Genomic DNA, 72089 nt, shown 5'->3' with positions numbered 1-72089 from the left:
TTCTTAGATAGTTTTCCACCCTTGGGATTAAGTGATTACTCTTGTAAGAAAATCATGTTTTGTAAGGGTTTATACATAGGGTTTTGTTACCCCTTTTTATGCCATGCTTACCAAGCTTGCAAATACTTGCCATACACATGTTTTACAGGTTTTCTATGACCACTAGAGTCATAATATGCATAGAGACACTTGGTTTTGAGGTTTTTGGGTCAAAAACATCATTTTTACGAGTGTTGGACTATCGCAACTAGCCACAGCGAGCAGGTAGCTTGCTGGGCGAGCTAGACCCACAGAACGGGGTGTCTGCTCGCCTGCAGCTCGCCACAACGAGCAGCTACTCCCCACAGCGAGGAGGCTTACTCGCCTAGGCGAGTGGACAGTGCACAGTGCAGTGTTTGCTCGCTTCGGACATTGTTGGAATGCTCCGGCTCAATCTTTCTTCGAGTAGTCTTTTTATGAAAGTAAACCCCTCAAACCAAGGTCCTATTTGATAATCTTGTGCAAGGTTTTCTTGAGAAAGAAGCAAGTATTTGACATAGTTAGCAAAGCATGGCAATCCAGAGATGTTACGATAAGAATCGGGTAGCTAGTTAATCATTCAGGAATGGAATGAAAGTAGAGCCTTGACATAGCTTGCCAAGAACTTGAATAGCTTGTAAATAAATAGAATGCTAGACAAGAGGCTTATGCTTGATAAGATGCGAAGTGATATAGAGTATTCTCTTCGTATAGGAGCTAGAGTGACCATATGAGTATGGCAAGATGTGAATTGATTAGATATCTCTTCACATAGTAAGTTAAGCAAGCATATAGTTTACCTCTAATTGGACCGTATATGAATTCAAGGTAAAAGAGATAACATGTATAGATTTAATCCCCATGCATGTTTAGACCAAGACTTTATTAAAGTTGTGAAGCGATTAGCTATCTATTCGCAAAGAAAGTTTAAACAAGATGTAGTGGTCGTGTCTCCTGTGTTCCACACTAGGTTAGCTCAAGGGGTTTCCATTAGGTGAAACAGGGTTAGCCGTAAGGAACCCGCACGTCACAGCAGGAGTGTCGTTGGTTATACCTTAGATAGGTTTCCATCGGTTAGAAAGGGATTGTGCTCGGGATTACTCCACCCCGGGGCTCTTCGTAAAATGAACTCAGATAATGTTTGTTGTTAAACGCTAACCTAATGAATGAATCTGACTATACATAATTATTAGACATGTTTATGTTATGTCATAGAGCCTTGATGTAGATCGTCATGAATTAGTAGAGTATTGACGTAGATCGTCAAGAACTAGTATGATAGCAAGATAGGATATGTTGTTAGACACAACGTATTTATGCAATAGAGCATGTAGAGAAAGTTATGCCGATGACGATCTTAGGTTTCCCCTAATCGTTCGGTGTAGAATCGTCTCATGATTTTGTTATGCTTAGGCCTCGATACATAGAGTGTATTCTTGGCAATGCGATTTTAGATTTCCCCTTGACCGCCATGACATAAGAAGTGAAGCGTATAACAAGGTAAGAAGAATCTTATGACGGCCCTATCATGCACGACCGTCTAAGTATGCAAGTCCCCACACACGTATAATCAACCGGCAGGTTGTATTGTAGACACGTGGTGACCGTAGGTTTCCCCCGAGGTTACCTATAGCCTAGGATTAGGTAGAACTCACTGAGACATTATGTCTCATCCTAATCCTTTTTGTTTCAGATAAACAGGTTGGATGGCAAGCTAGTAGCTGAATGGATGTTTCAGCAAGTGTTCGTTCGTACCCGCTGCAGGATGACATGGATATGCAAGGACGCATTTACTATCTTTTTTTTAGAAAAGTTGAGTTGTATTATCATTGTACGAACGCATGTTGTTGTATAAGATATTCATTCGAAGTTTTAATGTTGTAAATTTTAATGTATCCAGTACTAAACTAATGCACACGTTAAACTTTCTAGATACGTTTAGTGTGGGTATTACATTTGGTATCAGAGCAGGTCGATTCAGATCGTGCATTGGGTTATTAAGTTACAACTAAGGCAGTGGGGCCATTGGGTTCCGGGTAAATGTTCTAGTTGTTGTTGTTAGTTGAGCCTGATCAACTCAATTTAGCATTTAACGATTAGAATGCATGCCTGAGAGCTGAATAGGACCCAGGAGGAACGAAGTATGTGATGAAGATGCACTGAAAAGTGTGAACTCAGAAGTAAGGACTCGGAATGAGTATTTGTAAGAAGTTGATCGTGCCAGTAGGTGGCCGGTGAACTAAGCAAGTAGAAGTGTGAATCCTCCGGGAATGTAAGGTAATGTTAAGAAGGGACGTTCTGACAGCATTGGGTAAGATGTTAGTGATACTTCATATACCCGTAAGTAAAGAATTTGGAAATATCTAGGTATGACCTGAAGCTTCGGTAAGAGTCGTAGTTGGAGCTGGTTTAATGTATAGAAAGGAATTGTTTTCTGGAACGTAACTGCAAGGCTATAAGATAGAGAGAAGTCGACGTAGGTTGACGGAATCAGTAGGTTCTCAGGAATAGCATTATGTGATTGAAGTTATGGGCTTGTATGTTCAGAGTGGACAAGGTTCTATTGTTTGGGAAGTTGTGTTAAGCGGCAACGTAATGGGGTAAGCTACTCGTAATGGAAGAAGTTAAGGATTTAAGTGAAAGTTTTATGTTATCAGGACTAAGGCATTAATTTCTGACGTGCCGAGAATTGTATCGAATTAGGTTGATGCTTGCCATGCATAGGTGATAGAATATTTTACGATATTAGGAATGACTGATGTGCATTGGATTACTTAAGAAATGAGATTTTCATGCAAACAATGTTTTCCGGAAAATTGAGCTGAAGAAACTCGCCAATAACGAACCTGGAGCAAAATTTTCAGTTTTTCCAAAAACTGTTAGTTCGTCTCTAGGATTTCCATTGACTATTGGGGGGTTGTCTTCACAATCTTTTATACGACGAAAACCTTTTATGACATCAAGTGATGAATGCATATCACATCCTAAGGTTTCCAAAGGAAAAAGGCATGAGCAACTATTAACGAAGTCGATTCGATTTAAGGTAACTTTGGAAGTTAATGTGTCAAGAGTCGAGAAGGAGCTTAGACCAGAAGTTTAGAGGTTCTGGTATTTAGAATGGACGTCGTGGATGTGAAGGCATGAAGTAAGAAGTTAAAGTGGCGAAGAGTTATACGAAATCACAAGGTTCTTGGACTTTGCGGAGTTATGAGTACCCCTCGAACCTATGTTTTGCTTGATTGACATGCTAAGGCTCATTAGGATGTTAAATCATAAAGTTTACCTGAGATTAGAAAGATATACGCATATGGGTGATTGAAGTTGACATTTTTGAGATTCAAATGAAATTTTGTATGTACCGGTCTGTTACGACTCGCGTAGAGTGGGCTAAATTTTCTAGAACCAAGATTTGATGGCACATATGTGTTATCGACTCATTCTGTGATTTTAGAGTAACGACTAGGGCCTGGGTTCAGTATATTTTTTTTTATAAATATATAGTGGAAAATCATCAACGACAATTACCCATGTGCTAATTTATGAAGGTTTCTAAAAAAAAAAAATCAACGAGCAAGCATTGGTATGATTAAGCAAAATATAGTATGTGAGAACAAGTGTAAGTATGGCATTGATATGTCGAGAGGTAAGTCTACCTTGAGATTTAATCTTACAAGCAAAGGGCAGCGCAAGGTTGCAGAGTTAATTGCAACATAGAAAGTCTTGAGAATAGTTCAAGAAGATAGTAATCAAGTGGTGAACAGGAATGTGAAGTTCACTCGTCTCAACGGATTAGAGTATTGGTTAAAGCCAACCGGTGGGAATCAGAGTAGCGCAACAGAAGTTAATCGGTAAAGTTGTTAATAGTAACCGTGGAATATGGAATTTGGTAGTAAGAATCTTCGTGAAGAATGTTCGAGATAATGTATTGGTTTTAGTGAGAAGTATTATGAGGCGAGTGAAGAGTTCACGAAATTATAAGTAAATATTGATGCTTATGAATTCAGTGATGACTAAGGTAAAAGTAAAGGAAGTATCTTCATTTAAGTAAGACAAGGAAGACTAGAGTCACCACAAATGAAGTAATCGGGTTACCTAATTGGTGATGTCGAATGCGTAGATGAGATGTTGATTAGTCAAGAAGAGTATGTGCTATGATAAGGGAATACGATTCATGAGATATGTGCGATGACGTACATACCCTCTTATACAATACTTGTTAAGTGATAACAATACTTGCTAGAATAACGTTAAGCCATGATTTATAACTTTTAAAGTTAAGGTCGGTATTAAGGAACTTGGGAACGATGTTGTTTTAAAAACATGATGTTTTACGTTGTTGAAACCAATAAGGCACGTCGTAAGCGAGTAAGCTCACTTAAGACGTACAGACTTCAGGACCAACTTATTATAGACAAGTTTGGGGCGAGTTGTAAAAACCTTTTTCAAGATATAGACACTCGTCCTGTGGTTCTACAGTATTACATACTCGGTTTTAAAATAATATTTTAAAGTCATATATATATTCGTTCCAAGAACCTATGTACCAATGTTTAGAAATTTCTAGAAGCAAAATGCTAGAATGAGTATCGTTATTAACTAACAAGAAGCGGTACTTGAAAGTATGCAAAAACTATGGGAAATAAGGTTTTAAGAGGAAACGACAATGTTCGTGTGATACCAATATTGTACGGGATGCACGGATTTTTGCTAAGAGTATTCAAGTGCAAGTGCAAATGGACTTAGTAGAAAGTTTTAAGAGCAAGTGAACCACAAAACTGGTTAATAGATTGTCAGGTGAATCGGCGTAATTGATTTCGTTTCTCCAAGTCAAGTCATGTGAGTTACCCATGATTTCGGGTGTAAGAAGATTATGAAGAGATAGAAAGGTTTCTTAAGACTCTGAAAAGAGATAAGAGATTTATAGAATCATCAAGACAAGTAACATAAGTAAGAGGCATGAGTCTCAAGGTGCGGTAAGAAAGATTATGTATGCATGATAAGATGTATGCATGATAAGATGTTTTAGATGCAAGTAAGCACTGCAGGGCAAACCTGGTTTTCGGTAGGACTCCAGTTAAAAGGAAAACCTGAGTGTTCCAGTTAATGAAAGGTTACTTATATGAGTGGTTAATACTAAGAGGATAAGTTAAGGATCAGAGACAACCAATCCTCATGTAGCAGAGGTAAGTTCAATCACTATTTTCAAAGATAGTTTTGTGATTTTGAGGAAGGTATTAAGATAGAAGAGATCGTATTCGATTTTATGCGAATTAAGAAAGAGGATGAGTTACGTGTTTTGATAAGGAAAGTATACTTCAAACTCTTTGGAGTGGTTTTGATCAAATATTAAGCAACTGAATCCAAAGAAGGCAGGTTTAAGTTGCGATGATTGGTAGATGATTTCTAAATTTCGAGGACGAAATTTCTTTAAGGGGGTAGAGTGTAATATCCCGCCTGTCAGTATCGGAATATTACCAGTCGATTGTGCCAGAGGATTAATGTTACGAAAAGTAAGTTTGACAGGAAATGTTTATTACGTAATGTCAGCTTAATACGGGTTAAGTATCAGAGTCGGATTTAACAAGCTTAAGAGAAGGGCAATTTGGTAATTGCACGAAAGAGGGTTATTTATATGATTTGGTCCCAAAATTATCTCATTTTCCATTTGCTTTCTCTCTCTAGGGTTGAGAGAAAGAGTTTTGCTCTCCCTTCTCTCTAAACCCATCGCCATCTTCCTCTCTTTCTCTCCATCAATATTTTCCAAATCTTCTTCCTCCAATGGTAAGGCTATAACCTATGTTCTTTCAAGACATCATAATCATGTGGAAGCTTGGTTTTGGTTTAAGGTTTTGAAGGTTGGTTGAATCAAGAAGTTAGGGTTTGATGATGAAGTGGTGAGTTGGAAGAGAAACCTAAAGATTGATGAGCTAGCAAGGATTATGGTGCTTTAGATTGCAAGAAAACATCAAGATGGAAATGGTATGATCAAAGAAAGCAAGTTGATCAAGAGCTAGGGTTTTGGTTTCTTGAGCATGGGACTTGGAGCAGCTATGAGAATCTTGTTTAGGTGAGTTCTTAGATAGTTTTCCACCCTTGGGATTAAGTGATTACTCTTGTAAGAAAATCATGTTTTGTAAGGGTTTCTACATAGGGTTTTGTTACCCAATGCTTACTAAGCTTGCAAATACTTGCCATACACATGTTTTACAGGTTTTCTATGACCACTAGTCGTAATATGCATAAAGACACTTGGTTTTGAGGTTTTTGGGTCAAAAACATCATTTTTAAAAGTGTTGGACTGTCGCAACTCGCCACAGCGAGAAGGTAGCTCGCTGGGCGAGCTAGACCCACAGAACGGGGTGTTTGCTCGCCTCCAGCTCGCCACATCGAGCAGCTACTCGCCACAACGAGCAAGCTTACTCGCCTAGGCGAGTGGACAGTGCAACAGTGCACTGTTTGCTCGCTTCGAACATTGTTGGCATGCTGCGGCTCAGTCTTTCTTCGAGTAGTCTTTTTATGAAAGTAAACCCCTCAAACCAAGGTCCTATTTGATAATCTTGTGCTAGGTTTTCTTGAGAAAGAAGCACGTATTTGACATAGTTAGCAAAGCATGGCAATCGAGAGATGTTACAATAAGAATCGGGTAGCTAGTTAATCATTCAAGAAGGGAATGAAAGAAGAGCCTTGACATAGCTTGTTAATCATTCAAGAACTAGAATAGCTTGTAAAGAAATAGAATTCTAGTTAATCATTCAAGAATGCTAGTTAATCGTCAAGAATTCGAGTAGCTAGTTAATCATTCAAGAACTAGAATAGCTTGTAAAGAAATAGAATGCTAGACAAGAGTCTTATGCTTGATAAGATGCGAAGTGATATAGAGTATTCTCTTCGTATAGGAGCTTGAGTGACCATACAAGTATGACAAGACGTGAATTGATTAGATATCTCTTCACATAGTAAGTTAAGCAAGCATATAGTTTACCTCTAGTTAGATCATATAGGAATTCGAGGTAAAAGAGATAGCATGTATAAATTTAATCCCCATGCATGTTTAGACCAAGACTTTATTAAAGTTGTGAAGCGATTAGCTATCTATTCACAAAGAAAGTTTAAACAAGATGTAGTGGTCGTGTCTCTTGTGTTCCACACTAGGTTGGCTCAAGAGGTTTCCATTAGGTGAAACAGGGTTAGCCGTAAGGAACCCGCACGTCACTGCAGGAGTGTCGTTGGTTATACCTTAGATAGGTTTCCATCGGTTATAAAGGGATTGTGCTCGGGTTTACTCCACCTCGGGGCTCTCCGTAAAATTAACTCAGATAATGTTTGTTTTTAAACGCTAATCTAATGAATGAATTTGACTATGCATAATTATTAGACATGTTTATGTTATGTCATAGAGCCTTGATGTAGATCGTCAAGAATTTGTAGAGCATTGACGTAGATCGTCAAGAACTAGTATGATAGCAAGATAGGATATGTTGTTAGACACAACGTATTTATGCAATAGAGCATGTAGAGAAAGTTATGCCGATGACGATCTTAGGTTTCCCCTAATCGTCCGGTGTAGAACCGTGTCATGATTATGTTATGCTTAGGCCTCGATACGTAGAGCGTATTCTTGGCAATGCGGTTTTAGATTTCCCCTTGACCGCCAAGACACGTATAAGAAGTGAAGCCTATAACAAGGTAAGAAGAATCTTATGACGGCCCTAGCATGCATGACCGTCTAAGTATGCAAGTCCCCACACACGTATAATCAACCGGCAAGTTGTATTTTAGACACGTGGTGACTGTAGGTTTCCCCCGAGGTTACCTATAGCCTAGGATTAGGGAGAACTCACTGAGACATTATGTCTCATCCCAATCCTTTTTGTTTCAGATAAACAACAGGTTGGATGGCAAGCTAGTAGTCGAATGGATGTTTCAGCAAGTGTTCGTTTGTACCCGCTGCAGGATGACATGGATATGCAAGGACACATGTACTATCTTTTTTTTAGAAAAGTTGAGTTGTATTATCATTGTACGAACGCATGTTGTTGTATAAGATATTCATTCAAAGTTTTAATGTTGTAAATTTTAATGTATCCAGTACTAAACTAATGCACACGCTAAACTTTCTAAATACGTTTAGTGTGGGTATTACAGATCTCCCAGGAACAAAGGCTGACTGGTTGGCTGAAATGCATTTATCAAGCACAAGCTTCAAACGATTTGCGAGGACTTTCACTACAACTTTGTACAGAACATTGTGGAGTTAATGTTTGGGGGAAACACGCCTTCAGCTGGCCATGAACAGCCAGCTTCAAAAACTTCAGTACCGCACATATCCCAGAAACTTCGATAGAAAGCCGTGTTAAAACCATCAGGCCCAGGGCACTTGTCTGCCTGCATTAAGAAAGTGGCCTCTTTGAACTCATCAATGGTAAAGGGAGCAGTCAAGGAATCATTGACTTCCTCTGTCAATTTTCTATCAATTGCTGTAACAACATCATCACGAAAGCTCAGAGATTTTTGGAACAGTTTTGCAAAATAGTCTTTTGCAATGGTTTTAAGGCCTTCTTCGCTTCTGCATATTGTTCCGTTGACGTCCTGCAAATGTTCAATTCTATTTGTTTTCCTGCGTGCCGAAGCTCGGTATCAGAAGGTTTTTTCCCGTTGTTTCCAATATAAATCATCTTTTACCAGCATTGTGTCTAACTTGCGGTTTAGAAAAGTAAAATACTGCAGATTTGCAGCAATTACCTGTGTGTTATTTTATTATTTATTTATGTGTGTTATATGTGCTCTTATGTGATTATTTGCCTCTGTGTGTATTTTTGGTTGGGAATTGTAGAATTCGGTGTAGAAGGGTATTTTAGTCATTTTGGACTTAGGGGCATTTTGGTCATTTTGAGAGTAGGGGTAATTTTGTAATTTTGGATGAGGATTATTTTTAATTTTTAGTAGGAGTATTATTTTACCAAGTTACTAGAGAGGGTGTAGTAATTATTTTAATTACCATTAAGTGACCGTTAGTGTTATAATTTACCATTAAGTGAGTAGTGACATTTTGGGTGTTAGAATAGAAATGGGTTAGGCCCATTAAGGTTTAAGAGATAAGCCCAATTGAGTAGAGATAGTATATAAACTCTAGTTGTTGGTAAAACTAGGTTTTACAAACATTATTCATTTCATTTCATTTGGGAAGAGAAGAGATAGAGACTAGAGGCAACAACAACAACAAGGGTTAGAAGGCAAGAGGGGATTCAACATCTAGGAGCAAAATTGAGGCTTGGGTTAGAGAATCTTGGTGTTAGAGGTAAGAGGGTTAGATTTCAACCATAATTCACATCTTTTTCTCTTTACCCATTTTTGTGAAATTGATGAATTGAATCTAATTGTTGTAAATTCGTGCATGATTGTTGTTGTTATGTTTGAGAACATGATTTACAAGATAATTGTATGTTAGTATGTGAATTAACATGTTTAATTGCATAGTTGTTGGTGCTTTGTGTTCTTGAGCAAGTTTGATAAGAATTGATGTTGTGGTGTTGAATTATGCATGAATTTGTGTTCATTGGTTGTTGTTATTGATTTGGGATATGTTGTTGTTGAATTGGTGCTTTGGGTATCAAGATTGATGAATTGATGAAGAGATTTTGTATTGTTGTTGAAAGTTGAAGAAGTGATGATTATTTGGTGAATTTTGCTATGTTGATGCTTTAATTCCAAAACTTGTATGTGTTTAAGTGTATTGAACTTATATTGACCTATAAACACTTTCTGGAACTTGTTTTTGTGAATTGGGGGATTGAAAATTGGAATTTGGTATGAAAAGGGTTGGAACCCGTAATATTTTTGCTGCAGAATTGTGATGTTTCGCTTAAGCGAACGCGTAAGCGAACCAACATGTAGGTTATGACTTGAGTTCGCTCAAGCGAACTGTGCCTTCGCTTAAGCGAACCTGCACAGGTTTAGCCAGTTTTGATTTTTCGTTTCGTGCACTTGGGGACCAATCCGATACTAATTAACCTATGTTTATACCTATAATCCTACTGGAACATGATTTGAATTGGTTTGGACTTGGATTTGTGAAAATCGTCTAACTTTTATAAAAATGGTCTAAACGTCGTTTTTTTTTCTGAAAACTCGTTTTTTTCCGGAAATTGCAGTGGGATTAGAGTTGTATATTGTTTATATGATTTCTAAAAATGATTGTGATTGGCTTCATCAAGTTTGAACTTGTTTTTCTTTGAAAATGGAAAATTTTGGGAAAGTGATAAAATGAGACGAACTTTGAGTTTTTTCAAGAATTCGTCGTATTTGATCGGTGAAACGCCAAGGTATCCTCTACTGCACTCATATGTGGTCTAGAGGTATGCTTAGTTGAGGCATTGGAACTTGTTTACTTGGTTTTGACTTAAAGGTTCAATTAATTTAATTGTTGTGATTTTGAGAGACGAACTTGACTAAAGATGATTTTCGAAAGTCAATTGCTTATGAACCCTTTATGAATAGATTAATATGACTATGAAAGGGTGTATGAATGGTTATTGAGTGATGAATATGATGTTTGTGATCATATGTTGTATTTGTTCCTTTATTTGGATTGTAAGGAATTATGTGGAATTGTGACAACTATATGTTGATGATGTATATATGTGAAAACTATATGTTGATTGAATTGTGGATGTTGTTGGTGATTGTATATATGTCAAGTGGGGGTGAATTGTTGTTGATGCATATATACTAATTGAATGGTGATGAACATGTTTATGTTATATTGTTTGTTGAACATGTTAAATGTTGATTGTTGGTGGTGTAATTATGTGACAACTTCATGTTGTGTGATTTTTGATGTTGTTGGTGATTGTATATATGTTAAATTGGTGGTGAATTGTTGATGATTGCATATATACAAGTATTGGTGATGGTGAGGTGATTATTGTTTGTGTGAACATATGCATTTGTAGTTTAGTCATATGTTCATGCATTCATGACTGATGGTGGTGGATTTTATATCCAAGACTGATGGTGGCGGATTTTATATCCAATTGAGGTGAGTACGATGTTTTTGTTGCATCGAAGGTGACGACCTTGAGGTGTTTTGGTACCACATGCATCTAGAGAAGAGTCTAGAACATTGCATGCATTTGAATAATTGATGAGTTGTGTCATAATTGAATATATGACTTGGTGAATTTGTGTATTGGTGAAATTTGGTGAATGTTGTGATGGTGTGGATGGATGTATATGTACATTGGTGAATTTTGTAGATGGTTGTGAATAATTGTATTATGCTCTAATTGCATGTCTTAATTGTTTGTGCTTATACACTTGGTGAATCAATTGATGTTGGTTATTTTAATAATAATGATGAGGTGATATTTGTATATGTATATATACATATATGATGTAGTGATGTTCTTTGATAATGATGATGGCTTGCTTATAACTTCGATATGATGAATTGTACTTGTTGAGATAAGCATGCTAGATGAGTAATGAAGTGAGTAATGTTTTCATTGATTGATGTTGATAAATGATGAGCTTTTGTTGATGACTTGATTAGAGGTTGAATATGCATGTTATGCTATGATAATAATGTGATAGCTTGAAATGTAAGTGACGGGGGATAGTAATAATCATGTGATACTAGTGTTCTAGGAGGGAGGGTTATGTATATGTGATATGTGTATGATACACTTGTGGAGATGAACTTGGAATGATGGTAAAGAATAATATGCATGTGTTGTGATTACTTGCGAATATATGTATGGATTGTTATTCTTGAATATATTCTTTCATTTCCAATGTTCATGATAAATGTTTTTCGTGGATTATGATGATGTAATGCTAACCCTCAGTGGTCTGTGGTGGACCGCCTACCTTTCTGTATGGACGGGTAGACGGCGTGCAGGATGCTTAGTTGTTTGCTTGTTGATGCCGAGGAGTGGAGTTCCTCTTTTGTATGCAAGCGTCTAGATTAGGGCTCTGATCTAGTGTAGTTCTTGCATGTTGGTTTTTTTATTTTTGGACTATGTATTTGGAGTTGAGATGTTATTTGTTATTTGAGATTTGGAGAATACATTTGTATTTGGTTGAGACCTGGAGATGTTTTATGATTTTTAAGTATGTCCGCTGCTATGTTGTGTAACATGATCTTTATGCATGTATGTATTGTGGTTTATTCGGAGACGTAGCATCTATTTCTAGAATATTTCTGATGTATTCACGTGTTTTACCGCTTAATAGAAGTAGGGTGTTACAAGTTGGTATCAGAGCCGTGGTCGGTCTTGTCCGGACTAGTATTCGTTGAATTTCCTGTTGTATGCGACATGTACGGAAGTACTGTCGGTACTTGTTTTGTTGTTCCGTTCTTTTACGTGGGTTTGAGCGTAGTGGGGCAGTAGCAGTTTGCTTCTGGTTTGTTTGGTCTGGCAAGGGAAGGTATCTTTGGCTGCAGAGGCTCAGTTGGTTGTGGTTTGTGTTAAGGTTCATGTTGATTTTGAGTTGGATCTTGTGTGTCTACCGTTGAAGCATATGGACGTTATTTTTGGTATGGATTGAATGTTGACTTTTGGTGTTAACATTAATTGTTTGACCAAGAGTGTAACGTTTTCTAAGCCGGTAGTTGAGGAAGGTGGGAGGTTCTTGACCACGGAGCAGGTGAAGAAGTCTTTGGACGGTGAAGCTAGTGTGTTCATAATGTTTGCTTCCTTGAAGGAGAGTAGTGAGAAAGGAGTTGGTGATTTGCCGGTAGTGCAAGAGTTTCCAGAAGTTTTTCCGGACAACATTACCGAATTACCGCCGGAGAGGGAAGTTGAGTTTGCAATTGATTTGGTGCCTGGAACGAGTCCTATTTTGATTGCGCCGTATCGGATGTCTGCATTAGAGTTGGGTGAGTTGAAGAAGCAGTTGGAAGAGTTGCTTGAGAAACAGTTTATCAGGCCAAGTGTTTCGCCGTGGGGAGCTCCTGTGTTATTGGTTAAGAAGAAAGATGGAAGCATGAGGTTGTGTGTGGATTATCGGCAGTTGAACAAGGTGACAATCAAGAATCGGTATCCGCTTCCGAGGATTGATGATTTGATGGATCAATTGGTTGGTGCAGAAGTGTTTAGCAAGATTGATTTGAGGTTAGGATATCATTAGATTAGAGTAAAGGCGGAAGATATATCCAAAACTGCGTTCAGAACGAGGTATGGACACTATGAGTATTCTGTGATGCCATTTGGAGTATCTAATGCGTCAGGTGTCTTCATGGAGTACATGAATAGAATATTTCATCCTTTTTTGGATCGTTTTGTGGTGGTGTTTATAGATGATATTTTGGTGTATTTTAAGTCTGAAGAAGAGCATGCTGAGCATTTGAGAATTGTGTTGGGAGTTTTGAAAGAGAAGAAGTTGTTTGCTAAGTTGTCGAAGTGTGAGTTTTGGTTGCGGGAAGTGAGTTTCCTTGGTCATGTGATTTCTAAAGGTGGCATTGCCGTGGATCCGTCGAAGGTTGATGCAGCGTTGCAGTGGGAATCACCTTTTGAAGTTAGAAGCTTTCTTGGATTGGCAGGTTATTATCGGAGGTTCATTGAGGGATTCTCTAAGTTGGCGTTGCCATTGATGCAGTTGACTCGGAAAGGACAAGCTTACGTTTGGGATGCTAAGTGCGAGAAGAGTTTCCAAGAGTTGAAGAAGAGGTTGACGTCAGCTCTAGTGTTGATTTTGCCGAATCCAAAGGAATCGTTTGTCGTGTATTGTGATGCTTCTAAGATGGGTCTTGGTGGTGTGCTTATGCAGAATCGTCAGGTTGTGGCTTATGCTTCAAGGCAGTTGAAAGTGCATGAGAAAAACTATCCGACTCAAGATTTGGAATTAACGGCCGTTGTGTATGTGCTGAAGATTTGGAGGCATTATCTGTATGGTTCTAAGTTTGAGGTGTTCAGTGATCACAAGAGTTTGAAGTACTTGTTTGACCAGAAGGAGTTGAATATGAGGCAGAGGAGATGGTTGGAGTATCTTAAGGACTTTGATTTCCAGTTGAGCTATCATCCTGGAAAGGCCAATGTTGTTGCTGATGCTTTAAGTAGGAAGTCGTTGCATATGTCTGCTTTGATGGTGAAAGAGTTGGAGTTGATTGAGCAGTTTCGAGATTTGAGTTTAGTTAGCGAGTTGACGCCGGATGGTGTGAGGTTGGGAATGTTGAAGCTGACAAGTAATATTCTGGAGGAGATCAAGAATGGTCAGAAGGAAGATTTGGAACTTGTTGATCGAGTAGTATTGGTTAACCAAGGTAAGGGTGGAGATTTCAGGTTGGATGAGCACGGTGTTTTGATGTTTCGTGATCGTGTTTGTGTGCCAAATGTTCTTGAGCTTAAGAGACAGATTTTGGAAGAGGGTCACAGGAGTAGTTTAAGTATTCATCCAGGAGCGACTAAGATGTATCAGGATTTGAAGAGGTTGTTTTGGTGGCCTGGAATGAAGAAGGATGTTGCAGAGATTGTGTATGCTTGTTTGGTGTGTCAGAAGTCTAAGATTGAACATCAGAAGTCGTCAGGTTTGATGCAACCGTTGTTTGTGCCAGAGTGGAAGTGGGATAGTATATCAATGGACTTTGTTGGAGCGTTGCCGAAGACTGCCAAGGGTTTCGATTCTATTTGGGTGATCGTTGATCGGTTGACGAAGTCGGCACATTTTGTTCCTTTTAAGACCGGTATGTCTGTGGCGAAGTTGGCTGAGATCTACATTGAGCAGATTGTTAGATTGCATGGTGTTCCTTCTAGTATTGTGTCGGATCGGAATCCGAGGTTTACTTCTAAGTTTTGGGAGAGTTTGCAAGATGCAAGTTGAGGTTGAGTTCTGCGTATCATCCCCAGACGGATGAACAGACGGAGATGACTATTTAGAGTTTGGAAGATTTGTTGAGAGCTTGTGTGTTGGAGCAAGGTGTCAGTTGGATCGAATGTTTGTCGTTGATTGAGTTTACCTACAACAACAGTTTTCATTCTAGTATCGGAATGGCACCGCTTGAAGCTTTGTATGGTCGGAGGTGTAGAACTCCTTTGTGTTGGTATGAGTCAGGAGAAAGTGCTTTGTTAGGACCGGAAGTTGTGCAAGAGACGACCAAGAAGGTTAAGATGATTCAGGAGAAGATGAGAGCGTCTCAGAGTAGGCAGAAGAGTTATCATGATAAGAGGAGGAAAGACCTTGAGTTTCAGGTTGGCGATCATGTGTATTTGAGAGTGAATCCTGTAACTGGTGTTGGACGTGCTTTGAAGTGTCGGAAGTTGACTCCTCGTTTTGTTGGACCTTTTGAGATTGTTGAGAAGGTAGAGGTTGTAGCGTATAGGATTGCGTTACCGCCATCTTTGTCGAATCTTCATGATGTGTTTCATGTGTCTCAGTTGAGGAAGTATGTGTATGATGCGTCTCATGTGATTCAAGTGGATGATTTGGAAGTAAGGGATAATTTGATCGTTGAGACTTGACCAGTTAGGATTGAGGATCGTGAACTGAAGCGTTTGCGTGGCAAGGAGGTCGTTTTGGTTAAAGTGATTTGGGTTGGACCAACTGGTGAAAGTGCCACTTGGGAATCGGAGAGTAGGATGAGGGTTGTGTATCCAGAGTTGTTTCCTTCAGGTAATTTTCGAGGGTGAAAATTCTTCTTAGTGGGGGAGAGTTGTAACAGCCCGATTTTCGCTAGTTTTATTTTAGGGTAAATTACAGTCACCTCCCCCGAGGTCTATCAAAATGACATTGACATCTCCTCTATTTTTAAAACTTGCACTAACCTCCCTTAAGTTTTTATAAAATAGATTAACACTTCCCTTCTCTCTTAACACCGTTAATGCTCCGTTAATCTGTCTTTTTTTTTGGGTTTCACTTCCATAGTCACACCCTCAGATAGAAAACAAAAAAGGATCATTGTTAGTTTTCACCATCACTTCCGTCTGGACTCAATGTCAAACCATAACCATTAGCTCATCATCAAGTTTTCTGTTATCATCTCCATACCATCATACAATTATTCCTCCAAATTGCAATTTTTTTCCTTTGTTAATTTCAATTTCACCGTTCACCAAAATAAAGAGAGAATCCAATGCCATCTACAACAAAACCCTTCCTATTTTCTTTATCTTTATCTCCGTAATAATAACTCCCCCAAATTGCAATTTTCTTTATTAATTTCAATTTAGTTTCTCATGGCATGATTACAAATGCTTTAATTGTGTATATTACATTACATGTCTGTATCGCTTCCGAAGAATAACGAGAGGTTTGAATTAGAGGAACAATACAATATTGATGCTCATCCAAAACCAGGAAGTGGAATGCCTCTGAAGGATCAATTCAAGAAAACTACACTCTGATTCCAAATTCCGCGTGAAACTAACGATGATCCCTTTTACTTTCTGTTTAATGGTGTGACCATGAAACTGATGTAAAAAATAAAACAACATTAACAAAGTATTAACAGTGTTAACAGAGAAGGGAAGTGTTAGTCTATTTTATGAAAACTCAAGGGAGGTTAGTGTGAGTTTTAAAAATAGAGGGGGTGTCAATGTCATTTTGATAGACCTCGGGGGAGGTCACTGTAATTTACCCTTTATTTTATTATTTATTTATGTGTGTTATATGTGCTCTTATGTGATTATTTGCCTCTGTGTGTATTTTTGGTTGGGAATTGTAGAATTCGGTGTAGAAGGGTATTTTAGTCATTTTGGACTTAGGGGCATTTTGGTCATTTTGAGAGTAGGGGTAATTTTGTAATTTTGGATGAGGATTATTTTTAATGTTTAGTAGGATACTTATTTTACCAAGTTACTAGAGAGGGTGTAGTAATTATTTTAATTACCATTAAGTGACCGTTAGTGTTATAATTTACCATTAAGTGAGTAGTGACATTTTGGGTGTTAGAATAGAAATGGGTTAGGCCCATTAAGGTTTAAGAGAAAAGCCCAATTGAGTAGAGCTAGTATATAAACTCTAGTTGTTGGTAAAACTAGGTTTTACAAACATTATTCATTTCATTTCATTTGGGAAGAGAAGAGATAGAGACTAGAGGCAACAACAACAACAACAACAATGGTTAGAAGGCAAGAGGGGATTCAACATCTAGGAGCAAAATTGAGGCTTGGGTTAGAGAATCTTGGTGTTAGAGGTAAGAGGGTTAGATTTCAACCATAATTCACATATTTTTCTCTTTACCCATTTTTGTGAAATTGATGAATTGAATCTAATTGTTGTAAATTTGTGCTTAAGCGAACCTGCACAGGTTTAGCCACTTTTGATTTTTCGTTTCGTGCACTTGGGGATCAATCCGATACTTCTAAAATGTTTCTTTGGACTTAATTAACCTCTGTTTATACCTATAATCCTACTGGAACATGATTTGAATTGGTTTGGACTTGGATTTGTGAAAATCGTCTAACTTTTATAAAAACGGTCTAAACGTCATTTTTTTTTTGAAAACTCGTTTTTTTTCCGGAAATTGCAGTGGGATTAGAGTTGTATAATGTTTATATGATTTCTAAAAATGATTGTGATTGGTTTCATCAAGTTTGAACTTGTTTTTCTTTGAAAATGGAAAATTTTGGGAAAGTGATAAAATGAGACGAACTTTGAGTGTTTTCAAGAATTCGTCGTATTTGGTCGGTGAAACGCCAAGGTATCCTCTACTGCACTCATATGTGGTCTAGAGGTATGCTTAGTTGAGTCATTGGAACTTGTTTACTTGGTTTTGACTTAAAGGTTCAATTAATTTAATTGTTGTGATTTTGAGAGACGAACTTGACTAAAGATGATTTTTGAGAGCCAATTGCTTATGAACCCTTTATGAATAAATTAATATGACTATGAAATGGTGTATGAATGGTTATTGAGTGATGAATATGATGTTTGTGATCATATGTTGTATTTGTTCCTTTATTTGGATTGTAAGGAATTATGTGGAATTGTGGCAACTATATGTTGATTTATGTGGAGATGATTGATGATGTATATATGTGAAAACTATATGTTGATTGAATTGTGGATGTTGTTGGTGATTGTATATATGTCAAGTGGTGGTGAATTGTTGTCGATGCATATATACTAATTGAATGGTGATGAACATGTTTATGTTATGTTGTTTGTTGAACATGTTAAATGTTGATTGTTGGTGGTGTAATTATGTGACAACTTCATGTTGTGTGATTTTTGATGTTGTTGGTGATTGTATATATGTTAAATTGGTGGTGAATTGTTGATGATTGCTTATATACAAGTATTGGTGATGGTGAGGTGATTATTGTTTGTGTGAGCATTTGTAGTTGAGTCATATGTTCATGCATTCATGACTGATGGTGGTAGATTTTATATCCAAGACTGATGGTGGCGGATTTTATATCCAATTGAGGTGAGTACGATGTTTTTGTTGCATCGAAGGTGACGACCTTGAGGTGTTTTGGTACCACATGCATCTAGAGAAGAGTCTAGAACATTGCATGCATTTGAATAATTGATGAGTTGTGTCATAATTGAATATATGACTTGGTGAATTTGTGTATTGGTGAAATTTGGTAAATGTTGTGATGGTGTGGATGGATGTATATGTACATTGGTAAATTTTGTGGATGGTTGTGAATAATTGTATTATGCTCTAATTGCATGTCTTAATTGTTTGTGCTTATACACTTGGCGAATCAATTGATGTTGGTTATTTTAATAATAATGATGAGGTGATATTTGTATATGTATATATACATATATGATGTAGTGATGTTCTTTGATAATGATGATGGCTTGCTTATAACTTCGATATGATGAATTGTACTTGTTGAGATAAGCATGCTAAATGAGTAATGAAGTGAGTAATGTTTTCAATGATTGATGTTGATAAATGATGAGCTTTTGTTGATGACTTGATTAGAGGTTGAATATGCATGCTATGCTATGATAATAATGTGATAGCTTGAAATGTAAGTGACGGGGGATAGTAATAATCATGTGATACTAGTGTTCTAGGAGGGAGGGTTATGTATATGTGATATGTGTATGATACACTTGTGGAGATGAACTTGGAATGATGGTAAAGAATAATATGCATGTGTTGTGATTACTTATGAATATATGTATGGATTGTTATTCTTGAATATATTCTTTCATTTCCAATGTTCATGATAAATGTTTTTCGTGGATTATGATGATGTAATGCTAACCCTCAGTGGTCTGTGGTGGACCGCCTACCTTTCTGTATGGACGGGTAGACGGCGTGCAGGATGCTTAGTTGTTTGCTTGTTGATGCCGAGGAGTGGAGTTCCTCTTTTGTATGCAAGCGTCTAGATTGGGGCTCTGATCTAGGGTAGTTATTGCATGTTGGTTTTTTTATTTTTGGACTATGTATTTGGAGTTGAGATGTTATTTGTTATTTGAGATTTGGAGAATACATTTGTATTTGGTTGAGACCTGGAGATGTTTTATGATTTTTAAGTATGTCCGCTGCTATGTTGTGTAACATGATCTTTATGCATGTATGTATTGTGGTTTATTCGGAGACGTAGCATCTATTTCTAGAATATTTCTGATGTATTCGCGCGTTTTACCGCTTAATAGAAGTAGGGTGTTACATTTATGCTGCTGCAGGTTTGGGACACAGGATAATCTCAACGGATAATGGTCTGATGTTGTTGTAGTAAGGCATTCCAAGCTTGCGGTTGAGAACATTGAGTGCCAACTATTATTTGCAAGAGCTTTATCTAGCTTCTCCTCTACTGCTTGACGGAGGCCATGGATGAGCCATGGTGCCCTTTCTGTTCTTCCTTTTTTCTCGGAGGCAGATAAGATGTCATTAAAATCACCAATTATGCACCATGGGAGATTTGACATTTTTGACAGCTGCCGCAAAAAATCCCATGAGGCCTTCCTTCTACTTCCTTCTGGATACCCGTAAAAGCCTGTCCACCTCCATTTACCATGTCAAAGGTCATTTATTTCAATGTCGTTGTGGTTAAGGGAGTAATTTGTTATGTTACAGTTGAGTGATTCTCGCCAAAGAAAAGCTATACCTCCTCCCCTTCCCTCTCTGTCAGATGCAAAACAACAATCGTACCCCAATAAGTATTTTATTTAAAGTAGTCATAGTCTCATACAAGATTATTCCATACGGTTTATAAGTCCGAAGTAGGTATTTAATGCTGAGAATTGTACCCGGGCTACCCATACCCCAACAATTCCATGATATAATACTCATTTCTCTTGGCAGGCCTGGTGTCCAGGACCTGCCATTACATTATCGCTTTCAAACAAACAATTATCTCTCATAACAATTTCCTGACTATTTATTGCTAGAGATCCTATTGTTGACTGAACATCATTAACATCTGAGACATCCATTACAACATCTGCTTCACCTTCATCAATCCTGCTTCGCTTCAGTTGCTTCAAACCATCCTCCTTTGTGCTTATTTTTAGTGGCAGCGCATCATTCATTCCTGGCAGCACCAAAGGTTGAGAATTAATCCACTACAAGAAAACTGCCTTTTAGAGACCGAATATTCGGTCGCTACATCAACAAAATCGGTCTCTGATAGATTTGGTGACTGAATCAGCGACCAAAAATTTGAGTAACTAAAACGCTGGTCGCTGATCCTTAGTCACCGGTCTAGCGACTGATTTTTCGCGACTGCCTTTGTGACTACTTGTAGAAACTGATTTTGTCACCGAATCTAGACACCGATTTAGACACCCTTTTCTATGCAGAAATCAGCTTATTTAGTGCTTATCTTGTGACTGAGTTTGCCACTTAATTAGCCACCGATTTTAGAGACTGAATTAGAGACGGATTTTATTTTACAATGCTATAAGATTTAGTCGCTATTTCGGTCTCTATGGATTTTTTTAAAATTAATTGCTATATACTGTACCTGGTCACTGTTTTGTGACCGCAAGAATTACAATATTTTAATTTTAATATTGTAATTTTTTAACTCGCATTTTTATCAAATTCCATACAAAAGATGAAAATAATTCAATGTCACGTGATGAAAGAAATAACATTAACCATTCAATGCTACATATATAAACTAGTCAAAATACATAATACTAACAAACAGAGGAGATTTGTGCATTCACAAAAGCCTTTGCACATACAAAATACATATTACTAACCAAAAGATATTTGTGTATTAAAAAAATACACAAAAGCTTTTGCACTTGGTAGTCTTAACAAAATACATAATACTAAACAAAAAAAATTGCAAGTGGTAGGCTTAACAAAATACTAATCTAAAGAGATTTGTGTATTATCAAAACACATCAAATTATCTATCCAGGAACACGCTGCGCTTCCAAATCTAAGTCCCCATCAACCACATCTTCAACCTCATTTCATGTGTACAATGATCAAAGAGAAGACAAAATTACTGATATCAACAATCTAATTTGAGCATAATATTTTAACATCAACAATCTTACCGATATGTTCACACATTTCATGTGTACAATGATCAAAGAGAAGACAAAATTACCTAAACATCAAGCTATAGCCACTACATTGCTTCATCAAAATTAAGTGAAGATCAAGCTATAACACTACCAAAGTTTTTCCATATAACATCAAAGATAAATCAAAGTATAAGGTATACTAAAAAAGGCATGGTTTACACTTTACAATTTGTGTATAGGCTAGTGTATATGCTAAAAGCTTAAACAAAAAGTTTGGGTACATAGGCTAATTTATAGTAACTCTGTGTATAGAAAAACGTGTCTCTAAAGTAGTGAATAACATACAAACTATGGAGAATATGTATAGAAGATGTAGATTAGCACATGACCTCAATCAATGGTTTGCAATAGCACTACAGGGCACAAACAACATCAAATTTGAATAGTGAAGGAAAGTAAATTCAAAAGATAGTAACAACGTTATCATAGATGATAAAATGTACAACAGGAGAAGAGATGAAAGAAAAAAAATTAAAAGTTCTAATGACAATTAACAAAGATAGAAAAGATTTGAAATTAAATTAGAACAAAATTGAAAATTTATCATTCTATACACCAAAAAGATATTAAAAAAGAGAAGATCTTGTTAGCTTGTTATCTTATAAAACTCAATGAAAATTGCAGCCTCGTAAATCTGACAATATTAGATCTAATAATATCAATTGCAGTCTCATACCTGCAGCCACACCTATATCCCCATTGCTAATCCTTCAATTCTACCAAGAGCACAAAACAGTTGTTAATTTAAATAAATAATGAGTATACCAGAGGGATATATACTAGATACAAGTACAACAACTAGACTCAAATATTACCAATAAGATACTTGAGCACTGTTACACCCTTAGTAAGATTTTTCTCAATCCTAGTTTCAATCATTGAATAACAGAGGTAAGAGAATGTTGAAAACTTCTTTTCTTTTTCAAGTTAAGCCTTGCATAATCTGAATCGCATAGACTCTAACTTGATCTTACATTGCAATTGAACCTATACGTAGACACAAGTTGATAAAAAATACTAAAGGAGAATTGGCAAGAAATAAAGTTGTACTAATACAAACAAAAAAGTACATTCATGCAAGCAATTTCAACTTCTGAGCCTTCAAACTCTGAATCTCATACTACAACTGCTTTGTTGATTCATCGGTTTTTTTCCTATGAGTTGAAAATTGGGATTGAGATCCCAGTTTCTTCTTCAATTCAGATACCTACAACAGCACAAGAAAAAAAAAACACACATCACGGTCTTACTATAACATTTACTTTCACTCTACCAATATAATGCAAACTAATGTTTACCTGATCTTCAAGTAAATTCAACTTCTGAAGATAATCTTTCTTAAGCTTCTCAACTCTATCATTAGAAGCTGAAGAATCATTCCCCTTTTGATTCTTCAATTCCTCTATCTCAATCTGCCAAATTACACAGCACCAATAAATAATCCCTCCTCTACTATTAATACTTAATTAATCAAGCAAAATTTTGAAATTAGCGATCTCAGTAAAGAAATCCCTAAATGAAGTCATTCCCTTTCAAAAATTCAAAATGATCCAATATGAAATCTAAAAAACTTATAATGAAACTTTACGCAATTACCGATGTCAATTAAGCTCATAAACTTGTTAGAAATGAAAATTAATCATTTATATAATAAATAAAACAAATAAATTAAGACATACTTAAGCTAAAAACATTGTGAAATTACAAATCTCGGTATCAAAATCCCTAGATTAAATTATTCGATATCAAAAATTCAAAACACTTATGATTCAAAATCTAAGAAACATTTTACAAAATTGCATGTTAACCTCATTGAAAATGTCAGAAATGAAAATCTAAGAACATGATCCAGATCTGAACCAAATAATGTGGACGTCATGCTAGCACAGAGGAATCCATTCCAAGACCATATATTTGTCCTTTCTTTACTCCTGCAACATCAGACAACACCTCTAACTGATTTGGTGGAGGCATTCCTTGCGAAGATGCTTCTTGTGTCAAAGCATCCCACTTGCGTGTAAATTATCTCAGTTAACAAAAAGATAAGATTAACTGATATGTCAACCTAACTAGAAACATAATAAAACCAACATAATAAGCACTATAGAAACTAAAGTTGAGAGTTTACATCCACATGTTCTGATCTTTTATCAACCCACGTCTTATCTTTTCTATGCTGGTGCGTGCGTCGAAACAATTCCACATGATTAGGTGGGATGCCGGCACTTTTTTTCTAAAAAAAACAGACATCAACAATCAAACATAACAACAAAGGACATCAGCTACTCCGTGAAAAACAGACATTAAAACCAACATCGGAATCCCTCACGCCATAATAGACCCCTCACACCATACCAATCAAATACAATAGCAAATGACATTAAAAAAGGACATTAAAACCAAAAACAGATCCCTCACACCATAACAGACCCCTCACACCATACCAATCAAATACAACAGCAAATGACATTAAAATAAAGAACAGACCCCTCACAACATAACAGTCATACACAACAACAAAGGACATCAGCTACTCCGTGAAAAAAAGACCATAATGCAACAAAAATAGTGTCCATTTTGAAACAACCAACTTAACTATACACATAAAATTCAAGAAAATCATATTTAGAGAATCAAAACACACATATATAGGTTCTAATAAAAAATGAACAAACCTGAAGACACCCAAGAGTGTAGATCACCGGACCGTCGAGACTGGAAAACAACAAAGTCGCTAATGATTCTTCGTCTCGTCATTTGCCTTTCTTCACTGCTGTGTTCGATTTTGGATTCAAAGAAATTGAAACACAAAAGAAAAACAAGATTAAAAACGTTAAAAGGAATTAGATAAAATACGACCCGTAATTAGAGCATAAAAAACAACCCATTTGTGAGTTGGTAGAGTTTGAATCAGAGGATGGGAATAAAAAACAACCCATATTATTTTGTAATAAAATATATTGTGTCTAATCATTTTTATGAAACTGATACGTATGGTTACCAATATCACTTTACATCGTGAGTTTTGAGATTTTCCAATTAACTAATGACTCCTAGTGGGTAGTATGGTTACCAATATCGATGGTTAGAAACAATTAGTTTTTCCTCCATTAGAAAACTGTCATGTTCCTTTTAAGTGGTTTTTTCACTAAACAATTTAGTGGGTACTGTTTGAGTCGAAACAGGACAAGAATATGAAATCATGTGATTTAATGAAAGTAAACTAACATGAGAAGAAGATGAACAAACCTGGTGAGATGAGAAGAAGAACAAGTTGGATTCGATTTGAAACAACAACAACACGGCGAGAACAACAACAACACAGCGAGTACAGTAACAAAAACAAGGTGAGATGAGAACAACAACAACATGGTGAGATGAAAACAAGAATAGGAACAGCTGGAACTTCACTATTAGAGTTCAATTTCATTCATGATGAGTTTTGATTTCAATGAAAAGGGGGAAATTTTTTTTTTTTGGGTTTAGGGTTAATATTCTTTTGGCTTCAAGTTAAAAGAGGGAAAAAGATGAAAGGGGGAAATTTAGGGTTTAATTTTTGATGAAAAGAAGAAGAGGGAAATTCATGGGGGAAATTTTTGGGTTTCATTTTTGGTGAAATCGTGAAGGGGGGAATTTTTTCTGCACACCCGCTCAAATGAATGTTAGTAAGTTACAGCTTATGTATTGGTATAATAATCATAAATAATAAATAAAAAACTAAAAATTTAAATTCTTTTTTGTGACTGATAATTCGGTGGCTGAATATCTTAAATAGTTTATCTTTTAAATATTGAGAAATAAAAAGAGAGTAAAGAGGCTTAAATTTCGACAGGCTAAAATTCAGTTTTTAAATTAGTCGCTAATTATATTTTGCCACCGATTTAGAGACCAACTTTATTTTGGTTACTTGTTTAAAATAATCGGTTGTTATATCGGTCTCTACTGTGACCAATTTATTTTGGTCTCTGAATTGGTCTCTAAACGACAGTTTTCTAGTAGTGATCAGGCTGACACCTAAGTTAATGTTTGGTTGTTGCATAAAACCAATTCTGTTTGCATTTGTTGCAAAAGTTGGAAGCTCCATAGCTTGTATTGGATTCTTCATCCGTGCTTCTTGAATCAACCTAGTAATTCTAGCCTCCCCTTCCTCCTCAACACGAACAGCAGTAGGTGCACCAGCTCATGTCAGTTGCAGCATGTTTGTTCCTTGATTAGCAGCTGCGGTTTCCATGACTGGCCAAGCATTAAAATCTGCACTAAAAGGATGAAAACAAATCCATTCGTTGCTACTGTTTTGTGCACCAACGTATTTTGCAAAAATCAAACCCTTTGTTTCAGGATTTCTACCAATTTTAACTGTTCCGTCACGGCTATGGATCTTTGTGCAGCTTGGACGCTCTCCAGCTTTCTGTCCCCCTCTACCTGCTCCTTGTCTTCTCAACCAAGGGTTTGTGACCACTCCTCCTTCTTGCGACCCTTGAAACTCAGCCTTTAAACTTGGTCCCCACTTTTTTGTTTCTTCAGTAAAGCCTTTCTCAAACCTTTTTGGACAAAAGCCATCAGTATGTCCTAGTAATCCACAAACGTAGCAGAAATTACCGAGGTTCTCATATTTTAAGAACACGGTAACAGGATCAACACCATCCCTTTCAAACTCCCAGCATTGTTTTAGTGGTTATGTCACATTCATGGCAACTCTAAGGCGCATATATCTACTCCAAGGACCATAGTTGTTGTTAAAGTCATATTTCAGCAGTTTTCCAATATGATTACCCAAAAGACTTCCCATTGGTTCGTTCATAAAACCAAAAGGAAGGTTATGGACTTGAATCCATATATCCATTGTATCTATCAGCATGGGGAGTGGGTTTTTACCATCAAGCTTGCGTAACAGCATAGGGTAACTGTCAAAATGCCAAGGCCCCGTTTGTAAAACTCGTTCCATCTCTCCCTCATCGAAGAATTGAAAGAGGAAACGGTTATTTTCAGTTAGGGAAGCATCCAAGTTGATCTGACCTTGCTCAGGTTGAGAGTGAACATTGGAATCATTTTGGGAAGGATTAGTGGACATGGTTATGGTGACAGAATTTGAGATCAAAATAAGCAAGATGAAGAGAAATTTGTGGATGAAAGGCATAAGGCAGTGACTGAACCTTTGTTTGAGGTTGCTATTTAAAGGTGTAGGGAGACATTCTATTTGATGAAATTCTGATGGAGTCATGATTGCTAATTCCATAATCATTTCTGAATTAATACAAATTAAGAAAAATAACTGGGAAAGAATCAGAGATATATCAAACCCGTTATTATTTTTAATTTCTATCAAAGGTGTTGAAATGAAATAGGCAATAAGGTAAAGTATATCAGCACAAATACCTTGCAGAAAAAGGGAATAATATTTGTTTGACTAAACATATTGCCTTTTTAGACTGCCAACCTGAAACTGCATTCACTTCCTGCATAACATCTGTTTTAATGACATTTAGTTGTATAACACATAGAAATATAGAGCCTTCTTTCACGCCTTCTTTTCCATCCCCGTTGCTCTATATTTCTTAACATATTACACAGATGCCAAAAATTCAAATGTTGACCCGCTAAAAGTAATATTTCATCAAACAACAATAAATTGCAATTATGTGTCGTTAATACTATTGATGTGTCCCTTTCAATCACGCTACTGATGTCCTGGAAGTGCAGAAATTGTAAAACACCAATTCTTTTGTTTGAAGGATTCATACAGCAAGGTGTAACTTGTGTTACCTTCATGGAAGTATAGCTGACAAGACTGAGCATGATTACATCTTCCCTTTCTGACTCGTTTTGATCACCACAGTAGGACATGCCAGTGCTTATGAAATTACAATGAGTATATGATTTACATGTGAAGGGAAAATTAAGCCACCATACACCTCCAACTGCCCTACCTCCATGCTTGTTTTTCCTTACACATATATCACAGACCTCATGAATCCCATAGTGTGTCATTTGATCTCTTTTAATTTCAGACTGCTCCCAAGACTGAAGCCATGCATGCCTGCTTGATTCTCCAGAAAAAACAGCAATCTCTCTTGCGATCCTCCTACTAAGATCCCCATTACTTATGTATTTAGTTATCCCATTCTTGCAATTTCCTGTTGGTCTTGATAAACAGACACCAGCGAACAATATCATAATCTAGGACAAGATAGCTTATCAGTAAATTTGGAATAATGTGCTGCTATATTTTTTGAAAAGTAATGGACCATTGAAGACAAGAGTAAGCTAAAGTAATCAACACACAATCAGCATAGTTGAATTACTATACGATTGACAACAGACTCTCACTAGGTTAGAAGATGATAATGGAACTATTAAGATGTTGATGATGACAATGTTCCAGATGGTGGAGCAAACCCTAGGAGAGAAAAATTCAATTCTATTGTGGATATTTGCTATGTTTGGGAAAGGAAGAAAATAATTTCTAAAGCGATATACAACTCAAGAGTGCATGAAGGTCCATCAATTATATGTTTAATTTCTCTTTTCATCCTTTAAGTTTTTTTTGGTATCGTTTTGGTCACATAGAAGACTGTTTAAGTACTTTAATTTTATCTCCATGATATTTTTTTTTTGAAACAATTTATCTCCATGACATGCTTTGGTCATTTCCGGTAAATTAAATAAAAAACGTTTAGTGAGATACACGTGTTGTTTTAACATTGGCTCTGGAAATTTTATTATCTTTTTTTCATCTTCTTCATCACCTTGATAAACATTCATCATCTTCATCAAATAAAACCATAAAAATTCATCATCTAACTCATCAACTTCAAAATCAAACCTACTAAAATAAAAAAATTCAAGAAACCAATAATCCAATTAAAATATTCAATCCTTCAAAGTTTGTGAAAGAGGGTAGATAGAAATCTCAGTAACACCAAGAACTCTAACTCAAAGCCCAAATCCACTTCATCAAATCAACAAATCCTTTAATCTTTCCTCTTCTGTGTTGAATCTCAAACTCAAAGCCCCCTTATTTGAATAATCCTTTGTTGAATCACAAACCCAAATCTTTTCTTGTTTACAACCTCAATCTCTTCTCTCAAAACTAAAATTGGTGAACGATTCATTCTGCAGAACCTTACCCAAATATCGTCTTCATTGAATTTCTCATTATTATGCACAATAATCTTTCAAATTTTTGAAGGATGGGTTTTTCTAAAGGAGGTTTTTTTTCCATTTATATTTGATAATAGCTTGGATCAGAACTTGTATCAAAACTTAAGAGTAAGAGCGAAATGATACGGCTGCCATGGATCTTTTCAAATCATTTTCTATGGGACAAAGTATATATAGATATGAAGGATATGAAAAAAGGTAGATACGCATGTGAACTTTGAACATTGAATTTGAAATTGGATTATTGGTTTTAGGGTTTTGAATTTGGGGAATATTGAATATTGAGTTTAATCTAAATTTTTGGGTTTGTTGAGTATTTTATTTTATTTTTCTGGATTTGATGTTGAAGGTGATAAATGGACATGATAAAGATGATGAAGGTGAGTAGAGAAGAAAGTGAATAAAGGAAGAAAAGAAAAAAAGTGGTGACAGTGGTATGGAATTAGGGTTTAAGTAATTTGGGGGAAAATGATGTTGAAATTGGGGAAAAAGGGTTAGGCATTTGGAGAGTTCGATTTTGAAATTAGGATTGATTTTATGATGAATTTCAATTTCAAGGTTTGATTTTAGGTTTTTTGTTTTTTTTTTCTGGGTTTAGTTGATGAATGATGTTTTGATGAAGACGAAGAAGATGATTTCCAATGCCAATGTCATAATGACATGTGTAAAACAGTTAACGTTTTATTATTAAACCTAACGGAAGGGATCAAAACATGTCTCGTAGATAAAAAATAAAGTACTCAAATGGACTTTTTTTACTTATGAGACCAAAGCGATACAAAAAAAAAACTTATGGGACGAAAAAAGCAATTAAGCCTTCTTTATTATTTATCATGTTTTTTATATATTTTTAGTCTACCACTTTATAATATTTAATAACAACTATTTCAACTCCTTAAAAATAAACTATTTCAACTAGCGAAAAGACGTACACTCACGTCCTTGTCTTTTCCACTTTTTTTTATTGCAATAACGTTTGAAAATTATGAACAGTGTTTTTTTGAAAATTTTTTTATTTTATTAAAACTATAAATATAAATGTTTGTTTCTTTCAAATTATAACAAACCAAACAAGATAACAAAAAAAAATATAATCTAAATATTTTTTTTTAATGACCTCAACAACAATTTTTATTATAAAAAAATATTTAAAGATATAATTGTGATAATGAAAAAGTAAAGTATAGATATGCTCGTGTAGTTTGTTATACTTTTTAAAGGATAGAGGTAAAAAATCGGTACATATAACTCTTATTTGTTACAGTTTTATTTTAATATTTAAATTTAATCTTATCTATTTTCATATATGCTATATGTAATGAAAGGTGAGGGTAATTTTGGGAAGAAAAAAATCAATCGAACCAAAACATGTTAGTTTCTTTTCTTTATATACCGTGTGTGTATATATATATATATATCTTTTATCACTAATCTCGTATTTACCATTGGTATTTTCTCTATTTCTCATTGTTTAAACTTTAACCAGAGTCTGCTGGATCGAAGAAACTCCGTCATTTGGCTTTTGATTTATTGCAAGACTTTTATTAATGAATTTATCTTTAACGTAAAAAAAAAAAACCAGTCTTTTTTTAGGAAAAAAAAAACCAGAGTCTGTTGCTAGTTTTAATTGAAAACAAAATTTGTTAGCGGCTTTGTGTTAAAATAAAATAAAAGTTACCACCACAACGCTTCCCAAACCCTACTTTTGTATTTCTCTCTCTCTCTCTCAACGATGGAAGACTCAAGAAAGATGGATAGGATCAGTGACTTACCTGATGAATTATTATGTCAAATACTATCTTTTCTTCCAACCAAAATCGCTTTCACTACCACCGTTCTTTCGAAGCGGTGGACCCCACTTTTCCACTCACTCGCCATTCTCCGCTTCGACCATGAAACTATACAAGACTATGACGCCTTCATTCGCTTTTGTGGTTTTATAGATACTCTCATGCTCTCTCCTCGTTTGTCAAACCAATTCATCAAAACATTTATCCTCAAGAGTCGTTTTATATTCACCCATTCTGATTGCCACATCTTCGATGCATGGGTAGAAGCCGCTAAACGACGTTGTGTTGAGGAATTTCATCTCTCCGTGGTTGCCAGCATCTCGAATGACACAATTTTCACATGTCAAACCCTAGTTGTTCTCAAACTTAAATGGTTACGAGTTGAAGCTGAAAATTTGTGTGGTGATCTTCCGTCCCTGAAAACCCTATGTTTGAGATTTGTTCATTTTAAAAATCAGAACGTTCTCCAACAACTTCTTAATGCTTCTCCTAACCTAGAATATTTGAGGACTTATCGTATTTTATATGATGAACGTTACGAAAACTGTGCATTAGAAAGGTTTAATTCCATGTCCCTGGCTAGGTTCGTTAGAGCTGAAATCAGAGCAATAGATGTTCCTTATAATGTAGTTAATAATGTTGAGTTTCTACGCGTATACGTTGCGGAAAAGATTATTGTTAAAAGCTTTCCAGTGTTTCCTAACTTAATTGACATTACACTACAGTTTGATTGCTTCTTTCCTGGCTGGGATGGCATAGTACAATTGCTCCAACATTGTCCGAAGCTTCAAATTCTTTTTGTTAGTAAGGTTTGTTGAGTAATATATTTGCTTAATCATTTTTTCTAACTTACATATATTTTGATGAATGTTTCTTTTCTTCTTTGACAGAGGAGCTCTAGCTTATCCAAGGAATGGAAATACCCAAATTCGGTGCTTGAATGTGTTTCGTCTCACCTCAAATCATGTACAATTTTATACTTTGAAGGCTCGGCAAATAATCTTCAATTTGCAAAATATGTATTGCAGAATGCGAGGCTTTTACAATATATGATAATCGATGTTGACGTTACTACGAGCTCCTCAAATGAAATCCTTTTGGAAAGGAGTCAAATTGTGGAAGAATTATCATGTTGTCCAAGGATTTCTCCATCATGTAAACTTTCATTTGAATATAAGTAGTAACTAGAAGTATCAATGTTTTTCATTAGTTTCTATTCTTATGATATGCAATCATTTAGTATTGATGTATTCTAGGATGGACTACCATTGTGGATCGGTAACAATTCTGTTTGCATGCTTTTAATTTTATTTTGCTCTATTGCATTGAAAGTGAGAATTGTTCCAAGTCATAGTTGTTTGATTGTTCTAGAATATGTTGCCGTTATAGATAATACTGTTATTAGTTACTTCATTACATCATTAAAGGTTTAGTCTGAATCGTAACATATATGTCTGAATCGTTATAGTTAAGTTTTTATAGAGCTAACCCAATTTTCAGTTCCTGTTAACTTGCTTTTAATACTTGATTTTGAAACTTAAAAACTGGACTGGTTATGAAGCACGGACACAGACACCGGACACGAACACGTTGACCCTGATAGAATTTTGAGAAAATGACATATTCAATGTAATTACAAGTGACGGTGTCGTGTCAGACACCGAGACACAAATTCATTCAAAAGTGTCCGTGCAACACATAGGGTTGGTTTTGGTTAATATTTGTGTTTTGTAGTGGAATTTTCTAAGAGGCCATGACTTACTCTTGGTTGATATTTTCATAGTGTTACTCTCTTCAAATCATTCTAAACCCTCTCGTTCATCATGGTTTTCATGCTATGATGTTCTACTTTGAATATTATTTATCAATTTATTTTTTTAGATCTTTCATTTAGGTACCTTCCAATTTTAAATAAGTATTCAAATTTGTGTATGGCTTCTTCTCTGTGTATTTGGAATACTTTCAAATGCAACGCACTATATTAATTTGCTATGATATGATGATAGTATTTATTTTCCTTTATTATACTTTTCAAACTTTGGACTGATGTCAGACAACAACTGGCATAAATGATTGGTATGCTTAGTTAAATTGGCATAAATGATTATACTTTCAAATTGGCATAAATGATTAGTTAGAAAAGGTTGACCAATCCAATGATTGGTATGCTTGATGTGGAATCATTATACTCTTTCTTCACGCGTTCACTCTTGTTGCCCACTCGGACATTGAAACCAATTGTTGCTTCAGTAGAAATGCATTGACAGTGTCTTGTTGTTAAGAAAAGACAATGACCAAAACAAGACCAGGAAGAAGATACATGAAACATTTCTACCGGCCGAAAAAATAACTACCATACATAGCAGTTGTAAAAACAGAGATCAAAAACAAAACGAAAAATGAAAAATTTGGCTTCGTCCGGGTTTGAATCGAAGACCTTCAGTGTGTTAGATTGACGTGATTACCAACTACACCACGAAACCATCGTGCTGCAATTATTCATAAATCGCTTAAAACTGCTCTATCTTATCAATTACTTAGTTAAATTTAGTTTGCAAAAGGAATTTATATATGGTGTGATATTACTTGCACAAAACAACAAGCCTGTTAATTTATTTTGAAAATACTATAGGTCTTTTTTTGGTTTTATATGTATGTCTTGGTGCACATGAGTATAAATGTCGAGAAAATTACTCCTGCAGAAATGCAGTTGAGACAAGAGAAGGAACAACGTTATCATCGTGATTAGACAAGAACTACTTTTTCAGGTAAAGGAATTTGAGTCACATACTCTAGATTTCGGGCCTCGTGATGACTCATCGTCATTTATAAATTAAAGGATCTTTCGTGGTATTGGTACCCTGCAGGTCTAGTAATTTCCTAAATTCGAGCATAATTCAGTGCTTCATGCTTCTTATTCAACCTGCAAGATTTCAAGTTCTTGTAAAAGGATTTCTTGATGACTTATAGGTGTTTGTGCAAGTTCATATGTTGCACTTTCGAGTTTATATGCTTCCAATTCTAGGTGCTGACACGATATTGGGTGCACCTTCAAGTTATTAGGACCACACGCTACTTTCAAGTTAAATTTGATAGGTGACATTCTTTCAAGATTACGAGTTCCCAGAACAACATTGTGCATGCAAGGTGCATCCTTGAGAGTGAGTTAAAAGTAAATAGATTTATGTATGTAGTCAAACCACATTCGACTGTTCAAAATATGCCATTAATGGTTGCCGATGCAGAACCAAATACGAGCTAAACCAATTTTTGTATTCAACTGTTCACATCATTGACAACTAGATGATGCTCCTTTTAATGTTTACAGTTAGGTGCATGAAGCACTCATGTTAATCATATTGAGTTTACATGTTTTGTAATGCTTACCATAACTTCTGAATCAAGATTAAGCATATGGTTCCCACAATGTACATGCCACTGTTGTATTGTTTCCATAGACAAGCACTTCTTACTTCTTCAGCTACTTAATTCTCAGTACCATCCTATCTGGAAACATTTTGTGTCCAAGTGTCCCAACTAGCACTACTAAGAAACAATGTAAGTTAAATGATCCAAAACTACATCTAAGATCATTTCATTCATTCAACGACTATGACCCAATCGGATCATTTCACGAAGGAATCACATCACATTGCCTCAGTCACCTTCATCTTCAGTTCTTCAGGTGACTCAATCAGATGGATAACCTCTGATTGGTCCATTTCCAGCAACATTCTTGTCACCTTTTCTGTCTGATTGCTTGTTGTAAGACGACCCACCAGACCAGAGGATATAAATGTTCTTCCAGCATCTGTTTAACCAACGAATCAAATAAAGAAAGATTTTACATACCATGATAGGTTTAACTTTTTAGTAAGATCATGATATTAGCGACAATATATTATAATATATCCACATAGTATTGCAACTCTAAGCAGAAAATTCAAAGGATAACATACAGCTAGCAAGTTTCTTGAGTAGCAGAAGCCAAAGTTGAAGCAAGCGAGTTGTTAGACAATAGACCATGGTGATTGTCAATAGAGGTTGCAGTAACTGCAGATGGATCCATCTGCCTAGAGAAACGCCTTTAGATTTTCCTTTTATGCTAGCCTAAAGAATAGGGCATTTCCCAAATTGTCTTTGTGATTCTTGTATGTGCTTCTGATACATGTGATTGCCTTCTTTTGCTCCGCATTGGTGTAGTCATGCTCAAAACCAACATAAATTTATAAAAAATATACGTAGAAGCTTTCTAGCGCAGTTTACGATTAGAAACGATATTTTTATCAAATTGGAGGTTTTTATATGAATTACTTGCAAAACAAGTCGATAAGTACTATTGAAAATAACAGTAATTTGAGACTTATCATTGATGTTCCTTTCATACACCTTGATGAATATAGCCATTGAGAGAAAGATATAAGGTTCGTACAAAGATTTGTTGGATGACTTGTACGATTCTGTAGACATTGTAAAAATATGATATGTACAATTGCAGTATTTTCTAGGTGTCTTTGAATTCAAACTTCTAGATTAAGGTTCATGGGATAATGTAATTGTTCTTGCACAATAACCTTCTAGAGAATCTTCATTGAGAGTACTATCAGAGGATAAGATCCTCGTCACCGGAGGATAAATTATTTGTTCTTCATACAATGATTTATTTGATTATGTCTTTCCTGGTCTTTGAAAAATTCTTAATGACATCATTGACTGATGTATGGTTGACTTTTGTATAGCTTAGATTTGAAGACAAGCTAATTGATTATTTGTCGACGTAAGAACTAGACGCTTGATTCATTAGATGCTCTGCTTCCTTTCTATTATGCGCCTGATGCAGAGGCTCATTTATCTCTTCTGACCATGATGATCAAACACTTCTTTTGCAAGAGTGAAGATTAGAGTTTCAGACGATGTTTTTGTTCACTATGCTTTCCAAGGCTTGGTTCATGATCAATGATTATTTTGTATTGATCATATTATTAACAGAAACGAATGACGCGTTAAAGATGATTTGAATAAACTTTGGTCTATACTACCACCCTCCAACGGAAAAACATTTTATGTGGAGATTGTTTACCAAGTAGATCAAGGCTGAACAGGAAGTAAGTTGACTGTCCATAAGATTATGTTGAATGTCAATCCTACATAGAATTGAATTAGCATTTAATTTTTGTATGTGCTGTGAGTTAGGAATATTTGGTAGCGTTGACCAAGGTTAGTTGATAAATTTTGCTATGGTTTCTTAGAGCATCTGGATGAAACGACATGTGCACTAATTGGACAGCAAGAAAGAGTTTGATCAAGTAAAATAGGACTGCTAGAGTTTACTCAATTAACGCAACGCGCCAGCGCTGGTGATGCCAAATCATCACGGCCGCGAAGCAGTGAATAATAACCAGACAGCAGCAAATATAGCAGTAGAAAGGCAACATGTGGAGTGTTGGATGCAATTTGGATGCTGCAATGTTTCCTGGCCAGTAATCAATTGGTATGTGTGTGGAGGGATGAATATGACAATTTCCTCTTTGCTAAACAAGATTGGTGTTCTGCAGATATGAGTATTGTGGAAGGTGAGCCTTCGAGTTTACTACTTGGATGGTATCTTTGGGACACCCAAAAGTTACTTCTGAGATGGACTCTAAAGAAGATTGTCATTACCTTGTAGTGTCTGTTTAGTTTTGCCGTGATAAAAATTAATTTAGTAAAATTGGTTGATTAAAAGTGGGTTGAATGTAAAAAAAATTATGAATAGTAAAAGCGAGTTAAAACACGTCAAAAGCTCCAAAGTCTAACTTCAACTTAGAATCAATTATGCGCCTCTTGAATCAATTTTGCCTCATCTAAAAGTGAAATCAAACATACATGTAGTATTTGGAGCTTATTAAATATATATATATATATATATATATATATATATATATATATATATATATATAAAGATGTGGCGGCAAAAGATTGGATACATATGATTCACTGTTCGTTCTTATTGTCATAACTATCTGATATAATTCATGTCTTTGCTGGAATGGCACATGCTGCTAGCTTTCATAATCATAAAACAAACACTATTCAATCAAATGCATGGAAGAAGATAATATGATAAAACTCATAACCAAATACAGAAAGAATAGAGAATATACACTTGGCTTGAATTCCCCAATCTAAATTAGATGTTTTATTAATTAACAAAAACCAACAATAAATTACAAACACGTGAACAAAAAGAATTCACATTAACAAAAACACGAGCTTATGAGAAGTTGAACCAGTACAGCCGTAGATATTACAAAGGTGATGAGGAATTTGTTTCTTGTAAATATAGTTCCTTATACTAGTGATGGTATAATTGTGTCCAAATTAATCAAGGAAATCACATTTGTTGCAAAATATAAAATATGGCCAATGAACGACCAATCTCAGATATCCGGAGTGAACTAACCTAAAAGTCATGAAACCAGTCAGTTCCATTAATGTATGAAATACTCATGCAGGGAGCAGCTTCAAAATCCTTATGTTGCTTTCCATAAGAGACTCTCGGAGTGAAGTTATTGATGCAGGTCTCGTACAATGATACTATCTATCCATTCGTGAGCAGGTGTTGGCACAAACACATGCTAAACACTTGTCTGCTAACACATCATCCGATAAACATACTAAATTCGGAGATGCATCTAGATGAGACGAGTTATCTTCAACGCTACTGCTAACATTTGGGGGGAGCCACGTACAAACGTGAAATAACATTTGGGGGTGTTAATGTAGATTGACTGTAACATTCCCAAATAAATCCGTGATACGTAAGTTTGGAGTTGCTAACCTTCCTGCACTGTCCGGCCAGCGTCCCAAATGTGAATCAGACTGATAGTTTGACAGTCTTTGCCTTAGTGAGACAAGAGCATAGGAGGGAAAAGTTGATGTCTGATTGAAACCCGGGTTGAAAAAGGTTGAACAGAGATGTGGTGCTGGGCACGTAACTCAACGCCTTGAATATCTTGGGAAATTGAAGAGCTATATCTTGGGCAATTGAAGACCTATCGGTGTTTATGACAGGTGGTCTTGATGCTAATGTTAACGCTAATAGTAATAAAAATGACACCAATAGAAACACATTGTAATTTGTGCCGATTGATCAAGGAAATTACACTCGATGGGGACTTCAGACCAAAATTTAGCCGAGGTTAAAAGAAATAGACAAATCAAATGAATGAATGGATGCAACACATGAATGAAAAGAGAAACAGATTGAAGAATTACCATACCTATAGTCATGGCATCAACGTTTGAATTTGAAAGTGCGGCTCCATCGATTCTTTGGGAACGAAAGCATAAGGACTATGAGGAGCAATGATGGCAACTTTGAACCCTGATTCATTGTTTACCCGCATATCTTCCTCTCTTTTTTTGGTAGAGTATACAAAGTAACGAGGCAAAAGGAAAAAGAAAAAAGAGGGAGAGACAAAATTGTTATCCTAGCGCCTACCATCAAATGTGGGCGAGTTATTCTAACCCTTAGCATCCGGTGTGAGATGATCGGTCTCACTTCTATGGAGGACCAATCAAGGAAGTTTTCACTATGTTCTTGAAAGTGTTGTATGGAAACATCAAGGCGTTGATATAAATTCAAGGAAATGTAAACCGGAACTGGAGAAATTATCAAGGCCCTTGAAGCAAATCTTGGACAACTCGCAACACAAGTAGCTAACTTGGCTAGAGATGGATTTTTAGGTAATATACTTGATAACCCCAACAATTAGAGTTTTAATACTATTAAGTTGAGAACTAAAACAGTCCCCACACCATTGAGTTCTAAGAGCACAAAAAAGAAGGTGTCGGATGAAGTAGTCAAAATAGAAGTAGTTGGGGTAGAAGTTGAAAATGAGTGTGAATTTGAGAACAGAGGAGAAATCGTATTGGAACTTATCGATATATACTTCATTTTCAGGATAACCAAACATCAACTACGAGATAGTGTAAACCTCAAGTACTTCCATACTATCTGAAGCTTCCTTATTTACCTTTGATAATGATTGAGGGAAATAAAAATGAGAATAAAGTAGAAAACAAAAAAGAAGCGTCCTAATGTTATTCCACCCTATGCCAAAACTCTACACCCTCCGGATGTAAAGAAGAAAAATACAGATTACCCTTCCTTTTATCGATATGTTAGATCATAGCCCCGTTTACAACAAGTTCATGAAGGAGTTTCTCTCAAAACTGCAAGAAAATGAAATTGCGATGCTCATGGAAAGATGATATTTTGTTCTACTCGAGAAGTTGCCATAAAAGAGGAAAGATCTTGGACACACAAACATAGACGAAGAAGTTGAAAAGGAAAACAAGGTTGAGGAAGAAAAAAACGAATGTCCAAAGAAAGTAAAAAATAAGAGTAGTATGGTTTTCGAAACACTCATTGATAAGATGTAAATTCATCAGCATCTCTTTGGCTGAAGCTCTTCAAAAGTATTAATTGAGAACAATGACTGATTAAACAGGGAATAGGATTTCAATATAGAAGTTCTTTCAAAATGACGAATCATGTTTTCAAACTAGTTATTGTCATACCAAGACTGCTTTGAAGATAATCAATTATGCTCTAATCCACTCGAAGAGCTTTGGTAAGAACTTTTTACGAAATAGGCGGATTATATTTAAACAAAGCAATTGCAATTGTGAACTTCTTCAGGTTTAACAAGTGCATGGTCTTTACAAAAAATTTCCATTCACAAATACTGCAAATTACCAAATCATACTATGATTTTCTACTTTTACTATTATTTTGCAAAATTTTTTCCGTGTTTAAGTAAACATAGGCTATATTGGTGTGCTTTTTGAACCTGAGTTTTTTAAATACATTTTCAGATCTGTGAATGGCTTCTTTCTCTATGTATTTGGAATACTTTCAAATACAATATATTATATTAATTTGCAATGACGATAGTATATATTTTCCTTTATGTATATTTTTCAAAATTTGGACTGATGTGCAACAACTCGCATAAACGGATTAGAGAAGGGAAATGGAATTGTGGCTAGAGATCTAATTAGAGAAGAAGCAAGCAAAGGAAATCCAACTTGGAAAAGGTTGACTAATCCAATGATTGATATGGAATCATTCTACTCTTTCTTCACGTGTCCACTCTTGTTGCCCACTCGGACATTGAAACCAATTGTTACTTCAGCAGAAATGTAACGACAGTGTCTTGTTGTTAAGAAAAGACAATGACCAAAACAAGATCCATGAATAATTTCTTTCGACCGACAAAATAACTACGATACATATCAGTTGTAAAAACAGAAAACAAAAACAAAACGAAAAATGTGGCTTCGCCCGGGTTCGAACCGGAGACCTTCAGTGTGTTAGACTGACGTGATAACCAACTACACCACGAAACCATCTTGCTGCAATCATTCATCAAACATCACATGTACTAAATAGCTTAAAACTGTTCTTTTTTATCAATTAATAGGTTAAGTTCAGTTTGCAAAAGGAATTTATATAAGGCTAGTGCTATATACCACGAAACAAAAGGCCACGAAATCCACGAACTCACACAGCATGCGGCAGTTTTTCTTTGATTAAATGTTTGCAAAAGGAATTTATATAAGGCTAGTGCTATATACCACGAAACAAAAGGCCACGAAATCCACGAACTCACACAGCATGCGGCAGTTTTTCTTTGATTAAATAATGGAATAAATATTAAATTGGTTTTTGGTGGAAAATATGGGTGGTGATAAGTGAAATTCTTGGTTTTCGTGGATATATGGTTCATAGGAAAAAGTATTTCCCTTTATATAATGGTGTGATATTACTTGCATAAAACAACAATCTTGTTAAGTTCAGTTTGCAAAAGGAATTAATTGGTCTTTTTTGTTTTATATATATGTCTTTGTGTAAATGAGTATAAATGTCAAGAAAATTACTCTTGCAGAAATGTAGTTGAGACGAGAGAAGGAACAACGTTATCATTGCGACGAGACAAGAACCACTTACTTTTATAGGGGTTTATATAAGAAATTGTGACGAGACGAGTCACATACTCATATCTCGGGCCTCGTCGTGACGACTCATCATTTATCCTTAAAGGATCTCTCATGGTATTGGTACCCTGCAGGTCTAGTAATTTCCTTCAAACTTCTTATTCAACCTGCAAGATTTCAAGTTTCTTTGTAAAAGGATTTCTTGATGACTTATAGGTGTTTGTGCTAGGTCACGTCTTGCACTTTCAAGTTTATATGCTTCCCATATTAGGTGCTGACATGCTATTGCGTTCTAAGTCCAAAGGAAGACTTAAAATGTTAAGTTGTGATTGATATAAATCACTCCAAATAGATAAAGAAGAGTGAGGGTTCTTTACTTTCTCTATTTCATACAATCATATAATTTATCTCTTTCAAAAGGATGAGATAGTTTGGTGCTTTGACAGAAAAGGTATGTATACATACCATGAGTGTGTTGATCATATTATTAATAGAGATGAATGACGCGTTAAAGGTGATTTGAATAAACTTTGGTCTATACATTCCTCCAAAGGTAAAACATTTTATTTGGCGTCTTGGGAGAGATTGTTTACCATGTAGATCAAGGCTGCACAGGAAGCAAATTGACTATCCATATGATTTTGTCGTTTGTCAATCCTACACAGATTTGAATTAGCATTTATTTTTTGTATGTGCTGCAGGTGTGGAATGTTGAAGGAAATATGATCTTTGACCTATTTTGGAGAATATTATGCATAATGCAGAAGGTTTTGGTGACTTTGTTAGGAAGATTTGGCAGCATTTGACACAAGATCAGTTGATATTAAATTTTGCTATGGTTTCTTGGCGCTTTTAGATGAAATGAAATGTAGAGTTTGATAAAGTAATGCAGCATGCCATGACAGTGTTTCATGTGGGGTAGCATCATTAGGCCAGTGGAGTAGTGGCTAGTAACCAGACAGAAGCAAATATAAGACGGATTCTAGTGTGCACATCCGTCTAGACAAGAATGCCCACACAAGTATAATCAACCGGCATGTTGTATTCTAGACACGTGGTAACCGTAGGTTTTCCCCAAGGTTATCACCAGCCTAGGGCTAGGAAGAACTCACTGAGGCATTATGTCTCATCCAACTCCTTATTTGTTCAGGTTCACAGGTATCACAAGGTAAAGGTAAAGAAAAGATCGTAGAATGATCGTGTTCGCTTGGAGCTATCATGGTGTAGATTAAGGATGCATATGTTACATTATGAGCCGTGATATTATATATATATGTTGTCTTGTACTACGTTGTGACAATACTTGGTCCAATAATGTAACATAAGAACTTTGGAACGTTGATGTATTTAGACTCAAGACTTGACGTTGTAATATTATTGTATAATTAATGTATCCAATATCAATATTAGCACTCCTTTGAATATTCTAGATATTTTCAAATATGGGTGTTACACAAACACGGACATGCCTTCAATTAGTATTGTTGGTGCAACATAGTAGGCACCTGACACGACACAAACACTAACATGTATATATTGATAAAAATTTAAGAAACTTAGGTCATTGAACATAACAACTTGCATTGGTGTGATGTCATTACCGGACCCTGACAAAGTTAGAATGCCTTCAATCTATAGTGTTGGTGCAGCATAGTCATACAAACATGAATTATTATCATATAAATTAATATAGTACGTATTATCTACAAAAGTAGTTCATTTTCACAATCGTAGGTTGACTTGGTTTTAATTTGTTGTTCTTGTTTTGAAGTCTTCTGCATTAATTGAATTGAACAGAAGACAATGTTGAGACATTGATAGTGACTGAGTTGCTGAAAGTGATGTTCAACAAGCGCTGATTGGTGGATATTTAAAATTCAAGAAGTGTCAAGCATTTTCCAAAACCCGTGATCCAAAACTCTCAAGGTGAATATTCATTTTCACTGAATTTACCATGTAGTTTGGCGGTCTTTACCAGTGTGAGACAAGAACATACGAGGAAGAAGTTGATCAAAGGTTACTAGGTGCTGTCTGACTTGGATATTGAGGGTGAAAAAGATCTTGAGCGTCTTGAAGAACAGAGATGTGGTGTTAAGGTAATGCTACAGCTAGTAATAAAAGTGGCACCAGTAATACTGATTTGAATGATGATGATGATGATATAGAGATTAATCAAGGAAATTACACTCCGTGGAGACTGCAGATCGAAATTTAGGAGAGGTTAAAAGAAATAGACAAATCAAATTTGAAAGAGTGGCTCGATCGATTCTTTGGGAGCAAAAGCATAAGGACTAAGGAGCACTGATGGCAGCTTAAAGTTAGCACTTTGAACCCTCCCTTTCTTCCTCTGATATATAATATACTATAATAAATTTAATAATATAATAATTTTTCCTTTAAAAAAAAAAATTTAATATAATAATCTTTGACACATAATATATTTATAATATAATGAGACTAAAGATGCTTTTTTTGCTCATATCTTTGTTTTATTTGTTTTGTTTATATTCTTAAAGTTTTAAAAATATTTGTTCTATTTTATTTTCAGGTAAATATTTGGAATAAAAATAATTATGAATAAGGTTTGTTTATATTTTATTTAGTTATCAAATATTCAAAAACTTCAAAAAGATTCCTTTAAAAAAAAAATAACTTCAAAAACATTTTTGTGATATTTTAGTTAGTTTTTATTTTTCCATCGTATTTTTGTTTTGGTTGGATCCTAAAAATTTCTAAAATGATTTTGCTTAGTTCTTCTTTTAAGTCAAATATAGTTAAATATTATGTTGTTCTCTGTCAAATATAGTTAAATATTATGTTGTTCTCTTTTAGTCAAATATTCTAAAAATTACAAATAATGGTTTTTTTTTGTTTTGTTTTTATTTCTCGGTCAAATGTTCTCAAAACCCCAAAAAAAAAAAATAGTTTTATCATATTAAAAAAAAAACAATTACCCTTTTTCACTTTTAGATTAATTAACCAGTGCTACTAAGGTATTTTATTTGTTGCATATTCCAAGTTATGTCTAGTAAAACTTCGTGCTATGCATCCATATAATTGTTACCCTTAGCATCCGGTGTGAGATGATCGGTCTCACTTCTATGGAGGAGCAATCAAGGAAGTTTTCACTATATATGTTCTTGAAAGTGTTGTAAGAAAACATCGAGGTGTTGATATAAATTCAAGGAGATGTAAACCGGAGAAATTATCAAGGTCCTTGAAACAAATCTTGGACAACTCGCAACATAAGTAGCTAACTTGGCTAGAGAGGGATTTTTAGGTAATATACTTGATAACCCCAACACTTAGAGTTTTAATACTATTGAGTTGAGAACTAAAACAGTCCCCACACCATTGAGTTCTAAGAGCACAAAAAAGAAGGTGTCAGATGAAGTAGTCAAAATAGAAGTAGTTGGGGAAGAAGTTGAAAATGAGTGTGAATTTGAGAACAGAGGAGAAATCGTATTGGAACTTATCGATATATACTTCATTTTCAGGATAACCAAACATCAACTATGAGAGAGTGATAAACCTCAAGTAGTACTTCCATACTATCTGAAGCTTCCTTATTTACCTTTGATAATGATTGAGGGAAATAAAATTGAGAATAAAGTAGAAAACAAAAAAGAAGCTTCCTAATGTTGTTCCACCCTATGCCAAAACTCTACACCCTCCGGATGTAAAGAAGAAAAATACAGATTACCCTTCCTTTTATCGATATGTTAGATCATAGCCCCGTTTACAACAAGTTCATGAAGGAGTTTCTCTCAAAACTGCAAGAAAATGAAATTGCGATGCTCATGGAAAGATGATATTTTGTTCTACTCGAGAAGTTGCCATAAAAGAGGAAAGATCTTGGACACACAAACATAGACGAAGAAGTTGAAAAGGAAAACAAGGTTGAGGAAGAAAAAAACGAATGTCCAAAGAAAGTAAAAAATAAGAGTAGTATGGTTTTTGAAACACTCATTGATAAGATGTAAATTCATCAGCATCTCTTCGGCTGAAGCTCTTCAAAAGTATTAACTGAGAACAATGACTGATTAAACAGAGAATATGATTTCTAAATTGATTAAGCATATACAGAAGTTCTTTCAAAATGACGAATCATGTTTTCAAACTAGTTATTGTCATACCAAGACTGCTTTGAAGATAATCAATTATGCTCTAATCCACTCGAAGAGCTTTGGTAAGAACTTTTTACGAAATAGGCGGATTATATTTAAACAAAGCAATTGCAATTGTGAACTTCTTCAGCTTTAACAAGTGCATGGTCTTTAAAAAAATTTCCATTCACAAATACCACAAATTACCAGATCATACTATGATTTTCTGCTTTTACTATTATTTTGCAAAATGTTTTCCGTGTTTAAAAAAACATAGGCTATAATGGTGTGCTTTTTGAACCTGAGTTTTTTAAATACATTTTCAGATCTGTGAATGGCTTCTTCTCTATGTATTTGGAATACTTTCAAATACAATTTATTAGATTAATTTGCAATGACGATGGTATATATATATATTTTTCAAAATTTGGACTGATGTACAACAACTCGCATAAACGGATTAGAGGAGGGAAATGGACTTGGGGCTAGAGATCTAATTAGAGTGGAATTGAGAAGAAGAAAGCAGAGGAAATCTAACTTAGAAAAGGTTGACCAATCATTCTACTCTTTCTTCATGCGTCCACTCTTGTTGCCCACTCGGACACTGAAACCAATTGTTGCTTCAGCAGAAATGCAATGACCAAAACAAGACCAGGAAGAAGATCCATGGATCATTTCTTTCGACCACAAAATAACTACGATACATAGCAGTTGTAAAAATAGAGAACAAAAACAAAAGGGAAATATGAAAAATATGGCTTCGCCCGGGTTCAAACCGGAGACCTTCAGTGTGTTAGACTGATGTGATAACCAACTACACCATGAAACCATCTAGCTGCAATTATTCATCAAACATCACAGGTACTAAATAGCTTAAAACTGTTCTTTATTTTTTTATCAATTAATAGGTTAAGTTCAGTTTGCAAAAGGAATTTATATAAGGCTAATGCTATATACCACAAAACAAAAGGCCACGAAATCCACGAACTCACACAGAATACGGCTGTTTTTCTTTGATTAAATAATGGAATAAATATTAAATTTGTTTTTGGTGGAAAATATGGGTGGTGATAAGTGAAATTCTAGGTTATCGTGGATATATGGTTCGTAGGAAAAAGTATTTCCCTTTATATAATGGTGTGATATTACTTGCATAAAACAACATGATTGTTAAGTTCAGTTTACAAAAGGAATTAATTGATCTTTTTGTTTTATATATATGTCTTTGTGTAAATGAGTATAAATGTCAAGAAAATTACTCTTGCAGAAATGTAGTTGAGACGAGAGAAGGAACAACGTTATCATTGCTACGAGACAAGAACTACATATCCTGCAGGTCTTGTAATTTCCTTCCAGCTTCATATTCAACCTGCAAGATTTCAAGTTTCATTGTAAAAGGATTTCTTGATGACTTATAGGTGTTTGTGCAAGGTCACGTCTTGCACTTTCAAGTTTATATGCTTCCCATATTAGGTGCTGACATGCTATTGCGTTCTATGTCCGAAGGAAGACTTAAAATGTTATGTTGTGATTGATATAAATCACTCAAAATAGATAAAGAAGAGTGAGGGACCTTTACTTTCTCTATTTGATACAATCATATAATTTATCTCTTTCAAAAGCATGAGATAGTTTGGTGCTTTGACAGAAAAGGTATGTATAATACTAAGAATACATACCATGAGTGTGTTGATCATATTATTAATAGAGATGAATGATGCATTAAAGGTGATTTGAATAAACTTTGGTCTATACATTCCTCCAAAGGTAAAACATTTTATTTGGTGTCTTGGGAGAGATTGTTTACCAAGCAGATCAAGGCTGCACAGGAAGCAAATTGACTATCCATATGATTTTTTCGTTTGTCAATCCTACACATAATTGAATTAGCATTTATTTTTTATATGTGCTGCAGGTGTGGAATGTTGAAGGAAATATGATCTTTGGCCTATTTTGGAGAATATTATGCATAATGTAGAAGGTTTTGGTGACTTTTTTATGCAGATTTGGCGACATTTGACACAAGATCAGTTGATAGTAAATTTTGCTATGGTTTCTTGGAGCATTTGGATGAAACAAAATGTACACTAATAGGACAGATAAATAGGGTCTGACCAAGTAATGCAGCTGGACAGCTCTGTGTTTCAGATGATGGAGCATCATCAGGGCCGCGAAGCAGTGGCTAGTAACAAGACAGAAGCAAATATAGCAGTTGAATGCATTGTTATCAAAAACGCGACTTAAGTCCTAAAATCCTGGTTTTTGCGACTTTGCGTAGCTTCAACGACTCAAATCCATAGCAAAGTCCCAAAAACAGGCAAAATCCTATCAAAATCGCACAAAGTCGCACAAAATCGTGAAATCCATTAAAAATCGCAGGATTTTGATGGATTTTGAAGGATTTTGTTCATTTGTTGATAAGGGTCAATTTTTGACCCGGTTCGTAAATTGACCCGATTTGAATCCATGACCCGATTCTATAAATACCCAAAAGGCCAAAAATTTTCATTCTTTCACTTCCTCAATTGTTACACGGGATTATTTAGCATTGTTACGTTATTTGACAATATTATGACTACTAAAGAATATTTGCATCTAGGCTTTGAGTCATTTATGTATATGTATTTTGTGGAATTTGAACTTTAGTCATTTATGACTATATGCAATTTATAACATATATTTAACATTATTTTCGTTTTGGTAGAATCCTCGATTTTGATTGCGATTTTACGAGTCCCGACTTTGCTATCCTATATCGATTCTACAAAAGTCCTTGAGTAAAATCCTTCGATTTTAATTGCGATTTTACGAGTCCCGATTTTGCTACTCCCTTTCGACTTGAAGTAAAGTCCCGATTTTGATAACCTTGGTTGAATGCAGTTTGGATGTTGTAATGTTTCCTGGCCAGCAATATGTAGCAATTGGTATGTGTGTGAGGGACGAATATGACAATTTCCTCTAAACTAAACAAGATTGGTGTCCTGCAGATATGTGTATTTTGGAAGATGAGGCTTGAAGTTTTTGGATGGTATCTTTGGGACACCAAAAAGTTACTTCTGAGATGAACCCTAAACAAGATTTTCATTGCCTTGTAGTGTCTGTTTAGTTTTGCGGTGATAAAAGTTAATTTGGTAAAATGAAATTGGTTGATTAAAAGTGAGTTAAATGTAAAAAAAAATTATGGTCGAATACATTAATGTAAAAGTGAGTTTACAATACATCCAAGGCTAACAATTAATAGAGACAAAAGCTCCAAAGTATAACTTCAACTTGGAATCAATTGTAAAGGGAAAATTGATTATAGACTAGAACATTAAAACACGTCAAAATCAATTATGTGCCACTTGAAGCAATTTTGCCTCGTCTAAAAGTGAAATCAAACATTTGCCTCATCTAATAGTGAAATCAAACATACATGTAGTATTTGGTGGACATTAAAAAATTAATTAAATATAAAAAATGATGTGGCAGCAAATGATTGGGATATATATGATCCGCGGCTCTTTCTTATTGTCACAATTATGTGATAATGATATAATTCCTGTTTTTGCTGGAATAGCACATACTGCTAGTTTTCATAATCATAAAACAAACACTATTCAATCAAATGCATGGCAGAAGATACTCGTCTTCCTCACACATTTTGGAAGCTAATCCACTCATTGTTATCAAAAACGCGACTTAAGTCCCAAAATCCTGGTTTTTGCGACTTTGCGTAGCTTCAACGACTCAAATCCATAGCAAAGTCCGAAAAACCGGCAAAATCCTATCAAAATCACACAAAATCGCACAAAATCGTGAAATCCATTCAAAATCGCAGGATTTTGATGGATTTTGAAGGATTTTGTTCATTTTTTGATAAGGGTCAATTTTTTACCCGGTTTGTAAATTGACCCGATTTGAATCCATGACCCGTTCTATAAATACCCAAAATGCCAAAAAATTTCATTCTTTCACTTCCCCCACATTTATGTATATGTATTTTGTGGACTTTGAACTTTAGTCATTTATGACTGTAACGCCCTCATAAAAGTGTCTAGAATTTTAGAAAGCGTTAAAATTTAATACTGGGTACATTAAATTTCAATATAAAAATTTACCTGTGATGACTGATAATGTGCATATGTCTTTAGGACTCCTGACTGATTATCTGATAACTTTACATATTATCTAGATGATATTTGTACTAACTGACGAGCACAAAATATTATACATAATCTGATACATAATTCCCATAAACTGATAGGGACTAAAATACATCACAACAAGTCCCGAGACATACTTCCACATATAGACATCATCAATGAAGAGCCATAATCAATATGTAGCCTTTACTTAATCTTTCCTCTTGGATGACTGTGGACCTGAAAAAATAATAAATGGAATGGGATGAGACATAATGTCTCAGTGAGCTCCACCTATCCTAGGCTGCAGGCAATCCTTGGGGATACCTATGATTGCCCTCTGTCTAACATTCAACCTCTCTGAGATTTATACATCTTTAAACTGTACCTCTGTACTCGTATATTATAATTAAATATTTAATCACACTAACTAATATTGAAGTTAGTAAGTTAGCGTTGAACAAACAATATTATCTGAGTTGATTTTACGAATAAACCCAGGTGGAGTAACCCCGGAATTTATTCCTCTGATAACCGGTATATATAAATATTTTCCAACTGGCGGGAAACCCAACTGACGGGGATACCGGACTCCTCTGATTACTGTGGGGTCATCCTCACGGATAGTGCCTGTTCCAACTGGCGGGAACCTTTCGTATCCAACTGGCGGGATAGCGAAAGCCACAATTTAATAAATCAATTAATGTCATATCTGTTAGTGAGAATTAAACTCTCGTCTCTAACTGAAAATGTGTCAATAACTATTCTCTTCTCAAAAATGGTATTTTCCCCGGGTTAGTGACTTACCCATAACTCTTATTCATGGCCAATTTACTCTAAACATTCTTTTACATAAATAATAATGCTATATGGTAATACGTAATTAGAGGTCATAATAATACAGTTCGGCTACACGTTCGGTAATAATGAGAATTTATATTCTTAGCCAAACCAAACCATTATATTACCTTAAAAGTGTAAATTACATTAGCTAAAATTTGAAACAAAGTAATAAAACCAACAATTCTCACTTTCCAAAATTATAGCCGAAATGTGCATATTTATTCATACTTGTGCAAAACTTGTCATAAAAATTTTTCCTCTAACTCATACACTACCATAAGCATAATTATCAATATAAAACCATTTCAGAGTACACTAGCAAGGGTAAATATCTTAAGTCATAATGTCTCTATGTTATGTCCTAACATACTAGATCATAATCTATAATTTCTAAAGGCATAATTTATTCTAAACATTCTTTTATATTAATACACATAGCAATATGGTAGTATTTGGTTGGAGGTTCTTATAATACTTTTCGGCTACATATCCGGAAAATGAAAGTTCAATCCGTAACCGCCATTAGTCGTGTATTCATTTAAAAGTTTTTCATTCCCATTAGCCAAAGATAGAAAAAATACCAAATATTTAACAAATTTCTAATTTCCGGAATCTAGCCGAAATCATACACATATTTCAAAAATGTATTGAATCCTTGCCTAATAATTTTCCTCCAACTTCTATACTAACATAAGCATGGCAATTAACATAAAAGCAAATTCTAGAATATATTAGCAAGGGGTATTTAGCCTAAACATAATAGCACTAACTATGTCCTAATGCTAAAAATCATAATTTATCAATCTAATAGCATAATTGAACTACCCAAAAGGGAAGGTTTACTAACTAAAGGAACTCACACTCTTGTGTTGGTTCCTTTGATGATCTTTGTGGCAAAATTTCCAACTCCAAGCCACTAGTTATGTGCCTTCTCCTTCCAATAGCTCCTATAACATCAAACATGTTAAAAACATCATTCCCATAACAGTTAAAACACTCTAAAAACATGAATTGGAACATTTACTCCAAGAGCAATCTTTCCCCAAAAATATATGATGAAGGGCGGCCCTCATGGTGTGTAGTGAAAGGGAATGCATTTTCTTGCTTACCAAGTGGTGAAAACATCATGGGTACCTCTTTAAGCATGAATTCTAGCAATTTCCCATGGATTTAGTGACAAAAATGGAAGATTGGACAAAGAGGGAAAGGGGGCGGTTTACCTCTATATAAAGGGAGGGAAGAAATTTGAGCTTGTCCCTTGTTAATACACCTCTAGGTAACCATAAGCATGATTATTGTAATGATTTCTTGAGGATTTGGAGGATTTGAAGAAGATGAAGGTTGAGTGAGAGAGAGGACCGATGGGAATGTTAGAGAAAGAAGGGAAGAATTGTGATATTTTTAGAAAGAGGAAATGATTGGAATTGTGTGGAATGTTATGGAATGGTTTTCTTAAAACAAATTTTGGTTGGCAAATACCCATTTTGCCCTTGTTTAAAAAATCTCATAAATATTTTGGACAAATAATTGACACAGATAAAAGATATTTGACAGTGTTGTTAAGCAGGATATTACAATGACTATATGCAATTTATATCATATATTAAAAATTATTTTTGTTTCAGTAGAATCCTCGATTTTGATTGCGATTTTACGAGTCCCGACTTTGCTATCCTACATCGATTCTACAAAAGTCCTTGAGTAAAATCCTTCGATTTTGATTGCGATTTTACGTGTCCCGATTTTGCTACTCCCTTTCGACTTGAAGTAAAGTCCCGATTTTGCTATTCCCCAATCTAAATTAGATGCACCAGCAGAAAGCAAAAATAATTCCAAACAAGGGATGGAATGCCCACCAAAATCCCAATCCAAATAATATATCTAAACAAAAGGAAGGATTGTCGACAAAAATACTGTTTCAAAATCATGAATGTAAACGAACCCAAAATGAAATAAATTTATCAAACACATAAATTCTCAATACCCTCTCTATTGGCTCACAAGTCAAAATCCTAACAGAAAGGGGAAAAAAAATCTTTGATCAATCTTAAAGTTAAGGCTCCATAAACAATGTAAGTTAATAACCTGATCCAAAAGTAAAACTTAGATCATTTCAGCCATATAATGATTAGGAGCCAAGCTGATCATAAATCGGCAGGACCCAATGAAACTAAGCGAAGGACTTCCATTGCCTCAGACACTTTCATCTTCAATTCTTCAGGTGACTTAATCAGATGGATAAGCTCTGACTTGTCCAATTCCAACAACATTCCTGTCACCTTGGCTGTCTGATTGTTTGGTGTAAGACGACCCACAAGAGGATATAACTGTTCACCCAACATCTGTTCAACCAACAAATCAAAGAAAGTTAGATTTAACATACCATGATAGGTTTAATTTTTTAGTATGGTCATGATATTGGCAACAATAAATTATAGTAACAGACAATATTGCAACTCTTAAAAGCAAATTCAAAGATGAACATATAACTAGCAAACTTTTACATACCCGGTGTTGATTTTCCCGACCATTACATCTAAACCCTTGGTCTGAGTTGCGAGGTAGCATCTAGATTCAAAATGAATTTTTTTCAAATGTGACGAATCAGCTCGTAATATTATTTACAAAACAATGAAGCATATACTTAAAGAATAAATACCTGGGTCTGTTGAACTTGTTGGAAGTTTCCAACCGGACGCACACCCATCCCATGTCCAGGATGACCGTGCCTCTGAAGGTGGTATGGCAGGATGTAATTTGGAGCAACACTAGATTGCATATCTGGTATGAATTGTTGCTGGTATCCGTATCCAGTTGGTTGAGGCGGCATGAGACGAGGTGTAGCTTGCCCATAATACAATTGTTGAGGAGCAAGTCTTGGAGCACTTTGATGATCTCTAGCAATTCTTGCAGGAAAAGGTGTGATTCCAACCGAAGCATTGATTTGAGAAAATTGAGCCTGTATTTAAACAAGTTTGTGAATGTAACTATCGAATTTATACAAAATACAAAGTAAGAAAGATTAAATTTGTTTAGGCTTTTTTTTTTTTTTTTATAATCCAAGGGCAACATCAAAAAGAATAGTGTCCAACTAAGTTGGCACTTCAATTTGTTTAGGCTTGAAAACAACAAAAAAAATGTCATGTTTCTCGATGACTATCATATGAACAAATTTCTACCCGCTAGTAAGGATATTGAAAAACTTATTTCTAAGTCAATGCTACAATTGAAAACTACTAGAAAAAGTGAAGTGGCTATAATGACATGTTATATTGTATATAAAGAAAATGGACTTACACCCACTTCAACGCAAGTTCAACGTAGTATATAAATCATTGATTTGTCCATAATTTAATTCTAATTGGTTAATTTAAATAACATAAATACAAAATAAAAGACATGCTAAACCTGCAAACGAGCTTTCCTATCTTCTTTGCGCTGAGCCACAACAACATATAATGGCTTCTGTCCAATTATCTTTCCGCCCATTCCATTAATCTAGAAAAAGAAAAAAGTAATACTCATGCAGCTGATTGAAAAGAGGTTATATTTGGTTAAGCAAAATCTTTGTTAGCAAATAAAGAGATGACATACAGCTTTACTCGCTTCCTCTGGAGTGGAAAAGGCAACAAAACCGAAGCCCTTGCTATGGCCATGAGTATCAAGCATTACCTGAAGAAACATATTATATGTAGTCAATTTTTAAAATATTTGATTGCATGCTACACACGACCATGGAGTATTCACTCACATGCACATATACACAATCAAGGGTTGTTCACTCACATGCACTAGAGAAATAACTAAAGAAAGTACAAATACTTAAATATAAAGTTTAATATACCTTGCAAGAAGTTATTGTTCCAAACTCAGAAAACATCTCTTTCAGTTTCTCATCATTAATACTCTCATCAAGGTTTTTCAAGTATAAATTGGCACCTTGTAATTTTTCATATCTTTCTGTCTTTTCTTGTTCAAACTTAGCTTTCAACTCTGCCTCCCTTTCACATTTCCTTTGAGCCCTTCCCACATATAAAACCTTCCCATCATTGGTTGTAGTGCCATTCAACTTCTCAACTGCAGCAGCAGCTGAATCAGAGCTTTGAAAATTCACAAAACCAAAACATTTAGAATTTCCATTCTCATCATTCATGATCACAGCACTTGTTATTACACCATATGTGCTGAAAAGCTTTTTAAGGTCCTCATCGGTATCTGTTTCCAAAAGATTTTTCACATACACATTAGTGAACTTAGGTGATCCATTTTCCGACCTTTCTTGACGCCGAATAAAATACCGTACATAAACTTTCTTATCCTTTATCAGCATGCCATCTAATTTTTCAATGGCACACTTTGCTGACTCGTCATTGTCATATTGTACAAAACCATATCCCAAAGATTTACCATTGCTATCAAGAGCCACCTTGCAAGAAAGTACAGTTCCAAATGTAACAAAACTATCATGCAATGCCTTGTTATCTATTGATGTGTCAAGATTCTTGACGAACACATTCGCAAATCCAGTTTTCCGGATGGTAGGATCTCGATGAGAAAACATGATACGAATTGGCTTCTCATTCAAAGGAGTGTAATTCAAATGTTCTATCGCATTAGCAGCTGCAATATAAATTTAAATTTTGATGTCAGAGAAGAAAATATATGTAAAAGAATGCATTCGAAAGTCAACTTAATAAATAAAACAATTATTTTGTTTAATACAGTGAACACATTGTCTTATAATTTGAACCTTTATTTCGAATGTAACTCATCCTCAAAATAGTTTTTCAAAAAAGTATTCCCAAGCAAAATGCATGCAATTAACAATAAGCGAAAAACAAACCATCACAAACTATTCTACTCTTATAAACCATTATAATGCAGAATTCTTCTACAGATTACAACAAACAAGAATCATAGTTTGCTGGACTAGTTTAAGCACTAAAATGCATGACATTATACAACACTAAAGCACTGCAATACAAACTTTCAGTTGAGTTAAGGTAAAAATTGCAGATTTTTCTTTGTAGAATTAAATCAACGATAATACAGATTTTTCTGCAGCAGTTTTGTAACTATTTACAGCATGTTACGGAACAAAATGTTGACAGTTTGTGCATAACATTAATCAGGAAAATACAGTTTTGAAACTTGTGATAAAGTTCTATACATAAGGCAGTTTTATGCTACAATCATTCATTTGTAATTAAGTTGTGTTGTTAGATGGTAGTTATATCAGCGCTTTAGAGCAATTGCATATATTCCAAGATTCTTGCTACCATTATTTTCTATGTTTGAACAAGAGCTACCAAAATTGAAAGCTTTAAAAAAAAATATATTCCTACTTGAAGCATTGTTATCAATTGTGGCCATTGGGAAATAGTGGTTTGTTCAAATTTCACTACACAACAGGGCTATACATAAACTTCACAGTCATTCCATACAACCATTTTTGAAGTCCAATATCATTAATTCCACCATGTTCGACCAGATCTAATAACTTCATTACAACTTGAAAGAAAAAAAACACCTAAAAACATATATATATTGGATCAATAACATGATCATAAAGAATCCCAACACAACCATGCCTTAAAAACATGATTATAAATACTAGGGTTTTACTCTCTAAGAAAAAGGAATGTACCGACTCCGTTAGTCATATAAATCAGTCAAGAATTGCAATAAATTTTGAAAATATAAATAGCTTCAGAATATCGCGAAGTAAAGGTTTAGGATATTTCCACAAACACATCATTACCTCAATTCCAGCCGCATCAATTAGATTTGACAACAACATTCTACAATATAATTGATAGCTACCATGATGATTTAAATTAGGCTTAATTACTCTTTTGGTCCCTTAAGTTATTTGTTGGTTACATTTTGGTCCCATAAGTTATTAACGTTACAATTTGGTCTCTTAAGTTACTTTTTGGTTTCGTTTTGGTCCCTTAACTATTAAAAGTTTCGTTTTGGTCCCTTAACTTATTTTTTGGTTTCGTTTTGGTCCCTTAACTTATTTTTTGGTTTCCTTTTGGTCCCTTAACTTATTTTTTGGTTTCGTTTTGGTCCCTTGACTTATTTTTTGGAGGGACCAAAACGAAACCAAAAAATAAGTTAAGGGACCAAAACGAAACCAAAAAATAAGTTAAGGGACCAAAACGAAACTTTTAATAGTTAAGGGACCAAAACGAAACCAAAAAGTAACTTAAGGGACCAAATTGTAACGTTAATAACTTATGGGACCAAAATGTAACCAACAAATAACTTAAGGGACCAAATCATTAATTAAGCCTTTAAATTATGTCAAACAAGGTTTTAAAAAATAGCTACTACAGCAATTGTGATTAAGATTTTTAATGTCTATATCATTGTAACACGGCTGTAACGATAAGTTTAAAACAAGGGTTTAAATAAGGTCCAAGAGAAAAATTAGTACAAATGCAATTGGAGCTTCTTCAGCCATATTTTGTAGAGATTCTCCACAATTTTAAAAAATCTTGATCTAACCATGATTTTTTTAAACAACTAAATTTTTTTATAGCATTACCCAGCACAAGATGTGATTAGGTAGGAAACAAACATTACAGAATAATGAGGGAAAAAGGCCCCGAAGCAGCAACCAATACCAGACCCACCAAGAGAACAAAAACCTCAGTGAAACACCGTAAAAACTCAGCACACAAAGTCCCCCGTACTCCAGTATATCGCCAAACTAGTAAAACAGGAAAACTCGGCCCAAAAACACCGTATAAACCTAAACAACCAACCATCAGACCCCCCTTCCGCATCTGATAACAACACTAACAAGCATTGCACCTAGAACACCTAAAAACTATCCACCGCCTACACTATCTACTCATACAATCTCCAGGATCCTACACCAATTTTAACAATAGACAAGGAGCCACATTCAGCCTTGTGAGACATCGTCTCCACGGTAACAGCTTTACTTCCTCTACAAGTTCTTTAACCTCCTTTATAGTGTTCTTCGACGCATACATGACTTAAAAACATGATTATAAATACTAGGGTTTTACTCTACTAAAAAAAGTAGTGTACCTTTAGTAATCACATAGTCCTAAAAATTTATTAAGAATTGCATTAAGTTGTAAAAACCCTAAATCTGTTTTCTTTCTAATAAACAAAACAAATAACTTTTCAGAAACTATTCACACAATTAAAACACTAACCATCATCAAGAATATATTATAATTCGAAAATCAAAATAAAAACACTAACCATCACGAGCATTGGAGAAATTGACATAAGCATAGCCAAGAGACGACTGCGTCATCTGATCCCTACAAACCCTGATTGAAACAACCTGACCAATCTGATTGAACAGTTCATAAAGCTGCGCCTCGTTCACCTTCCCTTCAAGATCCCCAACATAAAGAGAAGCATTCTCGAACCGTCCAGTTCCGTTCAACAGTACAGCCGGAACCGCTGTCTTAGGTGATGAAACAATCGCCATTTTCTTCAAGGGAAAAAACTCTGAAAACTATGAAACAGTAGTCAGATTTTTTATTTTTTTTGCGTGAATAAAAAGAAAGAAAAAATCCATGACAGAATAAGACGAGAGAGGACAAAAACCTTACAATAATAGAGTACTAGTTTTTGGTGTGATTGTGATTAGGGTTTATCCCTTCTATGATAAAAAATTTGGAGAATTCGTTTTTATTTTTTCTTCTCCTCTCTGACAGAGAAATCCCTGTGGAGAGTGAGAAAGCTGCTCGTGTCGTAGGAGGTTTTTATATGTGGGGTTTCGAACAACAGCGTTTTAGGTTTTTCTGTTTTTTTAAGGAAGGTTTGTTTTTTTTTTTTTTGAAGGAATGTATTGTTATTACTCCACACACAACTATTTTGGTCCCAACAATTTTCTGCGACCCTTCTTGATAAAAAAAAAAAAAAATTTAAATTGGGAGTGATTTTTCCTTTGAATATATTATAAATTAGGACTAATTTATACTATATGAACTAATTTATTTCTTGTTAGTGTCTAAATTCAAGCCAAAAGAAATTAAACACTGCAACTTTTATGTGTTTTAACCCTCTAACTTTTGTAAAATAAAAAAAAAAAATCTAACTCTTTCCTTAAGGGGAAGAGCAAAAAAAAATCTAACTCTTTCCTTAAGGGTAAGAGCATTAGTTTTTTTTTTTTGTGGTGGTTGAGGTTGGGTTTGAATCACTTACCTTGTATATACTAATATATTATGCATTGTTCCTGCCAACTGAGTTAAACTCGAGGATAAGGGAAAAGCATTAGTAATTTGAAATTCTGAGAGATAAATAAATTCCGACGAAATAATTGTTCCATCTATATGAACTACTATATGAACTAGGAAAAAGACAAGCTTTTTTATTATGATTAATGTATGTTTATATTATCGCATTTGGTAAATAAGATTCAAATAAATTAATTTTATAGTGAAAATTGTTCCTTTTGTTAATAATATATTGTGCATGTTGGGAAAGAATAATCAAAATAAGATTACAATAAATTTATTTCTTAGTGCATATTGCAAATTATAGTGCAAATTGTTCCTTTTATTAATAATTTTGGTAAATAAGATCAAAATAAATTTCTTTATTTGTAAATTGTTCCTATCATAATGTGATTTAGTTAGTTATTCATACCAGAAAAATCGAATTTAACGAGGGTAGAAATCCGTCACAGGTTGAATTCCATCACAAACAGATTTAGTGACGACAGGAAATCCATGAGCATTTTGGGCCTCGCTAAATATTAGTGAAGGAATTTGGCTTCCGTCACTATTATCTACGGGTACAATTTGTCACTTAGAATATAAATCCGTCGTTAAATATAAAGAAGGAATATACATTTTGGTTGATACTTCCGTCACTAATTAATGACGTAATAAGTTTCCCTCACTAATAGCGAGGTTATATTCCGTCACAAATTAGAAGCAATAACAAGTTCTTTGTTCAAAGTGGAGTTTCTCTATTTTCTCTACCTATCCTTCTATCCTTGAGTCATGGATTGTTGGAAAATATGTGGAAATTGAGTTAAAAGATAAACACAAATTCCCACATTGGGGAGAACTAGTGTAGTGTGAATTCAAAAAAGTGGGAAGTCTCGCATCGGATGGAACACACACATTAGTAGTGTTTATATTTTGGGGGTTGTATCTCTAATTGATACATACTTATGTGAACGAATTAAGCACTAGAGAAAAATATATATTGATGTTTTTTTTGCCACATATATTGATATGTTTTATTATTATTTTTTAATTTGAAATGATATTTGAAAATGTTAAATTAAATAATTAATTCAATAATTATAAAAATGCAATTTATTTGTTTCCAAGTTTCGCTAAAATATTTTGGAACGCAAATTAAAATATTTTGGTACACAATCTGAAATATTTTGGTATGCAATTTAATATATTTTGGTACTTGATCTAAAATATATTTTTGTACCCAATAATAAATTTTTGTACTCAATATAATATATTTTAGTATTTAATTTGAGATATTTTTGTACTAGATATAATGTATGATTTACTTGCTCCCAAAGTTTCTTATATATTATTTGTGAATCTTGTCTATAAATAGAGAGCTAGGTAATACATTCGACACCCTTCGATTTTGAGTGGCATTCGTACCATCGTACCATATTGGAGTGTATTTATACCATATTGAGTGTGTTAATTCTCAAACGGTTATCTACAAATCGCACAATTTGCACTGAGTCTTTTTATTTTAGACGCGACTCCGTTGATAGTCTACCGTACACAATTTTTGTTAGTGCCGCAAAACATGTTAAAGAAAACGCTCATGACTCTACTCAGTAATCTCTTTTTTGATACAATCGCTTTTAAGGTACTTTTCTAAATCCAAATAAACAAACAGTAACCTACAAACAGTAACCTTGTCAGTTTGAATTAAGAAATCTTAAACCATGTTTAAAGAAGGCTCTGCAAAGGGCGAGCTTTTGATGAAGTAAATGATGTAATAGACAAAATTAAGCGTCGAAAAACATCAGCAACTGTTTGTACACGATTACACAACAAGTAATAATAATATATTATTAGCTAATACAAACAAAATTAAGAAGATACTGTACCCTAAATATTCTAAATTTTAATTTTTTTTATATCCAATCATATCACTAAAGATTAGGTTGTGATTAGAAATCTACATGTATGTGATGTGTATATATATTTTACTCTACTATCGTAGGATTACTGTTAGAACTATATATCACATGGATACGATCATTGAACTGCATCAATCACTTACAATTTGGTATTATATGTATGTAAGGAACGTATTATTCTTGATTTCTTGTGTGTCTAATTGACCACACTAGTAATATATTTATATTCATGAGTTGACTGCGATTGAAAGAGTAATGAATACTTATGATAATGATGCAGAACAGTTTTCGTAGTATTTTTTTTGGCTTAATTGCACTTTTGGCCCCCTATCTTTCCAAAACTTGCGGTTACAGCCCCCTAACTAATTTAAATACAAAACAGCCCCCTAAGTATTGAATCTTTGGCAGTTTTGGCCCCCCAAGGCCAAAAAAAATTTAAAAAAATGACACGTGGCACCTCATTTAGGGTGCCACGTCAGCGTTGGGGGCCAAAACTGCCAAAGATTCAATACTTAGAGGGCTGTTTTGTATTTAAATTAGTTAGGGGGCTGTAACCGCAAGTTTTGGAAAGATAGGGGGCCAAAAGTGCAATTAAGCCTATTTTTTTTATAGTATTTTTATTTTAGTACAATTTTAGTAATTTTATTTTGTTTCAGTTCGTTATTTTTGCTCATTAGAATTTTTTTAATAGTTGTAGCCTAGGCGGCAACTATTATTCATTAACATTTCAGAGAGATTTTTCAATTTATGGTGGATTTCGGAACCCTATTTTCACAAGTTTGTCGCTTGCAAACATGTTCTTTTTCTATCTAGGTTTACCGCTTGCTAGCCTACACTTCCGACTACGTCAGTTGGTATCATAGATATTTCTCCTGTTCATTTACAAACGTGATCAGCCATGAGAGATCAACTGGTAACGAGGGCATTGCGGCCGTCAAAGCTCTGTCAGATCAGTTGACATTAAGCGTCTGTGTGATGAAAAAAGAGAATTTCATGAATACATGATTGCCCAACCGCAAGAAAAGGGGAAATAAAAAAGTGGTAAAGGTGAACATATAACTTCACAACCTTTGCAAGCTGCTTACGATGAATATGAAGAGGACGCAACAAACCATGTTGACGCAATGCAGCAAATAGACTTGCGTGTTGACGCTCTTCAAGAATTGGATATCAATTGGCATGATTCATTATTTCAACAACAAACAATGGTCCTAGGTATTCGGTATACCTGGGTTGGCATTCAAATGTTTCTGCAAGAGGTTTTTGAAGGGGGCTACTGAATTTGCTTGTAGTGAGAAAGACATAAGGTTAGTTGCGAAGGTAGAAAAATTTGAAATGGAAAGAATAGAATTAGAAGGTGGATCAACTTCAGCAAAGAATTACGACTTCAGCAAAAAATGCCACAACATGCATCCATGAGACCTAATTTCCCATATACAACCATAATAGTATGAACCAGCAAATTAAGGAAGAAGCAAAAAAGGAGGATCAACTTTCAGCACATGAAACAAGTACATAGTCCTCAGTTATCCCATGGGATGTTACCTCATTGGCCATTATATTCAAAATATGGTGAATTTTTTTAATGGTTCAGTTGGAACAAGGTTGAAGATGGTCTAAAACTTAGTCCAACTAAACCATTAGAAAATTCACCATATTTATGGTCAGTAAGGGAATGTCCCATGAGATAACTGAGGACTGTGTACTTGTTTCATGTGCTGAAGTTGATCCTCCTTTTTTTGCTTCTTCTTTGATTTGTCGGCCCATACTATTCCAGGTTGTATGTGGGAAATTAGGTCTCATGGATGCATGTTGTGGCATTCTTTGCTGAAGTTGTAATATGTTGTGGGTCTAAATGGCTTCAGTTCATTCCCAAATCACTTTTTTTAGTTTTATCCATGCACCTTCTATTCTTTCCATTTCAAATTTTTCTACCTTGGCAACTAACCTCATATCTTGCTCACTAGAAGCAAACTCAGTAGCCCCTACTTGTCGATTTAACCCCCCTTCAAAAACCTGTTGCGGAAACATTTGAATTCCAACCTCGGTATACGGAATACCTCTGACCATTGTTTATTGTTGTAAATATAAAAAGTTTCAAAGATTGTCTTATTTACCTTTCTAAGAAAAGAAACAATTTAGGTACAAAAATATTGGAGAAATTCATGATTGGTATTACATGTTTGTTATGTACATATTTTTCTCAAACATCTTACACAAAGTAGTTAATGCTGACAATACTAGTTATGTTGGGAAATACTTCCATGACATAGTTTTGGTGCCATTGGGGAAATCCTGGCCATTGATGTGTGTGGATGTGTGTGGGGATGTGTGTGTGATGTGTGTGTGTGTGGTGGAGATGCAAGCTATGGCACCAATGGCACCAAAGCTATGGCACCAAAGTGCTACTCAGTTATGTTCCCGCAGAAAACATAGTTATCAACTGTGGCTCTAACACAACTGAACTTGTTCAATATGATGGTAGAATCTGGAATGGTGACATTGATTCACCATATGTACCACCCTATGAAGGCATCATCAACATGTCCTTAACAGCAAAAGCACCTTCTTCAAATCTTCAACCCATTCCTCAAGTTCCTTATATGACAGCTAGAATCTTTCAATCTCACAATTTACATATAGAATTAATGTAACTTCAGGTCCGAAATTCACACACCTTCATTTTCTAATTTGAATTTCAACATGTCAAAAGCTTTATTGTGTGTCACTGCTGGTAACTTCACTCTTCTGCATAACTTTAGTGTTTCTCTAAATGTAGATTACTTTAACTTAGCATTAACTTAGCATATTTAAAGAAAGAATTCATTGTGCATGTAAAAGGAAATAGTTTGGAACTTACTTTCACTCCATCATCAAATGATTCTGATGCATATGCATTTGTGATTGGTATTGAAGTTGTTTCAATACCAAATGGTTTATACATTGGTGGTGATGATTTCCCTATTCCTTTAGTTGGCCACTATCCAGAAGTTTTTTACATTTATAATGATTCAGCTATGGAAAATTTGTATAGATTGAATGTAGGAGGGGAACAAATTCCACCGAAATATGATACCGGTATGTTTCGCAAATATGATACCTAATGTCATTTCTTTAGTTCGCTTTCGAGATTGGAGATGGTGTGTCAGGACTCATGACGTTAGTCGTTACCAACTGTGTAGTCTTCATATGTAAAATATCAAGTTCCAGAAGTTGTGTGTTTCTCTTCCTTTGAATGATTTTGCAAGGGCCATCGTGAACCATTTGATGATTTCCCCTTCCTAGTTGCACTCCTCGAGCTGGGCTTTTGTGGAAGTCTGTTGTCAATTCAGACAAAATAACACCAATAAACTATGATGTGTGGAGCAGAGGAAGTAGCCATCAATGAGTAAAGTAGCTTCAAACAACAACAACAACAACAACAACAAATAGAAATCTAAGCGGAGAGAAACACCACAAGCATATTCAAAGCAACAAAAACAAGAAAATAAAAGGAAAGAGAACAAACAAACCAATACTGTTTACCTAGTTCGGTCCAATATGACCTACTTTGGAGGAGAGAGCAACTCTCCAATCCACTAAGATGAAAGTGATACAAAGGGGTTATAAGAAATTAGCTTAAAAGATCACAAAGAACAAAACCTAATTTCTAACCATTTTTCAAGTCACCCACACTCTTAATGTATCCTAAGAGAAAACACTAAAGAAAGCTTTTTGATCCTTCCAATGCTGAAATCTCACTACTCAGGGTGTTTACAATGTTTCCCAACCCAAGAGAACCTTACTATAAAGACACTCAACCATAAAGTTATTTCCTTTGTATTTCCAAGTTTCCCTCTCTAAGCCACACATAAAACATGAAGAATGAACCCTTTTATAGAGTCCGAAAATCGAGGAAATCTTTCCCCGATTTCCCATTCGTCCATAGTGAGAACTCGAATGTTATCCTCAAAATTGGGCTCCGATTTTACCAAATCGTGCCCCAAAAAATTGCGAACCAAATCCAAAACACAGTCCAAATCGTGCTATGATTGTACCAAACCGGGCCACGATTTTTGACTTCTTCATCGACCAAATTTAGAGTCAATTTTCAGCATTTCTCAACCTTGACTCTAAATAGGCGATGATGTCAATATAACCATCACCCACCTTGCTTCTCTCTCGAATGGGGAATTAATCTTCAACAAAATTGATCAAGTCCAAGAAATGCTTGAACCTTAATCTAGATAATGACTTAGTGAACATATTAGCCGGATTCTCTTCCGATGCAACTTTCTCCATCACAAACTCTTTTCTTTCAATCATGTCTCTAACAAAGTGCAATCTTCTCTCTCGAATGTGCTTTGTCCTCTCATGATACACTTGATGATTCACCAAATGGATGACACTTTGGCTATCATAATATCTTCATACACGCTTGAGTAATTCCTAACTGACTGAAGAAACTGATTATGTAAAAATAGTGACAGAAAGATTGATATATGTCTTGATTTATTTTTGTAAGAGACAAAAAAAATTGCATTTTTTTGGTATACTAAAATGATTTGTATTTTTTGAGGGACGAAATGAAACTTTAGTGTTAAATTTTTTAAAAACAAAAACAGTTTTTGAAATATAATTCAAAACATACCTTTTTATTTAATCATTTGATCTTATATTATATGAGATATCAAAAAATTTTGTATATATAAAAAATGACAATAATAATTGGAAATTCACATACAAAAGTAAAGGGCTCAAAGTTCTAACATCGGTTACAACGTCTAACTTAACAATCTCAACATTTTGAGATAGAACTTGTGTACGAGATATTATCTTTTATTTAGTCATTTCTTTTTGGAAAAGAATTGATATGATTTTGTTCAATTAAAAAATTCTTGAGCCAAATTCGTCAAATTGAATCTCATAATATTCAATTAAAACTATTGTATTATCCCGACAGTGTCCGTGTTACATATATAATATATTATTATTCAAGTTATATGTATTGAATCTTCGATTATAAATGAAATGCTATAAGCACCTTTTCTTCAAAAAAAAAATGAACAATAAACAAAAAAAGACTACTCGTATATTAATCCACAATTTATAATGAACTATTAACATCGATCTAAAATATAAAATAAATAAATCCTAGTTTTAATCAAACACAATCAATTTGGATTAGAATATCAAGATAAACTACATTTTTCGGCAAAGTCATTGTAAAGTTTTTGAGAAACTTGTATTAAGGATGGTCTTCATGAGGGGGAGAAATAAATGTGTTCTGCACTCTTTTTCCCTTCGCAATGGTTTTAACGAGGCAGTTCACACTCACAAGGATATTGTACTTTTTTTTCCTTCACTAAAATTATTTCCCATTGGATTTTTTCTAGTAAGGTTTTAATGAGGCATATTCATGATGGACATCCAAGGGAGAGTGTTATAAATATATGAGTATTACTTTTCCCACCCTATGGATCTCCTCGCGCGCCCTATTTTTTCCATTTTTACCCCTGGTCCGGAATTCGTTTTCCGGAATGAAATGTTAATGTTTTTCAGATTTATCCGGTTTATAAATTCCGGAATGGTCTTTTTCCAGAACTTTTTCAATTTCAAGCTTTGAAATTCGCAAAATAAATGCTAATAAACATATAAAACAGAAATAAAAAGATAAAAACAACTCATTTTATTGATATTTGAATAATACATTACAATAATGTTGAAGCTTTTTAAGCTTTTTACATAAGAACCTAAAACTATTTCTAATCTTATTACATAAGAACCAAAAACTATTTCTAAGGGAGGGGGGGTAAGCTATACCAGTGGCTCCTGCTGATAGGACTTAGCAGTAGCTTCACTGTTGGTGGGGAGACAGAGGGGAAACAAGGGCCTCTGGGGAGCAAGAGACCATGATGGTCAAACTCACGCCCAGGCCGACCAACTTCATACCCAGACTGACCCCTTCCCTATTGACCAATCATACGACCCTTGATTGATTTCCAAAGAGGCCTCTTTCTATGAAAGACCAACGATGGAAACACATCGTTGTAGAAATGGAGAAGAGGAGAAGAGGAGAAAGAAGATGGTGTTAGAAATTGTGAGGAAATGAGCCTATTTATTGGAAGGGAGGGTCAAAAAAAGGTGTGAAAGCCATTAATGTAGTCAAAAAAGTGTAAAAATGCGTTTTTTGACTTTACCAACCTTTGAAAATGTTTTCTTTGTGGTATTGACCACCGGCCAAAACTTCTGGTGCAGTCCGGAATATATAATATGGATTACATATTTCGGAAAAATACGATAATGGGGTCTACCAAAGGGAAACTTGGGACTTTGTGTATGGTGAGGGTTGGTTCGGATTTTAGCATCTAGATTGCTTCAGCATTGGATTCTTCTGTGTCGTCCACATTGCACCGACAATTTTTGTAGTCCACAACGCCCAAATACCTCTATAAATAGGGGTCCCTTTTTCATTACAAGTAAACTACACCAGAAAAAAATCGTGGAATTCCCTAGCTTTGATCTGAACACCAAACCAGCGGCAGTCTACTACAACGGTGGAAGACCACCCCATCTGTTTAGGATTCACTATGATGTCACCCTCTCCGGGCTAAAGGATGAGCTGGATCAAATAAACCGTCAACTCAACTGCAGAGACACGAGGAGGGTGGTCGGTGTTGAATAACAATGTCTATTGTCCGACTTAGCTGGATCTCTTCGCTTCAGCTGGATGAAACTCACAAATGACGACGACGTGAGAACCATGTTCTCTGTCTTTGGCCAGCACAGTACTAGAGGACCGATCGAGTTGGATAATTCGTTGGTTAGACCTGCTCAACAAACACTACAAGAAAATCTCTCATTACCCACGAACAATTACCCACGGCCGTAAGGTCGTGGGTAATTTTTTAGAGTAGTGACGGATTACCCACGGCTAAACCGTCAGTATGGTTAAAAGCTCAATGTGAATTTTTTGAAATTGCTACCCACGGCTTAGCCATCAATAATTATAGACGGCTTTTTGTCGTCAATAGTTACCCATGGTCTAACCCTCTATATGATGCATTTATTTATTTGTTTGTTTTTTTATTATATTAATTCATATTCATAATAACAAAAACTTATTTGTTTATAATTTTGGCTCCAAACTTTTTTCCCAATCCCAAAATTTCAATGATTTGGCTCCAAATTTTTTTGCCAAAACACATATTGACTTAGAAACAAAACAAAAAGTATATAAATCAGCCACAATCATATAAATCAGCCACAATCACATTATACACTAACAGTTACGATTCCCCCCCACTCTCGGTGCGATAGCACACTATCATCTCATTCTCCTCCACTTCGGTTGCCCATTGTCCCACTTCGATTACTCCCTCCCTCTCTCTCTCTCTCTCTCTCTCTCTCTCTCTCTCTCTCTCTGATTTTGGGATTCTCAGTGAGAAAGGGTTCTTGTGAGATCAAAAGGGGGTATTCGTAAGGTTAAGGTATTCATAAGAACCCTTTCAGAGCTTATACAAATCTCCATTTTCAATTTTGGTAAGTCTTCTCACCTTCTTCATTGTTAATTATAGATTTGTATTTCATACATGTATATTTATGGTTATTAGGGTTTAAATTTTCATTTGATTGTGTTTTTCAATTAACTGTGAATGTGTTTGTGCCTGATTCATATTGTTCAATGTGATTGTGGCTGATTTATATTATTAGTTAAATGTTAGGTTGATTCAAATTGTTCTTGTATATAAGTCAATAAGCTATTTCTATATGAACAGATTAAATATGGTTAAATTGTTTTTGTATAAGCTATAATCTGTTTTCATATTGGTAGTTATAGCTTATATGAAAATATTGTAAAGATTGTTTTTGTTTAGTACACTGAAATTAGTTTTAGTACCCTAAAATATCAACCATCATTCTGCTCTTGCCTCAACCTCACAGTACATAGGTCGTTAAGATATCAAGGTGAAGTGAGTGATAATATAATGACAAAGTTACATCAAACAAGCTCATCAGCCGTGGTTTTTTCCTATAGCAATCGATAACCGTACAAAAAAAAAGATGAACACAAGTGAGTAAAAGTAACAATGGTCCAATTCACAATTCAAGGAGTGGTGTTGGAAACCTCGCTTTTGTTTGCGAGTTTGATGCGGGGCTGATGCGGGGCTGTTGGGTCGGTTGTGTTTTGGCTGGTGTTTTTCGGCTGGAAGTACATCAGGGTTCTGTCGGACTCTCTGTTTGCTTCCGGCTGCTGTTTCTGTTAGGGGCTGGCAGTAGCCTGTGTTGTGGCTGTGAGTGCCTTGTTTTGGTGTTTTGCTGTCTTTTTTTCCCTGCTGTGTTGTAGGATCAGGGCCTGCGTTTTTTACTCTCATCCATTTTATATGAAACAAAAGTGTCATTTTTTTTATAATACACAAAGGTTCATGTTGATTGAAGCTAACTGATTCATAACTGATGTTTGTCTCTTACAATTTTCTTGTAAATTAAGTTTGTCATGTTACTTTTGAATTTATTCTGTCTTTTCTATTTGTGTTTCATAAGATGAGCTATATACACTTACTCTATTATTAACAATTTTTGTTGCCATATAATGTGATTTAACTATATATAAAAACATGGCAGGAACTAAGTTTGCAAGATCACTTGTATTCACCAAATTCAGGGTTTTAAGAAAGGTGCTTCTTCTGTTGCAATTACCAGCAAAGGCAAGTATAAGTTTAATGCTAATATGATCTGATCAACTTTGATCCAATCTTGTGTTGTTGTAATTCACTAATCAGAGTTATGACATAATGAAGTTATACTCTGTTATGAAATTTTAAGTTTTGCTGCATTTTGACATTTGACACAAGCATTATGAATTTTGTGGGTAGAGTACTTGTTGTATTTATGCAGAAATTGCAGAAATTTCATAACTTTTATATTTAACAGGTAGTAATTGAAAAAAAAATCTTATATATGGATATGCATGGTGTAATATAATATCGTATTCTCTATGCATTAGATGTGGTTGGAGTGTGTGTATGATTCCACTCGAGAAAAAAGAGAGGCACATGCAATGAAATTAATTTCTCCTCACCAATATTATCTTCTCAATTATCGTTGCAGCATTAGGAGTACATGCCTAAAGTAGCATTTATTTATTACACATAAAACCTCTCTATTAGAGATCAAGAATGCTTTTTCTTTTACTTCCCTTAAAAAGATATTTGAGGTTCTTTACATAGTTTGATAGTTACACTTCATGAATTGACTTGTAAATTAGGATGGGGTGCCATGGCATATCAGCTAGGATTGTAAATCCCCACCTGGACAGAAAATTCTTTAGTTGTTGCATTTATGCAGCAAAACTTAAAAATCATTACTAATGGGTTCACTAATCTTGACATTTGACTTTATACCCTGTTATGAAATTTTAAGTTTTGCTGCATTTTTGTGTCCATTTTGTCATTTTTGTTTTGTCCTTTGTTTGCTGGTTCTTTCTTTGGTTGTGAGCGTATATTTTTTGTTAGCATATATTTTCTGGACAGATCACAATATGATCCATTTTATTAACTTGTTGAGTGACCACATCAACTGTCATAAGGTAAAAGTCATCACCACTTCATAATATGAAAGAGATTGCACACAAGAAATCAAAATTTGATATTGATATTGTACTTAAAAAGTTCTAATACTTTTAAGCACACTAAACTATGTTTTCTTCTCTTTTGTGTCTTTGTTTGAAATTAGAAGAATCAAATTTCCACCTCACTGTTTGTCTTATTTAGTGTGCTATGTTTCAACTGTATTAGAAGAATGAAGTCATTCTTTCAAAGTAATATAAATTCTCTCTTTAGATATGATTAAAAAATACTCTAATTTTATTCACAGCTTTTGTTTTCCACTTCTTTAAAGTTAGCATATATTTTTTATTGTTTCTCATTATCAACTATTTTCTTTTATGTTTTTTGGACAGATCATGGCTCCTAAAGAAAACTGTAAGAAGTTGAAAGGTTCACAGGTGAAAAAGCGGATGATTATGCCACATAAATTGAAACAAGCTACTAAGCATCTACATGCATCTGCTGCAAAGTCGCCTTTTAGTGATGACGCTACAACACCATGGCAGCAGGATGCATATCAGTTGAATGATGGGGAGCGAGATCCAGGGGAGCAAGATGTCGAGCAGCTGGATGCAGGGCATATGGATGCAGGGCAGTCGGATACAGGGCAGTTGGATCCAAGGGTTTCACTAGATGCAATACCCTCATCTTCCCCTACCATTGATCCCTTCCCATCAGCACAGGGGTCACGACAGACGCCAAATCCGAACAATCAATCAAGTTCAGTGCATGCGCACAGCAGTGATGATAGGGCACAACTGTCGAGACACACTAATCATGATCTTGATAAAGCACCTGATGGAAGACCATATATTTTTCCAGATGGGAAAGGGTACATAATTAATTATTGTTAATTTATCAATTATATGATTATGTGTGTATAAGGTATTTTAGTATTTTTTTTTTATAACTTGTTTGTAGGTGGAACCCGTGTAGGGTGGCTTCGAGGGCCCTAACCTCAGTGATTCGATCTCAGTTTCGCAGTGCATGGTCAAGATGGGGAGAGATCCCACCTAAGAGGGTGGAGCGCATGTTCTTAAAACTTGGGGTAAGTTTGTCACTTTTCTTATCTATTAAAAGTTGTGTAAATTTGTCACTTTGCTTAGCTATTCAAAGTTGTGTGAAGTTTTTCACTTTGATTTTTTTGTTTTGTTTATGTTGATTCTTATTGCAGAAAAAAGTTGCATGGAGGCCTGAGGATGAGTTTGAGCTTAAGATTATCTTCAAGAGCAAGGGCTCAAAGCGCCTTTCTGAGATGCTAATGGAGGCAAGGAACAAGAATGAACGCCCATCTTGGATTGGCCCGCGTTCTTGGAAAGGGCTTGAAAAGAAATGGCAATCTACAGATTATTAGGTGAAATCTGCCCGAAATAAGAATAATCGTGCTTCTGCCAAGGGCGGATCCGTCCATACAGGTGGATCCATATCCACAAATGAGTATGTCATACGAATGGTATGTTTTTTTTTATGTTAAACACTTGATTTCTTAAAATTCAACTTGTAGGTTCAATATTTAATATTTCTAACACAATTTTTTATCATGTTTAAGCGTCAGGAGATGGGTAGAGAGCCCACGGTTGATGAGGTCTTCTTATGGACTCATACGAAGAAGGAGGACAGATCTTCATGGGTGGATGAAAGATCGAAGAGGACATATGTAAGTGTCTATTGATGTTCAGTAGATGTAGTTTTTATTTTGGGTGTTGCTGTTTTTGGGTTTCGGCCTCTTTGTTGTTTTTCGTTCAAATACACTAATGGGTCCTCGAAAGTTGACTGTTTACAAAAAAAACATAATGAATTTTTCTGTCAATTGCTTATTTTGGTGAAACAAAAATTGCTGATTTAACAGTAGATCGACAATATTTATTACATATTAGAGAACTAAGTTATTGAAGGCTATATATCTACTGCAGTATGATGGAAAGTTATTGAAGGCTATATTCCTACTGTAGTATGTATGCTTCAGTCATCATATAAAAATGTGTATGTTTGTGTACTTTTGATTGTTAAGTAATTTCATACATCGTGTGACAACTTAAATGTAATATGTATGTTACATTGTTTTGTTGAGCAGGAAACATATAAGGAGAAGATGAAGAAGGCATCTGATAATGGCACCAAGGAGGTTGATCCTGCAACTCAATTGAACTTATGGGCTGAATCAGCTGGGGGAAAGACTCGGGGACGTCTTTATGGTACTGGTGATATGGCAAAGCGCTACAAGCCAGGTGTATCCTCCCTGACCCAGCAGTCGCATGTATCTCCATATAGTAGCCAAGTTTCTGTCGGTATTGCGGCTCAAATGGCAGCAATTGAAGAGAGAGCAAATGTAGCAGAGGATGATGCTCGAGTTGCACGTGAGGAATGTCTCAAGGCGAATAAGCGCACACAAGATTTGGAGAGACAACTGAAGGAATTGGCTGAAAGTGTTGCTTCCATCAAGGGTGGCCGGCAACGACGCCATCCAGACTATGATGATGACTCTGACACTGATGCCGACTCTGTTGACAGCGTAGAGGATTGAATTATGCTTTAGTATTACTTTGACATCCACACTATGTTTTATTGAAGACTTGTTTTATGTTTTGTTTAACTTCATGTCAAACTGCTTGCTATATTAATGTTTATTTCATTCGGAGAATTGTGGATTGATAATGATTGAGACTTGTTTATGTTAAAATCCATTGGAGTTATGAAAGTTATTGAGTTTCGATTTTATTTTAGCTTTTGTTGATTACATAAAGGTCAATGTGTTATATATATATAGATAGGTGGTTATAAATATATAGAAATCTTGAAGGCTAATGTGCAATCTGTATATGAAACAAATGAACCATCAATTGAATGATATATATATTGTGTATTATTGTATACAGGGAAAAAACATTACTGAA

At 35.0% G+C, this 72089-nt stretch overlaps 3 protein-coding genes, 3 long non-coding RNA genes and 2 other non-coding genes across 9 annotated transcripts; 2 read left to right on the top strand and 6 right to left on the bottom strand.

Annotated features, from left to right (window-relative positions):
- Positions 1-22387: 22387 nt before the first annotated feature.
- On the bottom strand, positions 22388-23646 carry LOC146914646 (uncharacterized). The gene is made up of 3 exons (XR_015014333.1): positions 23280-23646; positions 22770-22883; positions 22388-22678 (listed from the first exon to the last, which is right to left on the bottom strand). It is a non-coding gene; the product is annotated as an uncharacterized LOC146914646 (long non-coding RNA).
- Positions 23647-24146: 500 nt separating this feature from the next.
- On the bottom strand, positions 24147-25454 carry LOC146914645 (uncharacterized). Its single transcript, XR_015014334.1, has 2 exons — positions 24721-25454; positions 24147-24241 (listed from the first exon to the last, which is right to left on the bottom strand). It is a non-coding gene; the product is annotated as an uncharacterized LOC146914645 (long non-coding RNA).
- Positions 25455-30364: 4910 nt separating this feature from the next.
- Positions 30365-31240, top strand: LOC146914644 (putative FBD-associated F-box protein At5g56690). Its single transcript, XM_085721107.1, has one exon. The coding sequence runs from the start codon at positions 30365-30367 to the stop codon at positions 31238-31240; it is 876 nt and encodes a 291-aa protein (XP_085577233.1).
- An 8504-nt stretch (positions 31241-39744) lies between these two features.
- On the bottom strand, positions 39745-39818 carry TRNAV-AAC (transfer RNA valine (anticodon AAC)). Its single transcript has one exon. It is a non-coding gene; the product is annotated as a tRNA-Val (tRNA).
- Positions 39819-45267: 5449 nt separating this feature from the next.
- Positions 45268-45341, bottom strand: TRNAV-AAC (transfer RNA valine (anticodon AAC)). Its single transcript has one exon. It is a non-coding gene; the product is annotated as a tRNA-Val (tRNA).
- A 3252-nt stretch (positions 45342-48593) lies between these two features.
- On the bottom strand, positions 48594-50926 carry LOC146914641 (uncharacterized). The gene is made up of 3 exons (XR_015014330.1): positions 50589-50926; positions 50340-50426; positions 48594-48876 (listed from the first exon to the last, which is right to left on the bottom strand). It is a non-coding gene; the product is annotated as an uncharacterized LOC146914641 (long non-coding RNA).
- Positions 50927-51330: 404 nt separating this feature from the next.
- On the bottom strand, positions 51331-57353 carry LOC146914640 (polyadenylate-binding protein 3-like). Of its 2 annotated transcripts, XM_085717443.1 has the most exons (8): positions 57084-57339; positions 56725-56986; positions 53324-54099; positions 53074-53151; positions 52888-52977; positions 52139-52438; positions 51988-52047; positions 51331-51821 (listed from the first exon to the last, which is right to left on the bottom strand). In XM_085717443.1, the coding sequence occupies exons 2-8, from the start codon at positions 56957-56959 to the stop codon at positions 51624-51626; spliced, it is 1737 nt and encodes a 578-aa protein (XP_085573569.1). In that variant the 5' UTR covers positions 56960-56986; positions 57084-57339; the 3' UTR covers positions 51331-51623. The 2 variants fall into 2 exon arrangements, with proteins under 2 accessions (XP_085573569.1, XP_085573570.1); XM_085717444.1 differs by lacking the exon at positions 51988-52047 and having other exon boundaries at positions 57084-57353.
- A 13213-nt stretch (positions 57354-70566) lies between these two features.
- On the top strand, positions 70567-71913 carry LOC146914639 (uncharacterized). The gene is made up of 3 exons (XM_085717441.1): positions 70567-70648; positions 70745-70852; positions 71270-71913. The coding sequence occupies exons 1-3, from the start codon at positions 70646-70648 to the stop codon at positions 71717-71719; spliced, it is 561 nt and encodes a 186-aa protein (XP_085573567.1). The 5' UTR covers positions 70567-70645; the 3' UTR covers positions 71720-71913.
- Positions 71914-72089: the final 176 nt, after the last annotated feature.

The sequence above is a fragment of the Medicago sativa genome, chromosome 6 (assembly GCF_051527215.1).
Source record: "Medicago sativa cultivar Bolivia chromosome 6, Bolivia_mono, whole genome shotgun sequence".
Taxonomy (NCBI): domain Eukaryota; kingdom Viridiplantae; phylum Streptophyta; class Magnoliopsida; order Fabales; family Fabaceae; genus Medicago; species Medicago sativa.
The sequence above is the reverse complement of the archived record's forward strand: the minus strand, read 5'-3'. Positions and strand labels throughout refer to the sequence as shown.

Excerpts from the sequence above, each read along its gene's own strand:
- LOC146914639 (XM_085717441.1), top strand. Across the intron at positions 70,853-71,269 it reads AAAGATCGAAGAGGACATAT|GAAACATATAAGGAGAAGAT; the intron begins GTAAGTGTCTAT and ends TTTGTTGAGCAG.
- LOC146914640 (XM_085717443.1), bottom strand. The coding sequence starts at position 56,959 with ATGGCGATTGTTTCATCACCTAAGACAGCGGTTCCGGCTGTACTGTTG. Across the intron at positions 54,100-56,724 it reads TTTCTCCAATGCTCGTGATG|CTGCTAATGCGATAGAACAT; the intron begins GTTAGTGTTTTT and ends TTTATATTGCAG. Across the intron at positions 53,152-53,323 it reads GAACAATAACTTCTTGCAAG|GTAATGCTTGATACTCATGG; the intron begins GTATATTAAACT and ends ATGTTTCTTCAG.
- LOC146914644 (XM_085721107.1), top strand. The coding sequence starts at position 30,365 with ATGGAAGACTCAAGAAAGATGGATAGGATCAGTGACTTACCTGATGAA.